Source organism: Trachurus japonicus, chromosome 4 (genome assembly GCF_045865225.1).
Source record: "Trachurus japonicus isolate A0001 chromosome 4, Traja_1.0".
In the NCBI taxonomy this organism is placed as follows: domain Eukaryota; kingdom Metazoa; phylum Chordata; class Actinopteri; order Carangiformes; family Carangidae; genus Trachurus; species Trachurus japonicus.
Genome location: NC_140910.1, coordinates 30749674 through 30810621, shown reverse-complemented (window position 1 = coordinate 30810621; position 60948 = coordinate 30749674). Strand labels below are relative to the sequence as shown.

The 60948-nt window shown below is 42.7% G+C and overlaps 1 protein-coding gene across 1 annotated transcript; it reads right to left on the bottom strand.

Annotated features, from left to right (window-relative positions):
* Positions 1-817: 817 nt before the first annotated feature.
* Positions 818-16395, bottom strand: LOC146989180 (pituitary adenylate cyclase-activating polypeptide type I receptor-like). The gene is made up of 13 exons (XM_085775345.1): positions 16387-16395; positions 11621-11717; positions 10775-10888; positions 9385-9488; positions 9151-9248; positions 8140-8272; positions 6001-6154; positions 5845-5905; positions 4711-4780; positions 4514-4605; positions 4152-4281; positions 2476-2517; positions 818-1344 (listed from the first exon to the last, which is right to left on the bottom strand). Exons 1-13 carry the CDS (start codon positions 16393-16395, stop codon positions 970-972), a joined length of 1479 nt encoding a protein of 492 aa, XP_085631471.1. The 3' UTR covers positions 818-969.
* Between the last annotated feature and the right edge of the window lie 44553 nt (positions 16396-60948).

Genomic DNA, 60948 nt, shown 5'->3' with positions numbered 1-60948 from the left:
GTAGGTTCAACAGAAGGTAAGACAGTGGGTTGGACAGTAAAACAGCGGGTGAGACAATAGGTAGGACAGTTAGGACAGGAAGTTGGACAGTAAAACAGCAGGACAGAAGGTAGGACATTGGGTTAAACAGCAGGTTTGACAGAAGGTAGGACAGTAGGTTGGACAGTAAAACAGTAGATTGGACAGCAGGTAGGACATTAGGTTGGACAGTAGGTAAGACATTGGGTTAAACAGCAGGTTAGGTCAGAAGGTAGGACAGTAGGACAGGAAGTTGGACAGTATAAGAGTAAGACAGTAGGTAGGACAGTTAAACAGTAGGACAGTAGGTTGGACATTGGGTTAGACAGCAGATAAGACATAGCCTCGTAAACCAGTCTCTCGCGGAAATGCATTTCATTTCATTTCTCGGGAGAGTCTGGCCTCATTCCCCCTGTAAGCGTTTGGAGTGGGCGGGAGCTGGGCGGGAGTAGTAGCGTTGACAGACAACCCCATTCAGCCAATCAGCAAGTTGGTGTAGTGCCGGGGCTTTGCACCAGTCGGTCCCTGATTGGCCAATGTGCTGTGTCAATCACAGCGGCGACGCTGATTGGCTCGGCCTTCTGAGGGTTTCAGGCCAAACGCTTAGAATGGGGATGAGGCCAGACTCTCCCTCAGAAATGAAATGAATTGCATTTCCGGGAGCGGCTGGTTTACGAGGCTAGATAAGACGGACGGTCGGCTAGTAGATTGGACAGTAGGTAGGACCCTACCCCACTAACACGTACACACACAGAGACTTCACTTCCTGTTTAGTTTCACACTGTACTACCAATGTGTTTTCCTTCCAGCTGCACCTGAAGGTCAAAGGTCAGGAGGACGGGAGGAGGTTGGCTTTCTGACACCTGAAGGTCAAATAAAAGGTCAAAGGTCGGACCTCTGACAGCTGGCGTTCAGGTGCGGTTAAACCTCGGAGCAGCAGCAGCAGCCGGTTCAGACCAGAGGCTGCTCGGGGTCAGAGGTCAGCTGGGTTTCCATCACGGCGTCGTCCGGGTACGGGTTGGGGTACGGGTTGAGGAACGGGTTGTTGAGGCTGGTCATCGGGACGAGGGCGCTGGTGGTTTTGGCGGTGGCGTTTTCAGCGGTGGCGTTTTCGGTGGCGTTGTTCAGGTGGCCGGCGTCTCGGCCTGCAGGCTGGACATGCGGATCTGCGAGCTGCTCTTGCTGAGGATGGACAGCTGCGTCCCCCCGTTCACGCCGCTGCTCGCCAGCGAAGGGTGGCGGTGCTTCAGGTCCACAGCAAAGTACCGGTTCACCGTCCAGCTGCGCCATTTCCTCTTGATCTCCGATTGCACCTTGAGGGAGATACTTCACAAGGTCATTATTAATGGACCTCGCCGGAAAGAGAAAAGCTTTAATGCAAACATCTATATACTGTAACTAGAGATGCACCGATCCAGTTTTTTTCCGATATCCAATCCGATACCGATACCTGGGCTGAGCGTATCGGCTGATACCCGATACCGATCCGATACTACTGTTGTTGAATGAATGAACGAACTGTATACCTCGCCATGTGAGTGAAGGCATCAGGCTTGACATAAACATTTAGCCTTGTTAAAAAAAGGTAACAAATTAACACAGATATAAATGCACTTAAAGGGATAGTTCAACATTTTGGCAAATTGGCCCATTGCCATAATCCCTATGGTCATAGCAGCAGGTTTGTTACCTTTAATTGTCGGTGCAAGCTATTTTTAGAACGGCGGAGCAAAGCCGTGAGCTGCTCAGAGCTACGCTACGGAGGCTCATGGGATTTCTTGGTTTTCCTCATCAAACTCATCAAATACACAATCCAACAACTCCAAAACGCTCTGGTGGACAAGTTGTGACCTGCACATTCACCACACTATGAGATAATAACAGAACGTTACCAGACAGAGTTGTTTTAGAGGGAAATACAGAGTCTGCTTGCTGAAAAACTGTCCCTGAAGGCAACGTGTATCAGTGGTTTTGCATGAATTTCCCTCTAAAACAACTCTGTCTGGTAACGTTGTGTTATTATCTCATAGCGTGGTGAATGTGCAGGTCACAACTTGTCCACCAGAGCATTTTGGAGTTGTTGGATTGTGTATTTGATGAGTTTGATGAGGAAAACCAAGAAATCCCATGAGCCTCCGTAGCGTAGCTCTGAGCAGCTCGCTGCTCTGCTCCGCCGTTCTAAAAATAGCTTGCACCGACAATTAAAGGTAACGAACCTACTGCTATGACTATAGGGATTATGGCAATGGGCCAATTTGCCAAAATGTTGAACTATCCCTTTAATATTATTTATTAACAAATAACAAAGGGTACATTAGCAGAAAAAATAAATAAATAAATAATATCGGAGCCGATATCCGATCCGGGTATCGGATCGGTGCATCTCTAACTGTAACATTAACAGTGTGTAATAATATTCTGTAAGGGTGTCAGCTTCTGCTCTTGGGGGACATTTACCTCTCCGTTCAGGAAGCAGTAGAGGACGGCCACCACGAAGCCCTGAGGAGACACAAGAAAGTCCAAGTGTGAGACGAAGAAACTCATGAATGCAGGTGATGCAGAGGATATAGGTGATGTAGATGATGTAGAATAGATGATTTAAGTGATGTAGGTGATGTAGAAGATGCAGATTTTTTTTGGATGCACTGTAGTCTCTGTTTCCGCATTTCCCTCCGAGTGCAATATGTTTTCAGGGCCGGCCCAAGCCTCCATGGGGCCGTAAGCAAAATCTTTATTTTGGTGCCCTCTATTACTGCCAATAATACTATTTAATTTTTTACTCTGTCATTACGAATCATCATATCCTGGCAGGTTTTTACCCATCTATGGTTTTTATTCTGAAATGGCACCAAATTTAACTAAAAGTGCAGCTTGGGGTTGATTTACATTTAATCTTCAAATTGATATAGTACTTGGATACTGAATGTCACCTAGGTCGACTAAAAGTAACAAAATAAACCAACAGACAATGCATTTACTGTAAACACATCATCTGCTTTTTACATTTTTTTTTTTTACAGAAAAGTGCAACAACAATTTGAAATGCAACAATAATTAAAGTTTTTTGTAATTACGTAATTATGCAAGGATCGACAAAAGTTACGCACTACAATTTAAAAAAGTTACTTGCCTACTGGGGGCCAATAGTCACGGGGACCCAAGCAGGTGCTTAGTTCGCTTATGCCTTGGGCCGGCTCATAATGTTTTACATACGTTTCTGAAAAGCAGTGTTTTTCCAGGGGTGCAGATCTGATACCATGCCACCATAAATCACAACTTTGTAGAGGCTCGCATATCATTGAAGAAGTACTGCACAGGGAATCATTTATTGTGCTTACCTTTCTTGTTTATTTGTCCTAAACATCCAACAGCGCGTATCACTGCTTACTAAATCATAATTTTAAGGGTCTCGGGAATGTAATGTCTACACCTTCTTATCTTTCTCCTCCCTCCGACCCTCCCAGATCCCCAGCTCTTCTCACCATCTTCCTTTTCTCCCAGTGTATGGGACTACTTTATGCATGATTAATTGATACGGATGAATATCAAAATATGAAGCCCTAAGATTGAGGGCGTCGTTTTTTTAAAGCCAGCGTCTGTGTAAGAAACTACTACCCATTCATTTTTCATCGTAGTGGAGGAGACCAGAGATGGAATATGGAGTCAGAAATATATTTGTCAAACATTAGGCTATTTGTTCCACCGTTTCAATCATTTCTGTTTAGATGTGAATCTAAAATGTGAAGAATGTGAAGTCTGAAAATACATTTGTTTAATTTTTAATAATTTGGGGTATTTTTATTGGGGGGGATAATTAATGTTTTTCAGAAATTCCCTTGGAATCTGCACCCATGTCAAGCCCATGTTGTGAATTTCTGGGAAATATCTTCAAAATATGATTCAATGTGGCCTATATGGATAGAAATAAAATCCCAGGTATGTTGGAAATGTTTTTTATATTTTGTTTCATATTTTAACATTATGTTATTGTTGATAATGGCACGCTCATTGATAGGAAAATTTCAAACTGGCACAAAGGTTGCCGACCCCTGATAATGTAGATGATGTAGATGAAGTAGATGAAGTAGATGAAGTAGATGATGTGGATGACGCAGGTGGAGACGATGAGTCACCTGGAAGGATCCCAGTCCGAGCTCGAACACCAGACGTTCTCTCTTGCTGAAGTTCTCCGGGGAGAAGGCGAACACAGTGTAGTGGATCCCAAAGAGAGGAATCAGCAGCAGAGTGGAGCGAGCCAGCCTCCTGTAACACACACACACACACACACACACACACACACACACAGAGACACACACACAAACACACACACAGAGACACACACACACACACACACACACACACACACACAGAGACACACACACAAACACACACACAGAGACACACACACACACACACACACACACACACAGGTGAGAGGAGAGCATGCCTTGTTTTGACAGTGTGAGTGTGTGACTACAGAGTCTCTGTGACTCACAGGTAAATACTGGACTCGTTTCCTCCGATGTCTGGAGACTGAAGCTTCTGGACGAGGATGACGATGATGCCAACGAAGAGGACAAAGTTTATCTGCGGGATATAAAATAAATATGCAATAAATAATCAATAATCAATAATGAAACAGCCTTGGTGAAGTATAATGACACTTGTATGTGAGGCAGACTGTGAACGCACCATGATGGAAGCCAGCACTGGTCCTTTAATCACCCACCAGATGGCAGCGTTATCGTTCATGTCCCAGCAGCTGCAGGAGGCACAGACACAGAGGGTTAACAACGCAACACAACACAACACAACACAACACAACACAACACAACACAACACAACACAACACAACACAACACAACACAACACAACACATAAAATATAGACCACATCGATTGGTGTGTCCTGAGCCCTCTACTGTATGGCCAGATCCAGCACCAACCACATTGTTAAAGGGCTAGTTCAACATTTTGGCAAATTGACCCATTGCCATAATCCCTATAGTCATAGCAGTAGGTTTGTTACCTTTAATTGTCGGTGCAAGCTATTTTTAGAACGGCGGAGCAGAGCAGCGAGCTGCTCAGAGCTACGCTACGGAGGCTCATGGGATTTCTTGGTTTCCCTCATCAAACTCATCAAATACACAATCCAACAACTCCACAACGCTCTGGTGGACAAGTTGTGACCTGCACATTCACCACGCTATGAGATAATAACACAACGTTACCAAACAGAGTTGTTTTAGAGGGAAATGCAGAGACTGCTTGATGAAAAACTGTCCCTGAAGGCAACGTACATCAGCGGTTTTGCATGAATTTCCCTCTAAAACAACTCTGTCTGGTAACGTTGTGTTATTATCTCATAGCGTGGTGAATGTGCAGGTCACAACTTGTCCACCAGAGCGTTTTGTTGTTGAGTTGCTGGATTGTGTATTTGATGAGTTTGATGAGGGGAAACCAAGAAATCCCATGAGCCTCCGTAGCGTAGCTCTGAGCAGCTCACGGCTCTGCTCCGCCGTTCTAAAAATAGCTTGCACCGACAATTAAAGGTAACGAACCTACTGCTAAAACAATAGGGATTATGGCAATGGGCCAATTTGCCAAAATGTTGAAGTATCCCTTTAAGTTCGGAGATGACTGTCTTTGTCTCATGTATTTCTTGTTTTAATTGATGTTTAATTTTTCCTGTCAGGAGCTGGTGAGAAACAGTTTTTTGTTTCAGCCTGTGTATTTCAAAACACCTTGTATGAAATGACAATAAAACCATCTTGAACCTTGAACCTTGATAATACAACACACCACGAGGCTGCGAGTCGTCTCTTACCCGATGTCGTCGAAGTGCAGCCTCAGCACCGCCCACAGGGTCACACACACGGTGGGCGCCCCTGAGTAAGATGGGAAGCAGAGACACTTTGATTAGCTGAAGAGACACAGAGACTCAGAGACACAGAGAGGATATGAGGACGTGAGGACGTCTCACCCCAGCCGATGATGATGTACCAGTAGAAGTATCTCCTCTCGGGGAAGAAGGTCTCCACCAGCAGAGTGAAGAGGTACAGACCCTCGATGAAGAGCCAGAAGTAGTTGGACAGGACGCAGTAGTGGAAGAAGATCATCACGGCTCGACACTCCAGCTGCGACCGGACACAGAGGGACACGTCAGTATAACATCTGGACACAGCTGGACACTAGGGCTGTGTCCGAAATTACCCCCTACTCACTATATAGTGACCACGCCATTTTGTAGTGGTGTCCGAATGTTTAGTGATTATTAATGTTCACTATATAGTGCACTGAATCTATCCCGCAGTTCACCGCGAAATGTAGTGAGCATCTGATGGTCACTAACCGGAGCAAGATATCCCATCATGCATTGCGGTCACGGATCGCCGTTACCACACCGGCCCAGAGCGACCGGTGTAGCTACCAAATAAATGCAGTAGTGCAGCAGCCTCAATAAATGTGTCCAGGCTGTCAGAGTTGTTCGGTCTCCCAAAACAAACGTCAGAGCAAATTTCCTAACAAGTGTTATAAACTGACCACAGACTCTGGATAACGAGGCTAATTTCTGTTAGCCTGTCTATGGTGTTTTACATTATACGTAAGCATTAAGCTAGTGGACTTTATGCTTAGTTGTGACACTGGCTGTGTGTGTTTTGAACATTGTTTCAAACTAGTATGTGGGTTTGATTGAACATCTTTGATGTTTACGTAAATATATATATTGCCGTTTAATATATTGCTTTACTCCTCTTTTTACATTGGTACCTATACACCCGTAGGTCTATGCTACACTGGCTGTTACCATGGTTGTATCCATGGTACCTGCACCGGCCGTTACGATCGCGATCGGAACGTTTTAATTACGCGACGTAATACGTCATTAACTGTGCGGCGGAGTAGTGTCCGAAAGTATCTTTTTATTTGACCAGTGAGTCCACTATATAGTCCACTATATTGAATTCACTATATGGTGAGTAGGGAATGAGTGAGTGATTTCGGACACAACCTAGGGCTGTCAGATCGAACTTCGCTATTCGAACAGAATTCAAAATTGTTTTCAAAATGAGAACATTCGAAGGTGAAAACTGACGTTCGAATGTGTCCTACCTTCCGCAACGACGCGAATTAACGTAGTCCGTCGTGACGTTCGGGGTAGCAAACAAGTTGATAAAACAAAATTGAGTTGTTGTTGTGCACGACGTAGAGCTGCAGCTTCAAATTTACGAGCAGAGTTTTTTTTTAATTGCCCGTTTATTCGGCTGGAGCGGTGCACTTATGTGTTCCCACTAGGGATGTCACGATTATACATTTTCTTGGTACGATTATTGTCAGAGAAATAATCACGGTACTACGATTATCACGATTATTATGCATTAATTAATTTCACTTCAACACTATGAATGTGTAAAATCAAATAGCCTACATTACGCATTGTTTACACAAAATATTTCAAGTATCTATTAATATATGACCAATTCTTAATCCCCCAAGGGAAATGTTTGAAATATTCAGGTCATAAATTGTCATCTATACCAAATGTTTGCGTTTATTTTAATCGTTTTTTGTTTTGCTTTGCTTTTTTTTTTAAATTAAAAATGACACGCTAACATTTAAATTCCTACCAATTCAATGTTACCTTTATTTTTGCGCACATCTGCCGATATGGTTCCAACATCAAATTTTTGTGAAAGTAACGGTATTTAGGAATCTTTACGATTAATTAATTGTGGCGTTTAATACCACGATTAAATGTGAATACAAGTAATCGTGACATCCCAAGTTCCCACAGTACACACACACATTCTTTTTTTCTTTTTATCGATCGATCCGCGGACCACTTTTGTGCCGATCACGGATCAACTTCGATCGGTTGCACCACTATATAGAATATTTCGATTTCCCTTCTTGAAGTTTTATTACAGATACAGTATGGTTGGAATGACCTTTAGTGGACGCACGATGTAATAAAAAGAAAAAACACACATTAAACATTTTAATATAATTCAAATATTTAACATAAAAAGCATTAGAAATTCTACTCTGCTTTGGGGGGAGGATTGACAGCCCAACTGGACACGCTGCAGCATCATCACCATCACCATGACGATGAACTCACAGTGTGTATGAAGCAGTGCTCGCTGTCCTCGGCGGCGTACAACACGCCGTCTTTGATGAAGACCGAGATCGCTCTGAGGATGAACGACACAAACAGGTTCATGTGGATGAAGTTCCTGGTGCAGTGGAGCTTCCTGTGGAGACACACACACACACACACACACACACACACACACACACACACACACACACACACACACACACACACACACGATCATCAGGTCAACATTTTGCTGGTCAGGGGTCAGGATTTAGCAGTAGAAGTAGTAACAACCCATCAGCAGTTGTAGCAGTAGTGGTAATATCAATATTAGTAGAAGTAGTAGTGTTGTTAGTAGTAGTAGTAGTAGTAATAGTGACAGTAGTAGTAATAGTAGTAATAGTAGCAGTAGAAGTAGTAGTAAAAGTAGTAGAGGTAGTAGTACAGTAGTAGTAGTAGTAGTAGCAGCAGCAGTATAATTGTAGTAGTAGTGGTAGTAATAGTAATAGTAGTAGTAGTAATAATAGTAGCAGTAGTAATACTAGTAGCAGTAGTAGTATAATTTTAGTAGCAGTAGTAGTAGTAGCAGTAGTAGTAGTGGTATAATTGTAGTACTAGTAGCAGTAGTAGTAGTAGTAGTAGTAGTATAATTGTAGTAGTAGTGGTAGTAATAGTAGTAGTATAATTGTAGTAGTAGTAGCAGTAGTAGTAATAGTATTGATAGTGGTAGTAGTAGTAGTAATAGTATTGATAGTGGTAGTAGTAGTCGTAATAGTATTGATAGTGGTAGTAGTAGTCGTAGTACTAGTTTGAACAGTATTAGTACACGCAGCAGTTTCACTATTAACAGCTGGATGATGTCACTGTTTATCTTCAACACTGATGATAATAAATACGACATCATATAAATCCATGTATTCATGTTGTAATATAGACTATTGACTATTGACTATTGATTATTGATTATTGAACATTCTAACTGACTCTGCTGCTGCTCAGCCTCTTCATCATGTCGTCACCATGGAGACTGACCTGAACCTGCAGAGGATGACCATGGCGGTGGTGAGCGACACCAGCGAGGTGCTGTAGCCGACGGTGTACAGAGCCTTCACCGACACGAAGTACGGGTCCTGGGGGGGGGGCATACGCAGCTGTCAATCACACAGCAGACAGACAGACAGGTGTGTGTGTGTCTGTGTGTGTGTGTGTGTGTGTGTGTGTGTGTGTGTGTGTGTGTGTGTGTGTGTGTGTGTGTGTGTTACCGACCGGGTTGCTGCTGTTCCCCTCCTCGTACAAACAGGCGTCGATGTAGTGAGGGAAGGTCTCAGACCAGCCGAACTCCGTGCAGTTACGACTCACCTTCCCCACCTCTGTAGACACACAGACACACAAACACACAGACACACACACTTCAAACCGAGGGTTATGACAAGTTTCCCAGAACGCATCTTGCGGCAACCGTCAGCTGTTTCATTTCTCACTGTAGCGCTGTTATTACGTCACTTTGTTAAAGGAACGAGGAGTTTCTATTTGGTTATAAAAAAGTCTCACGTTAATGTGGATGAATCTACGCTACCCACACTTGTTAATGGGCCCATTTTCGATGAATATATCGTTTTGTCTCTATCGTTATTTTGTTATTATTAGTGGTGGTGGAGATGCTGGCCGAGCCGACCAGCGTTTCCTTACTTTCGGTTTCGCAGCGAGTCATGAGAATAACGCCGCAGAATCGCCGTTTATGCTCGGAACTACGACGGTATGTGATCCTCTTTGAACCTCTGACTTTAATTCTTGATGAATGAAAACATGAGTCTGTCTTGCGCCGGTCAAAGAATTTTACGGTGCGCGCAGAGGCTCATAAATGTAGTGTGAAAACGCTTCGCTTTTCCAAAACTCCTCGTTGTCCCTTTAAGTTTTAATATTTTTTCATGCGAGAAAGAAACTGTTTAGATCCCCAATGTGTGGTCGGTTTATCCAAATGACGGCTGTTTAGACGTTTGCTCCGATGTTTTTCGGAGAAGTGAAGCTCGAAGATCAGCAGCTCGTCACGGAGACAAAACCCCGTCCGGAGCTCGTCAGCCGGCCGACCTCTGTCGTCATCCCGGGGGAAAAGACAATCGCTAATTAACTTACCCGCAGGTTTTTTAGAGGTTTACCACCGGCTGGTTACATTCTTTTTAGGAGATAAATGCTGGTCTCATTGATGAAATGTAACAAGTTTGTTTGAATTAAAAGTGAAGCTTCCTGTGTGTATTGGACAGAGAAGCAGTGCTGCGTGGGGGCTCTGGAGCCTATACGTACAGAAATCACCACATTTACATCAATAAATAAATGTTTTACAATGAACCAATCAGTCTGCATTACATTTTATTTTATGTTATTAAGTTAACGTGGTTTTGCATACAGGATTTGTGGCAAATGCTCGTCACGTCTGCTTATGTGAAAGCCAATGGAGACTATTGATGACGTATGTGATTGTTGAAGTGGTGTCCCAATTCGTAGGGGTTGACTTTCAACCCTTGCCCCTTGCAGCTCCGTTTCAAGGGGCAAGGGTTAAGGGCTAGGGAAAATGAAAATTAGAATTGGAATTGGGCCTTTATCAGTACACACACACACAAACACACACTCATGTTGTTGTTGTTGTTCCCAGACTGACCGTAGTCTTCCTCGCTCATAAACTGGGAGAAGAGTTCAGGACAGTTGACCTCCACCACCTCTCCGATCTGAGCCGCCTGCCAACACGTCAGGTTGTCCCACATCAACGGACACCCTGAGGACACACACACAGGAGGACACACACACACACACACAGGTGGACACACACACACACACACACACACACACACACACACACACACACACACACACACACAGATGGACACACACATACACACACACGAGAGTCACATAGTCAGTGTCTCACTCCAAAACGTCCACAAAACAACGAACCAATCAAAGCCTCATACACTGCAAAAACTCAAAATCTTACCAAGAATATTTGTCTTATTTCTAGTCAAAATGTAATTTCTAGTCAAAACAAATCTCATTCTACTTACTGTAAAATAAGACTCATCACATTAAAAAGTAGCTTGTTTTTAGACACTTTTTACTCCTTTTAAGCATATTTTCACTTGAAATAAGTAGAAAAATCTAATAATGGAGCAAGTTTTTCTTTCTTACAGTATTACAAGCACAAAAAAAACTTGCTTTCACTGGCAGATTTTTCTACTTATTTCAATTGGAAATTAGTTTGAAACAAGTGAAAATTATCTGAAAACAAGTAAATTTTTAGGTGATGAGTCTTATTTTAAGTGGAAAGAGATTAGTTTTGACTAGAAATGAGACATTTTGACTAGAAATAAGACAAATATTCTTGGAAAGATTTTGAGTTTTTGCAGTGTAGGATGAAAAACATCAGCAACTAAGAACCAGAGACTCTGACAGACAGACTCAGACACATCATCATGACCTCTGACCTCTGGTGGGGTGAGGGGTTACGTACCAAATTCGGGGTCGTTCTCGGGGTCGTTCATCATCTCAAAGCATTTCTCCTGCTCCCTCTTGATCACACAGTTGGAGGGAACCTGCTGACTGGAAACCTGCAGGACACACACACACACACACACACACACACGTACACGTACAGAGGGGAGGAGGTCGTCAGTCCAGGAGAACTCACAGCTACTGAAGGTGGGGTGGGGGGTGTAGAAAAGGAGGAGAGGAGGAGAAAAGGGGAGGAGGAAAGGGAGGAAGAAGGGGAGGAGAAGGGGGGAGAGAGAGGAGAGGGAGGAGGGGGAGGAGGAGGAAGGATATGAGAGGGGAGAAGGAGAAGGGGAGGAGGAGAGAGGGGAGAAAGAGAAGGGGAGAAGGAGAGGGGAGGAGGAGTAGGAGGAGGAAAGGGGAGAAGGAGAAGTGGAGAAAAAGAGGGGGAGGAGAGGGGAAAAAGAGAGAGGGAGGAGGAGAGAAGTAAAGGGGAGGAGGAGAAGGAGGAGGATGGGAGAAGTAGAAGGAGAGAAAGGGGGGGGGTGAGAGGAGTAGAGGGGAGGAGGAGAGGGGAGGAGGAGAGGGGAGAGGGAGGAGGAGAAGGTAAGGAGGAGGAGGGGGGAGAAAGAGACGGGGAGGAGGAGAGGGAGGAGGAGAGAGGGAGAGGGGAGAATGAGAAGGAGAGAAAGAAAGGGAGAGGTGGAGATGGAGGAGGAGGGGAGAGAGGGAGGAGGAGAGTTGAGAAGGGGAGGAGGAGGAGAGAGGGAAAGGGAGAAGGGGAGGAGGGAGAGAGAGGGAATGAGGGAATCCCTTTGGAAAGAGAGAGAGTGGGAGGAGAAGGAGTAGGAAGAAGAGGAGGAGTACTACTCTCCCCCTCCGCAGCCTGATGTTGAGTAACGATGAATTAATGACGACGCTTCCGTCGCTGCTTCACACTGACGGGTGAATTATTGATGAGCGGCTCGGTGACTTTAACAACATGTTCGACTGAGGCTGATGAATCTCCTGATGAGCTCCGTCACCTGTTGCTGCTCTCCAGCTTTAAATCACAGGGAAACAGAGAGTAAAGAGTTTCTCACCGAGGCCGAGGAGACGAGGAGGAGGAGGAGGAGGAGGAACATGTTGTAGTTGTTGTTGGCTGCAGACATTTTGTCAGTTTGTTTGTGAAGTCGTCACACGGCAGCAGACGATCACCTCACCACCTGAGGAGACACCAGAACATCTTCATCATCATCACCGACATCTATCTGTCTGTCAATAAAGGTTTGTTAATGGAGACATATTCTGCCACTTTTCCACAAATTAAAATAGTTTCCAGGTGTCTTAAAGACGTGTTTAGGTATTAAACAACAATTTATGGTAAAGATTCCTAAATACCGTCACTTTCCCAAAAAGATTATGTCTGAACCATATCGACAGATGTCCACCCAAGTATGTGGTGAAAAACTGTGAAAAATTTGCATTGAAGTCCATGGGACGAGCGGGGAAAAAAAGAGCGTAAAAGAACAATCATCAGAGTTTTTCAAACGTCTACTGCTCAGGCATACTTTCACCTAGAGACTCCATTTAAACTTTAAACAGTAGACGCAAGTCTTGTGTATTGGTGTATTAAAATCCATGTTTTGATAGGTATTGTAGTTTTTGATCAATCACTGTTCAATTACCATGATGATTTTTGGAGATATTTTGAGATTATAATGGGTGTGTATTGCACGGAATGTTCGGGCTAGAGTGCGTGACATCATCGGTCAGAGTAGGAGAGAGCCCAAAAAAATTCCAGTTTTTTTCTCTTTCCACACTCGGCCCGGACACGATTTACACTCTACACACATGATTTTTTCCAAATTTGTAGACAATCTTGTTCTGTCTCTCACAATGTGCTCAAAATATCAGAGAGACTTACAGAATTTTAATTGTCAGCCTCTGAGTGCGGCTACGTCTGTCTCTGCTCATTGATTCCAATACAAAGATTTTCTGAGAGAGGCAGAAAGGACCCCTGTTTTAAACTCGCAAGTGTCTCCAAAATATTTACTGTTTTCATTTAAAAAAAAAAAGTTTTTATTTTGTTTTATGCTGTTCTTTTTAAATGTTTTGTCTTTATGTAAAGCACATTGAGTTGCCTTGGTATGAAATGCGCTATATAAATAAAGATGCCTTTGCGTTGCCTAAAATATTGCAGGAGAGTGTTTCATGTTTAACTTTATGCCTTTTGGAGATCATTTCATCTTCTGCTTGCTTAACTGTTCACAATAACAGACATTTAGACCAGGGGTACCCAAACTTCTGTATGACACTGTATACATATTGTCCAATTGACCTATGGCTAAGCCCCGCCCCCTCCACTCACTCGGACAAACGGTCAACATTCGGTGACAGTTGCTATGGCAGCTGTCACAGTAGGAGACATTTCACAGGAGGCAATTGATGATTTTTGGAGACAGAAAGATTAAATATCATCTCGAAGTCACCAAAACTTAACTTAGCTTTACCGTTATGGCTGTCAGTTGCCGCGAAACGCCGATAGCGACGGGCTAATTTCTGTTAGCCTGTCTATGGTGTTTTACATTACGTTAGCATTAAGCTAGCGGACTTTATGCTTAGTTGTGATACTGGCTAACATCTAAACATCTCTGACAATATGTTGCCTCAAATACGTTGTTGACTTAACTTAGAACAGATGTAGACATCCTTGTTAATTTTATCCACGTTTAGTTGGTGTTGTCTACCTCATAACTTTATCCAGAGCAGACACTTCTCTCGGTTGAGATGTGGCTTGGGAAAAGGTAAAAAAAATCCACCCCGTCGCCCAGCCTCTCGGGATACCTAGTGTCGGAGTTGCATGTACCCCATGCACACCGTTTGACCATTTTAAACTTAAAATGTCAAGAAAAAACATATAAAAACGAATGAAAACTGACTAACTGCAATGCATTTCAATGGACGTGGAAGCAGAGAATGTCCGAGTGTATGGGCTAGCTATGCGCACTGTGATTGGCTCATCGCGTTTGGGGGCGTGGCTTAGCCATAGGTCAATTGAATCGATCAGCGCCCCTTTTAACCGCAAAAAAGCAAAAAATGGAAGAATGTTACAACTTTCAGCCTCCACAATCAAAGCGAGTCGTCTTTGTCAGGTGTGAAAACGACCTTTGTGACGTGTGTGTGAACACTAAACAGCACAGCGCCCCCTTGTGGTGACCCTGTGCTCACTGTCTGTTGTTTTACATGTTGTTCTGTCTGGTCCATGCTCCAACCACACACACTCTTCATGTGACGAAGACGGCGCTGAACTGGTTAACGATTCGTTCACACACTCAACATGAATGTGTGGAGGTTCTCGTCTGCATCCAGAACCAGAACCAGGCCCGGCACTCGTGTGTGTGTGTGTGTGTATGTGGGGTTCCTCTGCAGCTTGGCAGCTTCTACCCAAACAAACGCTGCCAGCAACAAGCCCCGCCCCCTCCCTCTGTCGTTGTCAAGGGCAACAGCTTTGAGAGCTGCTGAGCTTGGATCTGAAACTGAACCACGTGGACCTGAACGCCCCGTCTGCTCCTTCTCCTGCTCCTTCTCCTGCTCCTCGCTGCAAACACAACACAACACAACAGCCACAGATCTCACGTCGCTCATGACGAACGCTCCACATTCAGTCTCAATGGAAACAGTAGTAGAAACAGTAGAAACAGTAGAAACAAACACGTCTCCACTGGCCGCCAGCTCCCCGTCCTGCAGCCTGAATATTAATCATCACGGCCAGCCAGCCCCACAAACACTACACACAAAACCTTCATTCATATTAACACACACACACACAATAAAAAATAAGAAAAGCAAGACGCAACATGCATGGAGGAAACTGCAGCTCTGCCAAGAGGCCACACAGCGACTGATGGTATCTCACCCTGGGAGCTCTCTCTCTCTCTCTGTGTGTGTGTGTGTGTGTGTGTGTGTGTGTGTGACCTATTGAGCACCTCCTGTGAAAGTGATGCTTCAGTAGTTCAGTATAAGTGTAATCAAACGTCAAAGGAGAAGCTGAGCTGCTTCGTTTAACTTCCTTTAAATCTCTTCTTCAGTCGTCTCCTCTTACTGTTTGTTTATTGTAATAAATATCATTTTGATTTGAGATGTTTCTGTTTCCGTTCACTGATCTCTTCTAGAGCCGCAACAATTAATTGAACAATAATCGATTATTAAATTAATCGTCAACTATTTTGATAATAAGATTTACATGCTGTTGCAGTTTTTATGTGAGCGTCAATGGGGATTTTATAGCTTTCATGTGAGATTTTTTTAATGTGGGTTTTTTCATTGGAGTTTGTATGTCTAACTGTTCAGAGCACAAAGTGATGATAATTTTCTGTCCTTTTGATGGACAATAAAGCATTTTGAATTGTTTTTGAATAATGTAATGAATAATTGGTTTGAGTAGTTTTTAAAGAAAAAAAGTCCAAATTCTCTGATTTCAGCTTCTTAAATGTGAACATTTCTGGTTTCTTTGTTCCTTTATGAGAATAGACTGAGTCTCTCTTTGGTTTGTGGACAAAGACATTTGAGGACGTCATCTTGTGGTTTGGGAAACACTGATTGATATTTTTCAACATTTTTTAACATTTTATTAACCAAACAAATAATCAATTAATTGTTTAATGAAAATAATCGTCGGTTGCAGCCCTAATTATTATTATGATTATAACAAGAGAAGAAGAACTGTTATTATTTATTTTTTATTTTTGTTGTTGTCTGTTGAGTGAAAACTGTCACACAATTTGGGAGGGTTTTACAAACACTCACCTGTGACATGCGGGGTGCTGGGGTTCAGCTACGACAGCTGTGTTTGCTTTAATAGTGACGTAACCCACACACACACACACAGACACAGAGACACCCCCACACAGACACACACACACACGCTTTGAAAATGACCTTTGACCTCTCTCTCAGTCGAAACAGAGACAAAAGACGACGTCATCATCATCATCGTCTACTGTGTCTGTTGATCCAGAGGTGGACGTCACTCAAGTCCCCGCCTCTAAATTTAGCCCAAGGAATTATGGGAGGAATTATTGTACACACACCACTTAGGCAGGGTGGGGGGGGGACCCATAATTCATTGGGGGCAGACACTATGAGATCAGAGTCCAGTCCTCTGTCTCCTCTTGTTTAAAAAGGAGCTTTAATACAAACATCTACTTTTATTTTGAAGGAGCTTTACTGTAATACAAACATCTATCTTTATTTTGAAGGAGCTTTAATACAAACATTTACCTTTATTTTTAAGGAGCTTAAAGCTCCTTCAAAATAAAGGTAAATATTTGTATTAAAGCCTTTAATACAAACATCTACCTTTATTTTTAAGGAGCTTTAACACAAACATCTACCTTTATTTTGAAGGAGCTTTAATACAAACATCTACCTTTATTTTGAAGGAGATTTAATACAAACATCTACCTTTATTTTGAAGGAGCTTTAATACAAACATCTACCTTAATACTGTATACTATAATACTATAATAAAAGTTTTTTTTTCTTTTTTAACGTGCAGAGGAAACAGTTTGACTCGCGGTGTTGTTGTTTTGATCAGATTCTCTCGGTGCCAGAATTTCACAGCCATGGTGAGTTCAATGACCTGACCTGAGGATAAACACTGTTACGTAAAATACATCACAGTGAGCCTCTTGGATGAGAGGTGAAACGTCTTCCTAGACAAATAACCAAGTCCAGTTGCATTCGATTTAAAATTTCCTTGAGATAACTATGACCTGGACAAATGAGAATATTCACAGGCTCACAGTGAGACAAATTTGTAACGTTTTTTTTTACAAGTGGATGTAAATGATGCAGAGAAGAGCGTGTTGAGTTTCCACTCAGTCAAACAGCAGCAGAATGTGTCTCTTTTTCATTGTTATTGTTGCCTTTTGTGTTGTCTACTTTTATTATGTGTAATGTATATTGTTTTTGAACTGTTTTTATGTTATTGGGATGACGATCGGAAACTAACATCCTGCCATAATCCGTCATATTTACATGTTCTTATGTCCATCAATGTGCATTGTCCCACTCAAATAAACAAATAAATGAATAAATCTGATAGTATAGTGAAGTATATAGTAATATAGAATCATATATAATATAAAATACAATCTAATATTGAATAATGTATAATATGGAATCATATAAAATTCATATATAGTACAGAATAATATACAATGATGTAGCATATGTACACTCAGATCATTACACTGGGTGTTACAAGGCCACTTAACCCCCCCCCATACACACAGCTGTCAACTCAACCAGCTGTTTGTGCTGCTCCAGATGTGAACTACTGTATGTTTGTCAGCACAGATGTTGAGACAGATGTGACGTCTCGTCTCTCAGCGATGGACCTGAACACTGTCACTCACTCATCAGTTTATGAATGAAGCTGCAGCTGAGCTCACAAACAAACGCCAACACACACACACACACACACACACACACACACACACACACACACACACACACACACACACACACACACACACACACACACGTCAACACAGAGCAGATGAGGCTTTTTTTGTTTTAATAAAATCCTCTCAGCATCTCCACAGGAGGAAGAGGAAGAGGAGGAAGCAGCCTCTGATTCTTTGACAGAATAAATGACAAGGTCACTCACAGGATCTCTGACATCCTCGCCCCTCATCATCAGCATCATCATCATCATCATCATCATCATCATCATCATCATCATCATCAGACAAAGGTATAAAAACCACAACAACACGTTTGAATGCAGAGCTGATGATGCACCTGAACGCATCACAGTGTCACACCTGAATCCTGGAGGTTTTGCAGCACCTGAGCCCCGACACATGCCGCAGGATCCCGGCATGCTTCACTCCCATCATCCTCCTCCAACAACCCCACAACCGCCCCCCCCCCATCACAACCCAACCCACTCCTCCTTCTCCACGAGCCAACACACACACACACACACACACACACACACACACACACACACACACACACACACACACACACACACACACACAGCTCCGAGACCAGTCGGTTGTAACTGAACTCACCATCGCTTCTGTCGCTTCTGCTTTTCCAAAATGCAAAAACTCCCACGCTGCGGACGGATCGATCGACCCCCCCACACACGGTGTCTCCTACAACTTCCAGCTGAAATGCAGATGGGACAAGCGGCCGAGGAGGAGGAGGAGGAGGAGGAGGAGGAGGAGGAAGATCCACTCTCTCCGTGTGGAGGCTGGATTAGGAGTCGATGTGTGAGGACTCCGCTGCTGCTGCTGCTGCTGCTGCTTCGCCCTCCACACAGGAATGCACCGAGCATTTCAACTAACACCGCCCCCCTCTCACCCCCCCCCCCCCGTTCTCTCTCTCTCTCTCTCTCTCTCTCTCTCTCTCTCTCTCTCTCTCTCCCCATTCGCTCTCTCTTTCTCCCTCCTCTCCCTCTTTCTCTCTCCGCCAAAAAACGCGACGAAGCTCAAATCCAATTTTGCTCCATGCAAGTGAGACATACAGTAGTGTTAAATAATCCAGTGTGTGTGTGTGTGTGTGTGTGTGTGATCTTGAGGTCATCCAACATAGATCAGGACCAAGGACAGCGTCCGTCATCATTTTGTGATATTTATTTTTTTACACATAGGCCTACAGTATACAGTGTGTATGTACATGTACTATATGTGTAGTACATGTACTGTATGTACAGTGTGTACATGTATACATACTGTATGTACATGTACTCTATATACAGTACATGTACAGTATAGCAGATGGAGATGGTGTAGAAGAGAAGGTCGTGATCATCAGAGAATTGTTTTTTAAATCTCTGTGTGTCACTCAGTGAAGTAAACGACCTGAACTCTCACAGCCTGAAGGTTCAGAGTTCGATTCCCATGGCTGTGTGGGTTCTCTCCAGTTCTCTTCAGGTTCTCTCCAGTTCTATTCAGGTTCTTTTTGGGTTCTCTCCAAGTTCTCATCCCAAAGAAAACTGGAGAGAACTGAAGATAACTCAAGCTCTCAATTCTCTCCAGGTTCTCGTTGGGTTCTCTGCGATATCTTTCCAGGTTAACTACAGGTTCTCTCCACTTTCAGTTTTCTCCAGGTTCTCCTGCTCCTCACTATCCAAACAGGTCTGCTCCCTGCGACTGATAGAAAACTTCAACAAAAGGACCCTGAATGCATCATTAAAGGAACAACGAGGAGTTTCTATTTGGTTATAAAAAAGTCTCACATTAATGTGGATGAATCTACGTTACCACTTGTTAATGGGCCCATTTTAGATGAATATATCGTTTTGTCTCTATCGTTATTTTGTTATTATTAGTGGTGGCGGAAATGCTGGTTGAGCCGACCAGCGTTTCTTTACTTTCGGTTTTGTGGTGAGTCATGAGAATAACGCAGCTGAATTGCTGTTTATGGTCGGAACTACGACGGTATGTGATCGTCTTCGGACCTCTGACTTTAATTCTTGATGAATGAAAACATGAGTCTGTCTTGCGCTGGTCAAAGAGTTTCACGGTGCGCGAAGAGGCTCATAAATGTAGTGTGAAAACGCTTCGCTTTTCCAAAACTCCTCGTTGTCCCTTTAACTCATTAATCTGTGACATACACAGTAGAGTGACAGTAGAAACACAGTAGAGTCACAATAGAAACAGCAGAGTGACAGTAGAGTGACAGGAGCAGATTGATGATCCGAGTGCTTCACTTGACGCAGTGACATCATCGCTAATTGATCCTTTTGAGTTCTGAGGGGAGTTACGCTTATGCTGGTGTGTGGCGTTGCCGTAGCAACTGGCCCTTCTCAATGCAATGCAAGGGGATGTGGAGTGCTGCCGGAGGCGTGTGTGTGTGTGTGTGTGTGTGTTTGTGTGTGTGTTTTATGAAAGAGAATCAGATGCGTCAGATCGTTTGGAGCCTCATAAGACACAGAACCTATAAGTCTGGGTTATTGATTTGTGGATCGATCACGTGTCTCTTCAGCTGCTGCTGATCGATCACCGATCCACAGGTCACACACACACACACACACACACACACACACACACACACACACGGAGCTGAGAGGAGGAAACACACCTGTCACACTCATTGATCGACGATCAGTTACTGTTGGATGAGCAGAGACTCGCTTCAACTACACCTCCACCATCATCATCATCATCATCATCAACTCTGACTCAGTTTAACAGTCGACCTGTAGACACTCGGTGACCTTTGACCTCTAGACACTGATCTAAAGAAATAATAATAATAAAAAAGTAAATAAAAAATAAAATAAGATAAATAAAAGTAGAATAAATGTGAACAAAGGAAACGTTGCTCAGGAATGTGAATGTAAAATGTGTCTGTGGGGGAGGGGCCTGCAGCCTGGAACAGCTATAGAAATCACCATGGCAACAGAGTTCTCTACGGCTCTACCTGAAAGAGAAGCTGGGATGGAGAGAGGGAGGGAGAGAGAGAGCATGATTTATGGAGGTATGGCATGAGAGAAAAGGACGAGGCACCATATGTTCTCTCTTTCCTTCTCTCTCTCTCTCTCCTGTGTCTCTCCTCTCTTCCTCTCCCTCCCTCTGTCTTTTCTTCCTCCCTCTTTCCTCCTTTCTCACGCCTGTCTCTCTATCCCTCTCTTCTCTACTGTACCTCTCTCTTTCCTCCTCCCTTCTTCCCTCTTTCTTTTCTTCCTCTCTCCTCCATCCTCTCTCCCCCTCCTCTCTACTGTACCTCTCTCTTTTCTTCCTCTCTCCCTCTCCTCCTCTCTCTTTCCTCCCCCCTTCCTCTCTCTCCTCCTCTTTTTCTCCCTCTCTCTCCCCCCTTTCTCTTTCCTCCTCTCTCTTTTCTTCCTCTCTCTTTCCTCCTTTCACACCCCTGTCTTTCTCTCCTCTTTCCCTCTTTCTTTTCTTCATCTCTCTCTTCCTCTCCTTCTCTTTCTATTCTTCCTCTCTTTCCCTCCCTCTCTCCCCCTCTCTTTCCTCTCTCTCCCTCTCCTCCTCTCACTTTCCTCCTCCCTTCCTCTCTCTCCTCCTCTTTTTCTCCCTCTCTCTTTTCTTTCCTCCTCCCTTCCTCTCTCTCCTCCTCTTTTTCTCCCTCTCTTTCCTCCTCTCTCTTTTCCTCCTCTCTCCCTCCTTCTTTTCTTCCTCTCTCTTCCTCTCCTCCTCTTTCTATTCTTCCTCTCTTTCCCTCCCTCTCTCATCCTCTATTTCCTCCCTCTCTCCCTCTCCTTCTCTCAACTGTACCTCTCTCTTTTCTTCCTCTCTTTTTCCTCCTCCCTTCCTCTCTCTCCTCCTCTTTTTCTCCCTCTCTCCTTTCTTCCTCTCTCCCATCTCTCTCTCCCCCTTTCTCTTTCCTCCTCTTTCTATTCTCCCCCCCCTCCTCCTCTCTACTGTACATCTCCCTCTCCTCCTCTCTTCCTCTCCCGCTCCTCCCCCCCCTCCCCCCATATCACTGTGAAACTGATGTCCGTGTCCCTGTGATTAAAGACTTTAATTATTTTGTTTCTTTGTGATGTCAGTGAACGTCTCATGGATTCGTTTCCACGACGACTGCTGCCTCACAGACACCACAAAAATTCACCCGGAACATTCCTGAACATTCCCGACTCTTCTCCCCCCGGATCGTTGAACATCACACACACCCCTCAGTAGGGATGGGTGTGTGTGTGTGTGTGTGTGTGTGTGTGTGAGAAATACTTTGTGTACCTGAACGCATCGTTGTTGCATGATCGCACTGAAACTAGGAAAGAAATAACAAAGTGACAGAGAGAGAGAGACACATTACTCCTCACGCTGCCGTCTCCATGGAGACTCCAGTCAGCAGCGTCACTAAGGGGCGGGGCTTGTTAGAGACACACTGTAGCTACTTCATACACACACACACACACACACACACACACACGCACATATATTTCCCCAGTGGCTGATGGGTAATGACTTGTGAGCAAGTTCACATAGTTACAAGTCCAGAGGAAAGGAGGAGGAGGAGGAAGAGGAGTAGGAGGAAGGAGGAGGAGGAGGAGCAGGAAGGGGGAGGAGTGGGAGGAGGAGGAGGAATGAGGAGGAGGAGGAAGGAGAAGGAGGGAGGAGGAGGAAGAGGCGAGGGGGAGGAGGAGGATGAAGAGGAGGAGGAAGAGGAAGAGGAGGAGTATGAGGAGGAAGAGGAGGAGATGTGAGAAACTGTCGGGGTCAAAGGTCAGTCGGTTTCCTGTTTTCTCAGAAAACTGTGAAGAAAAACATAGAAAGTGAAACAGAAACTTGAACTTCACCGACCTTTGACCTTTGACCTTCACCGAGACTCTCAGTCTGTTCACCTCATGGGTTCATTGACACTGAATTTGTTGGACATCATAAATAATTGTGTGTTGCAGCCGTTATTCAGTGATGTCAAAGCTTCCTGCTGAAAACACTAAGCCTTGAGTGAAGGACCCCTCTCTCTCTCTTTGTACCAGTGATTTATTCCTTTTGACTGAAGGAAAAAAGAATTGAATCAAGAGGATCCTGTACAACGAAGGCTGAGGAACATACGGCAACAACAATGTCTGTCAAAAAGATGCCAGGTCCAAAAATCAGGCAATGATCCAACAACTCAGATTCGAAACCAGTCCAAAAAAACCCCAAAACCAAGGTCAAGTGGGGTTCAAACAAAGACTAGACAAGAACCAAACCAAGACAGAGTTTAAAGCTGTGATGAAGCAATGGATGAACACATGATTAACCCCCAATGAGAAACAGGTGCAAAAACACCCAATGGCGTCCTCTAGTGGTTCTCAAAATGAGGTCCGGGGACCCCCAGTGGTCCTTGAGAGGGTTCAAGGGGGTCCCCAACTTTTTCTTGAAATTTTACCACTTTTTTGTAGAATTTTATAATTTTATTTTTTTTTGGAGAAATTTTGACCACTTTTTCTAGAATTCTTTTTAAAAACTTTTTTTTGAGAAATTTTACCACTTTTATAAAAAGAAATGTTACCACTTTTTTGTAGAATTTCTAAACTTTTTTTTGAGAAATTTTACCACTTTTTAAAAAGAAATCTTATCTCATCTTTTCTAGAAATGTTCAGACGTTTTTGGAGAAATTGTACCACTTTTTCCAGAAATTTCGCTACAATATTTCCACAAATCCATGCCATTGTCCCTAATTAGGCGACCTTGAAAGGCACCATACAAATAAAATCTATTATTATTATTATTAATTTGAATGTACAACGACTAAAAAAAGTAACATTCTTCAATCTCAGAACAAATATTTGTGTATTTCTGGTGTTTGCTGCAAAGTTTTGTCCAATAGGGGTCTCTCTAATTCATGTAAATTTAGTGAAACAGTGAAACTTCTGCTCTGAGCTGTGGCTCCACCCCCAACTTTACCCCAGTTATCTGTTGTAAGATGGCTGGGCCACAACCAAACACAACTGTCTGAGTCTCTGTGTGTGTTTGTGTGTGTAGCTGTAGAAATGAGTTGTGACAGTTGCGTGTCATTCAACTGACAGAAGAGCATCGACATTCAAACATGGCTGCCACATCTCCCTTGCCCCTTAGGAGGTCCTTCACCTCCTACCAGGCCATTGCCTTAATAAGAATGTATCCTTAGCAATTCTTGCCTGGTTAAATAAAGGTTTACTACGTAACTTGACCTGAGAGGAAGAAGAAGAAGAAGAAGAAAGATGTACAGAATTAAACATGAACAAATGAAAGAAAGAACACAAACTCACTGCTAGATCGTAAATCCCACAGCTTTTCCATTAATTCTGATCTTCAACACTCCAACGTTGAGGAACAGTGTGTGTGTGTGTTTGTGTGTGTGTGTAAATATGAACGAACGAGGGTTAGACTCATTTGCATATTGTCTGAAGATGTGGCAACAGCTGTCACAGAGCTTCCATCTCTTTTTCCATCTCTGTCTGGTTGCATTGAACTGTATGAGGCTGTGACGGCTGTCAATCATTCTGGTGGCATGGCAACAGAGGACGAGGGCTGAGTACAAACAAAGATAATAACGTTATCTGTTCAGTGTGTGGTAAGAACTCACGGCCAAAATGCAAAAACCTCCTATCTGAACTTTTTAAAAAAATCTATCTTGCAGACAGACTGAATATGACCCTATCCCTGCCTGTTCTCGTCATCCAGAGTGAAATCCACAATTTAAATAAACTCCCCCAGATAGGAGTTTTTGCGTTTCGGGCATCAGTCTTTAATGTCTCTGTGGTGATTATAGTGAGCTCCGGCTGGGTTTGGTTTCATTATATTTGATTGACTGTGTTGTTCCCATGGCAATGCAATGTGGTGGGGGGTATAGAGGGAGCAGTGGTAGTGATAACATAATTTATTATAGCATTGTAACATGTGGGAACATATTACTGACAGTGGTACAGAGCAGTGAAGTTTTGGACTCGGCTCACTAACTGGGTGTCTGTGGTCTTGTTCACACTGCAGCCCAAATCTGACCAGAATCCGATCTCACTGACTGATCAGATCTATATAGATCTTATCAACATTGATTTCTATGATAACAAGCCACACCCATAAAAAAACAAACAAAATGGACGACAGTGAACTGTGCTAGTTGTAGCGCAAATAGTCTGAAGTGACAGCAACCGGGGGAAATGATAAATGAAAAAAGGGAAAAACTACATGAGCATGACACATTAGCCTTTATTCAGTGTATTCTCTTCTCAGTTAGCCACACGCTTCTCTCCTAACACAGAAACAAGCATCAACAACTAATCACTGTGCAGCACATTCAGACTGACACAAATAAATAAAAAATACAATTGAGGTTTTAAACATAACTTATGCGAGTGCATTTTCATATCAGGTGAGTAATATGAAATAAAACTATTTCATCTATAACTGTTGTTACTGTTACTGTTGTTGTTCCCATACCGGCAAGGCAAAAGCAGTCAAACACAGAACGGGCGATCAATTTATCCTCATTTAAAATTTTTTAACTATCTGAATTATTATTCCCTTTTTTTTAATCACTGTTCCTAATGAATTGCCATCCCAAAATACTGTATGGAAAATCACGAACAATCTTCTTAATCAAGTCTTGCCATGAATTATTATTTTTAGCCATAAGATCCTTGCTTAACCATAACCCTTTTTTTTTTTTTTTTTTTTTTAATCAATCTAGTCGTTTGTTTGTCTCATTTGAAACCACCTCCTACTGTATGTGGTTTTTGGCTATTCAGAGTGTCAAAAAACCCCAACTAGATACAGTCTGGGTATGCTAAAAAATCCAATTTGGAGTGACAGTGTGAACAAAACGTCTCTGAAAGTCGGAGGCTTCAAGTCAGAGGCCAACACTAATGGACAACTCTGTTTTTTTTCTGAGACAAAGGTTCTTTTGGGAGGAACGTGGGCTGCAGTCAGTTCATCTGCATGTATGATGTAGATTCTGAGTGTCTGTTGCGCTTTCATCCTGGCCATGAAAAATGCATGCTGGGAACTCATTATCCCGCTCTCCTCTCTGACACTATATAAAATCAATCCACGGCAGAGGGGGGGTGAGAGCGCCACAGATTCTTCTCTGTTCACAGCGGGTGAGAAGAGGCCCCACAAGTGGGAGGAGTGTGTGTGTGTGTGTGTTCGTGTTATTTATAATGTGTATTAACTTGTTACACATATTTCCAGTGATCCTCAACTTAGACAATGAAAGTAATCAATATCATTAACCAGGTCATCGTCATGCTGCACAGTGAACTTTATTTACATTTACAACAACTCTCCTCCAGTTCTCACTGTGTTTTCAGTGGATGAAAGATTTTAGACATTGAACAATGTTGCGTTCGGGGCAGCTCGGCCATGAGACGTCCCCCTCACTCACCTGGTCTGACTGTTGGAGACCAGGAAACGTCTGTAGCTGCTCATTCGCTGAATGTCTGTTACCAGAGAACCAATCAGAGTGAGTCTCAGCTCCTCCTAATGAACTGTAAACAACAGAACCCAGTGTGCTGATTGGTTGGTTGGTTGGTTGGTCGGTCAGTTGGTTGGTCAGTTGGTTGGTTGATCGATCAGATGGTTGGTCAGTTGGTTGGTTGGTTGGTTGATCAGATGGTTGGTCAGTTGGTTGGTTGGTCAGGTGGTTGGTTGGTTGATCGATCAGATGGTTGGTCAGTTGGTTGGTTGGTCGATCAGATGGTTGGTCAGTTGGTTGGTTGGTTGGTTGATCAGATGGTTGGTCAGTTGGTTGGTTGATCAGAAGGTTGGTCAGTTGGTTGGTTGGTTGATCGATCAGATGGTTGGTCAGTTGGTTGGTTGGTCGATCAGATGGTTGGTCAGTTGGTCGATCAGATGGTTGGTTAGTTGGTTGGTCAGTTGGTCGATCAGATGGTTGGTCAGTTGGTTGGTTGGTCAGTTGGTCGATCAGATGGTTGGTCAGTTGGTCGATCAGATGGTTGGTCAGTTGGTTGGTCAGTTGGTCGATCAGATGGTTGGTCAGTTGGTCGATCAGAAGGTTGGTCAGTTGGTTGGTTGGTCGATCAGATGGTTGGTCAGTTGGTTGTTGGTCAGTTGGTCGATCAGATGGTTGGTCAGTTGGTTGATCAGATGGTTGGTCAGTTGGTTGGTTGGTCAGTTGGTCGATCAGATGGTTGGTCAGTTGGTCGATCAGATGGTTGGTCAGTTGGTTGGTTGGTTGGTCAGTTGGTCGATCAGATGGTTGGTCAGTTGGTCGATCAGAAGGTTGGTCAGTTGGTTGGTTGGTTGATCAGATGGTTGGTCGATCAGATGGTTGGTCAGTTGGTTGTTGGTCAGTTGGTCGATCAGATGGTTGGTCAGTTGGTTGATCAGATGGTTGGTCAGTTGGTTGGTTGGTCAGTTGGTCGATCAGATGGTTGGTCAGTTGGTCGATCAGATGGTTGGTCAGTTGGTTGGTCAGTCGGTCGATCAGATGGTTGGTCAGTTGGTCGATCAGAAGGTTGGTCAGTTGGTTGGTTGGTCGATCAGATGGTTGGTCAGTTGGTTGTTGGTCAGTTGGTCGATCAGATGGTTGGTCAGTTGGTTGATCAGATGGTTGGTCAGTTGGTTGGTTGGTCAGTTGGTCGATCAGATGGTTGGTCAGTTGGTTGGTTGGTTGGTCAGTTGGTCGATCAGATGGTTGGTCAGTTGGTCGATCAGAAGGTTGGTCAGTTGGTTGGTTGGTTGATCAGATGGTTGGTCGACCAGATGGTTGGTCAGTTGGTTGATCAGATGGTTGGTTGTTGGTCAGTTGGTTAGTCGGTCAGTTGGTTGGACAGTTGATCGGTCGGTCGGTTGGTTGGACAGTTGGTTGGTCAGTTGGTGTGGGAGGAGATGTAAATGTGACCATGGTGTTCATCACAGCTGTGCTTCCGGCTGCAGCAGCAGGTGTGTGGTGGAGAAACATGCAGCTGTAATTTAGCCAATTACAGTAATGTGTTTGGGCCGAGTCTCATTTCTCTCTTTGCCCTCAGCAAACACACTGCACAGCGTGTGAGTGTGTGTGTGTGTGTGTGTGTATCAAGAGAGGTATATGTGTGTTCTGTGCATTGCGTATCGTCCCTATTTCTCTCACTTGTGGTTGCCATGGGAACAGCAGTCAAGGGCTAAAGTGAGTCATGGCCCTGGAGCCCGTTGAGTCACAGAGTGTTTCCTTCTTCCTCCATCAGGAGCTCAGCACCTCAGTCTGATCAAACAAGGGTCTTCAGCCCCTTCAGACCACAACCACCACAACCACAGCTCCACAAACCCATGACGCTAACCGAGACTTCCTGTGGATGAAGCTGCTGATCAGGGGCTGGATTCACTAATATGTTCTTAAGAAAGATCTTAAGAAATGTCTTTAAAAAATTAAAGAAAGTTATTGAGTGTAATTCCTCAATATTTTCTTAAAAATAGTCTTAAGAACAATAATTTCTTACGAATTTCTTATTTTTCCTACTTAAGAAATTCTCAATATACGTCACTGCATTGCATTGCACGCGCCAACAAACAACATTTAGTTTGCATCTTAACCGTCAGTCACTCACTATCAATGGAGAAGGACAAAAAGAGAAAGACAGAAACTTTTCAAGGCAGGAGCTTGAGGTTATGGTGGATGAAAATAATGTACAAAAAAAATCACTACTGGGGGAAATCAATAATATGGGAATAAAAGCGGAAAAATAAGACAAGAGGGTGGGCCAAAGTGGCTGAAGCTGTGTCATTATTATATTTACTTAAACTATGACCTAGTCTAAACTTGTCTAAAATTTGTTGAAAAAGGTGATATTACAGTAGAGGCTTACCTATTCACCGTAGGAATTTTAAGGCAGGTCAAGGTTGTCTTAAAGTTAAGAAAACAGTAAAGAACAAATTTGAGAGCTTTGATTTCAAGAATACCATTCATTCTTAAGTTTTTTCTTAAGAAGAAAGTTGAGAAAACACTTAAGAACTAATATGAATTCTTCTCTTTGTTCTTCTTAAGACTGAAGTTAAGAAAAAAAATGACACTTAAGAAGATTTTTTTTCTTAAGAAGGTTTTGTGAATCTGGCCCCAGGTTGGGTTAGGTGAGGTCCTCCTGCTCCAAGGGAGGTGAGGAGTCAGAGACAGGTGGGGGATCGGCTTCACATCTTCATGGGTAAGACGACACTCTGGAGCCGAGCTGGGGAAATGTCAGCTGATGCATGTTAATGTTAACTTTTCTATAAAACAACAGGATTGAGGAGACGGTGCAGGTTCTGAGGAGGAGGCGATAGTGACGAGCTGCGTGGTGGCGTGACGTATGGAGAATCCACTGGGGAAGGTTTGTGCTGTTGAGAACACGTAAGCCGACGTTTAAAGGGATAGTTCAACATTTTGGCAAATTGGCCCATTGCCATAATCCCTATAGTCATAGCAGTACTGTAAGTTCGTTACCTTTAATTGTCGGTGCAAGCTATTTTTAGAACGGCGGAGCAGAGCCGCCAGCTGCTCAGAGCTACGCTACGGAGGCTCATGGGATTTCTTGGTTTCCCTCATCAAACTCATCAAATATACAATCCAACAACTCCACAACGCTCTGGTGGACAAGTTGTGACCTGCACATTCACCACGCTATGAGATAACACAACATTACCAGACAGAGTTGTGTTAGAGGGAAATACAGAGACTGCTTGATGAAAAACTGCCCCCGGCGTGAACGCACATCAGCGGTTTTGCATGAATTTCCCTCTAAAACAACTCTGTCTGGTAACGTTGTGTTATTATCTCATAGCGTGGTGAATGTGCAGGTCACAACTTGTCTACCAGAGCGCTTTGGAGTTGTTGGATTGTGTATTTGATGAGTTTGATGAGGGAAACTAAGAAATCCCATGAGCCTCCGTAGCGTAGCTCTGAGCAGCTCGCGGCTCGGCGGATCTAAAACTAACTTGCACCGACAATTAAAGGTAACAAACCTACTGCTATGACTATAGGGATTATGGCAATGGGCCAATTTGCCAAAATGTTGAACTATCCCTTTAAACAAAGGCTAACATGGAGCAGGAGAAGTGCAGCTGCTGCAGATTCATCGGTTCATTGGTTGATCCATCTATTGATTCATTAGTTGATGTATTGATTCATTCCCCCTGGTTTCTCAATTGATTCATTGATCGATTTACATATTTATCTACTCACTGAAACAGAAAACCTAACTTTAGCTCCTTCCATTGTATAGTTCATGTACACCCCTCCCCCCCCCCCCCCCTCCCCCGACCCACACACGCAGTTTGTGTTTGGTTTGGTTGTTCTGGGTCAGAGGGCATTATTAATAAGTTGAGCCCAGTTATTTGTTTACTGTCATGCAACATGTGTGTGTGTTTGTGTTAGTGTGAGGGACAGAGGCCCAGGGAGAAGGGGTCTGTGCTATAAACAGAGCAGAGACGTGAGGCTGTGTGTGTCTGTGTCTGTGTGTGTGTGTGTGTGTGTGTGTGTGAGGGCTGCCACACAACTTTGCAGTTTCCTACTTTATTTCATTCTAAACACAGAAATTCAGAAGTATCGATTAAGAAACGTCTTTTGTTGTAATGGTTACAATAATAAACATATTATGACTGAGAATAATGGTATGACTGCTACACACACACTCTCTCACACACACACACACACACACACACACACACACACACACACACACACACACACACACACACACACACACACACACACTCACATCTGAACATACTGTCCCTTGCACCACTTACAGTTCACTAATCACCATGGCAACCAACAGGTTCAGTGTTTTTCCCCTTGTTTGGAAGAACAAGAGATTTTATCACATTTAACTCATCAGAGAAAATGTGAGGATTCGTCACAGCGATGGAGTCGTCTTCACCTCGACCTGTTATCGCCATGTGTGTGTTTGTGTGTGTGTGTGTTTTGAGCAGCCGCTGGTCAGAGGAGACGATGTCATCACACTAAGAAAAGTAATTCCTCCTGTATGATGACGCAGGAAGCAGCCGATGGAGGATGAGGATGAGGAATCGTGCCGCAGTAAAATGCTTTAACTGAACCTCTGAGAGACGTTGAGCCCGTTGGAGTCGTTTTGTTTCTTCTCTGTTTGTCAAGTCGTCAACTGTCTCCGTATTATTATTAGAAAAATCCTGGTGGACAAGTTGTGACCTGCACATTCACCACCACGCTATGAGATAATAACAGAATGTTACCAGACAGAGTTGTTTTAGAGGGAAATACAGAGAGTACTTACTGAAAAACTGTCCCTGAAGGCAACACGCATCAGTGGTTTTGAATGAATTTCCCTCTAAAACAACTCTGTCTGGTAACGTTCTGTTATTATCTCATAGCGTGGTGAATGTGCAGGTCACAACTTGTCCACCAGAGCGTTTTGGAGTTGTTGGATTGTGTATTTGATGAGTTTGATGAGGGAAACCAAGAAATCCCATGAGCCATAGCGTAGCTCTGAGCAGCTCGCAGCTCTGCTCCGCCGTTGTAAAAATAGCTTGCGCTGACAATTAAAGGTAACGAACCTACTGCTATGACTATAGGGATTATGGCAATGGGCCAATTTGCCAAAATGTTGAACTATCCCTTTAAGTGAAACCAAAGTGGGAGTACCGTATGTTACTCTGCATTACTCATATTTTTTGTTTTTTTGCCGTCTCTGTAATCCCAGCCTTGGCCATCTCTTCCCAGAGTTCAAAGATGAGAGCTACTTTACTTTATTTTATTAAGGGAAGGGAAATTCATACAACATGTTCTGCTTTCTAGCTTTTTTGGCAGTTTGTAGATGCCCAGATTGCCACCAAAAATTACGTCTTTCTCCAGACCACTGCAGATTATTATGTTGTCTCCTGTTCTTCCTTCCTGCCTGTCTTCACAGAACTAGAATAAGACACGCCCATGCACTGATGACATCACAGCACGCAGGGAAGAACCGACTATTTCTTGGTTTCCTTGAAAAACGACTTTTCAGGTTCAGACTCTGTTTTATCGTTCTGAATGTGCCGGTGTGGACGTTGTTTCTCTGTCTCCTCTGACACCAGGAGGGTTAGATGATTTTCCTGCAGTGCTTTGTGAGCAACATGCTGACATCTGACCTCTGACCCCGTCTCCAAGCAGCTGCACCTGCCAACGCTGCATCAACCCCCCGCCGCCAACCACCCGGCACCTCTCACCTCCAGCGACACCTCCCACCTCCCGCTGCCATTACAGAACACAGTGTGTGTGTGTGTGTGTGTGTGTGTGAACAGTTTGTCTTCACGCTGGTACACTCGCCAGCCAGGAACAATAGAAACACATATACATTTAATCATAATGGCAAGGCAAGGCATCATTTCTGCAGAATCGTCATGGTAACACAGCTTACAACATGTTTGAGTCGTGGAGGAAACTGATCTCTGGTCTGTTCTCTTCTCTTCTCCGTGGCTGAATACCACAACACAGGTCCAGCCAATCAGCAGCAGCGGGGCGGAGTCCTGCTTGTAAACTCAGGACAAAGGAAACAGGAGAGAAGAAGAGGAGGAGGCGTCGCCGGCGGAGACTCATGGTAACACAGCAGTTAACGAAGAAACAAACACCCAAAGTGAAGCTGCAGCACTGACCTGACACATGAAGAAAAGCTCCACAGTAGCAGGTTTGAATATGAGAGAAAAAGATAAGAAAGAAAAACATAATTTCATCAAAATTAATTTCAATAAAAATCTATTTAAATGTAATAATATTAACTAGAAAGTTTCCTCTGGGAAATTTTGATAGGGCCACGGGGGGCTACTGCCGGGCATACCATCTCTGTCAACATGGGAATCAAACCCACGACCTTAAAGGACAATTCCATTTGTGTCATAAACACAGAAATATCAACTCTTGACTTGCTTGAAATAAACACGTGTGTGTTTATAAACAGGTCAATGAGCTCCGGGTGGATTGTTTCTGAACCATAATGAGCTCTGGCCTGATGGTGTGGTCCAGGCAGGCTTTTGAACCCGTAAGTCACGACTTCAAGTCACCAGTTACGTTCGTAGCATTCCAGGCAAGTTACCAGAGCTGGGAGTACATCGATCTAGTACGAGTTCACAAGTGGGAAGTTACGAGTTTGACTGTACGTTCCAACGGGTAACCATAGGAACAGGTCGGAAAAACATGAGTTACAGCCTGGAATGCACCATGAGGCTCAGAGGTTACCACGACAACTTGAGGTGGTTGCCAATGACGATAGGGGCCCACCAGGCTGAGGCAGACAGAAACATGAGCAATTTTCTGCCTCTGCACTGGTCTTACATTTGGGCTTATTCTGACAAAACGGTAACTCCTATCAGAAAAAAACACAGACCATCATCGCTGTAAGGACTTCCTGAACGATTTGGTGTGATTTGGTGTTTCTACAGTAAATATTTTGGAGACACTTGCAACTTAGTTTAAAACAGGGGTCCGTTCTGCTTTTCTCAGAAAATCTTTGCATTGGAGTCAATGAGGAGCAGAGACAGACGTCGCCGCACTTAGAGACTGACAATTCAAATTCTGTAAGTCTCTCAGATATTTTGAGCACATTGTGAGAGACAGGACAAGTTTGTCTACAAATTTGGCAAAGATCATGTGTGTGGAGTTTAAATTGTGTCCAGGAGGAGTGTGGAAAGAGAAAAAATCTGGAAAAAAAAATGATCATGGTCATTGATCGGTGATTTATCAAAAACTATATGACCTATCGAAACTTGGATTAATACACCAATACACAAGATTTGTGTCTACTGTTTAAAGTTTAAATGGAGTCTATAGGTGAAAGTATGCCTGAGCAGTGGACAGCAGTAGGCAGTACGAAAAGTCCAATGATTTGTTAGTTTTTTGACCTCCTCCCATTCATTCTCTATGAGAAATTTTTTGTGGTTTTTCGCAATTTATGTCGCAAAAAAATTGTATATTGTAAAGAAAAGACATAGCACACCAATCCCGATGAAGACGCACATCACTTTTTCTTTGATTGAAGTGAAGTTTGTTTTGATTTAAAATTTCTTTTTTGTTTAAATCAACTTTTGTTTTTGATTAAATAATAAAGACACAAATGTACCCCCATATATATGCCACATAAATGTTTACCATACCCACGTGTGGTATCCGCGGCATGGATCTATAAGGGTTAAAGAGATTAGCAGGAGCAGGTAGGGATATATAATATTGACCAAAAAAATTCTAAAAATGATGATTGCATTGTATATTTTTCTTTTTTATCCCAGATCATAAAAACAACCAAACTTTCTGTGCAAAAAGGTTAATGAAAACATGAATTTGATGTCATCTGTGGTGAGAAACCGACAGATAAACAGATACCGAAAAAAAAAGACAGCAAAAACAAAAAGTGAGAGTTTGGAGGGAAAATGGGCTGTCCTGTCAGGTCTCCATGGTGACCATCACAACAGCTTGTGATGTCCTGCTGCATTTGTCTACAAGTATACAGGAGCAGCAGCACTCCTCCTCCTTCTTCCTCCACCTCCTCCCCCACCTCCTCCTCCTCTTTCTCTTCCTCCTCCTCCTTCTCTTCCTCTCCTCCTCCTCTTTCTCTTCCTCCTCCTCCTTCCTCCTCTTCCTCTTCTTCCTCCTCTTCTTCCTCCTCCTTCTTCCCCCTCTTCCTCCACCTCCTCCTCCCTCCTCCTTCTTCCTCCTCCTCTTCTTCCTCCTCCCCCTCTTCTTCCTCCTCCTCCTCTTTCTCTTCCTCCTCCTCCTCTTCCTCTCCTCGTCCTCCTTCTCTTCCTCTTCCTCTCCTCCTCCTCTTCTTCCTCCTCCTCCTTCTTTCTCCTCCTCTTCTTCCTCCTCCTCTTCCTCTCCTCCTCCTCCTCTTTCTCTTCCTCCTCCTCCTTCTTCCTCCTCTTCCTCCCCCTCCTCTTTCTCTTCCTCCTCCTCCTTCTTCTTTCTCCTCCTCCTCTTCTTCCTCCTCCTCTTCCTCTCCTCCTCCTCCTCTTTCTCTTCCTCCTCCTCCTTCTTCCTCCTCCTCCTCCTCCGCTACCTGCTGATGTCTGATCCATGTGTTTGTGTGTCTCCTCCTGTTTGTGCGCGGTGTTCACACTGAGCTGCTTCTGGACCGTGTGGTACCGGCCGCTGTCGCCGTGGACGACCACGCAGGCACCAGGCAGACGGCCAGACACACACACACACACACACACACACAGACACACACACACACACACACACACACACACAGAGAGTTGGTGCTGTGGATTGGATTAACAAGAGCATCTAATTGCATTTGAGAAGCCAGAAAACAACATGAGGAGAAATTAAAAGTGGCATCTGAGTGATGGTTCAGTTCTGAAGCAGCAGCAACAAGAAATTCATGTGTTTTATTCTTATCCAGTCGTCTCAGTGGGAAGATTTTGTGGAAGTGAATGCAAATCGAGCTGTAAATCAGAAAAACCTGAGGTTGAATTGAACTGAAACGCTGCAGTCAATTAGCATAGAAATCTAGACGCACCCTGGCGGGAGCAAATATATTTGCTCCGTAGGTGGGTCTAGAACACTGCGAAAACTCAAAATCTTACCAAGAATATTTGTCTTATTTCTAGTCAAAATGTCATTTCTAGTCAATACAAATCTCATTTTACTTAAAATAAGACTCATCACATTAAAAAGTAGTTTTTAGACACTTTTTTACTTCTTTCAAGTAGATTTTCACTTGAAATAAGTAGAAAAATCTGACAGTGGATCAAGTTTTTCTTTCTTATTACAAGCACAAAAAACTTAGCCTGACAAGACAGACTATATCACTAAAATGTATAGTCTGGAAACGACCGGTAGACCTCGGCTCAATCCAGGGGGCGGGATGAAGGCTGTCTTTCAAACTGCCTCTGCACGCAATAGGGTAACGCTACGACCAATCAGAGCAAAGAGCAGGATGTCGTTAGCCTGACAAGCCAATTAAAATGTATGTCGCCATCGCGTTAAGCCCGCCCAACGACTCTCTAAACAGATAGAGCGCAGTGGTTGGTGAACACAATCGGTGTTCGAGACTCAAAAAGTTCCTATGGCTCGTTTCTAGACCCACCTACGGAGCAAATATTTTCGCTGCCGCTAGGGTGCATCTAGATTTCTAGGCTACAAAAAACTTGCTTTCACTGGCAGATTTTTCTATTTATTTCAAGTGAAAATGAGTTTGAAACAAATGAAAATTATCTCAAAACAAGGTAATTTTTAGGTGATAAGTCTTATTTTAAAGAGAGAGAGGAAAGAGATTAGTTTTGACTAGAAATGAGACATTTTGACAAGAAATTAGACAAATATTCTTGGAAAGATTTTGAGTTTTTGCAGTGAAACGAGCCATAGGAACTTTTTGAGTCTCTAACACCGTTTGTGTTCACCAATCACAGCGCTCTAAACAAGGCTGCTCTCTCTCTCTGACAGCTGCCCACTTGTATATGCTCCGCCTGGCTCCATCTAGTGGCCGAATTAAGAATTTGGATTTGCGATAATGCTCCTTTAACACGATGACAGCGACATACTTGCGACGGTGAAAAACATGACAAGATGGCTTTGGCAAAGGAATCGTTTGAATCGGCGTTGTTGGCATCAACTTTGAAAGAATTAAACCTGTCATTTTCTTTAAAAGTTGAGAAGAAGAAACTGCACTGAAGTCATTCATTTCCAAGACGGATGTATTTGGTGTTTTGCCGACGGGATATGGGAAAAGTTTAATCTACCGACGTCATCCTGCTCTTTGCTCTGATTGGTCGTAGCACTACCCTATTGTGTGCAGAAGCAGTTTGAAAGACAGCCTTCATCCCACCCCCTGGATTGAGCCGAGGTCTACCGGTCATTGCCAGACTACTATACATTTTAATGATATAGTCGGGCTTGTCAGGCTAGCAGTCAATAAAAATCAAGTCACTTTCATTCTGAAATCATTGAATCATCCTTCAAAGCTGAAGAGTCTGAAGCGCTGAGAGCTACAGGAGACTTGACTCTGATCAGGGAGAAATTAATGACTGCTTTTGAGGAATGAGACACCCCCAACCCCCCCCTCCCCGGAGCAACTGGGGTGGAATAATCACATAGCATGAGCAAAACTGAACTCGCTCATTGTGACGGGATGTAAGGATGGAGAGAGAGAGAGAGCAGAGCGGTAAAAAGCAAGAGTGGATCAAAGATGACAGAGAAAAGAAAGATGGCCGCCGCCAGCTCCTGTGGGTGAAGCTCAGCAGTTATCACATTATTTACAGCTGAGGATTTAATGTTCAGTAATGAGCAGCCAATGGCCTGTGATGTAAAGCTCACTGGCTCAACTCCAGGATGTGTGACCAACACCACATCACACACACGCAAAGGAAGCCAGATCCCTCAGCTTCAAAGTTTCATTTTGTTCCTCTGCAGTCAAGAGCAACACACCTGATCACTTCCTGGTCCCTCACCTGCAGGTGAAGCCTCCTGCATGTTCACTGCAGCTACTGTACAGAGAACATGCAGCTCACACTGACCCCTTGTGGTTGCACACTGACATTACAACACTGCTCCTACAGTTCTTGTGCACTTCCAGCTTAGTGTAAGTGCACAAGTGTGTCCCATTTCTCCAACGACCAAAAAGTGCACCATGCTTGATTTGCACTTTACCCACACTTACGGTAAGACGGCATTGGAGCGGTATTTGGCCAAGTATAAATCCCACAATGCACCACGGTGAAGTCTGACATCACCGGGAGCTACAAGCCACGTTTGGGAAATGCCATTGAATAAATTTCAACAAAACAAATTTGACTTAATGAGTCATAATAAGGACTTTTTAATCTCATATATTTTATATATATTTATCTCGTATTTTTCAATTCCAGTTTTGTTGTCTTTTGGCTTTGTTTACTTTTATACCTGATCAATTGTGACCTGTTATCACGTAATTATGAATCTATCTTTTGATTATAACTTATGTGAGTAATTTTTTTTTTTATCACGCTCTGTTTAATCCTGTGTTTTTCCTTTTTTTTTTTTTACTTACAGAGTTGGGCTTACATTACAATTTGAATCTTGCGCATAGAGACACTTTTGGAGTAGATGAGACTGAGATCCAGCAGCACTGTTCATTAAAACTGTTGCTGTGCTGTGTGTCGTAGTGTAAGTGTGCACAATGACACTAAGATGACAGACTGCACTTGTCAAGTGTGTCCCAATTGCTTTTAAACACCCCGTGCTTGGCCACTTACTACATGCTGCACACTATGCAAACGTACGTTCCACCAGCAAAACGTCACCAAAGTGTGTGTGCGTAACCAAACGCACTGAGCAAATTGTGGAGAAATAGGACCTGGGCCTGGCAATTGGGCTTCTGCATAATGATTGGAGGATCTTTCTTAAAGGGATACTTCACCCAAAATTGATAATTCACAAATCATCTACTCACCATCATGCCAAGGAAGGGTTTGGAGAACTTTCAGAGTCATCCAACCGCTTTAGGAGTTCCAGGGGGGGGGGGGGTCCGGCTGGCAACGGATTTTCATGTAATGGTGGTGGATAGAGTTCACTTTTGAATTGTCCAAAACACACACTATGAAACATCCAGATACCTAAGAATAAGAAAGGCGATTTTAGCATAGCTTGGTATGACTGGGCTGCACATTAAGATTTTGACGATAGTAATGCAAAGAGAAATGGAACCATAAGGTGGCAGAAATACAACTCTATGGATGCCGGCTGTTTTGAGATAAAAGTTTCTTGATGTTTCATGTGAATACAGTGACACCTGGTGGCCTGAAGGTGAAACAGGCAGACACAAACATTTGTTGTAGCCTTTATCACTATGTGAATGGGACAGTATTAATTCATGTAAAAAAAAAAAAAAAAAACGTTTATCTTTGCATCACATATTATATCACTTAGTATCCTCGTGATAATGAAAATAAAGAACATGTAGCTTTACTTTTACATGTTTATACTGTAATGTTTCTCAGTATCTCACTGTGAAGAGCTGCTTGAAATGGGACTTGTTCACCCTGTTATTGAAAGTCATATTACTATTACTAGTTTTTTAATGTCATGTCTCTGGACTTCAGCTGCTAAAGTGCCGTTCAAAGACGGTGATACTAAATCTGTGATGAAAAAGTCGAGTTTGTGCATTTGAAATGTCATGATGAAGCTGTAGTGTGTTTTTATTTCCCTTTAACTTTTAAAAAAATCTTTTATGATTCTAATGACTTATACCTATTGTAGGAGCCATTTTTTATGTTGTGTAGGTATTTACTTTTCCACAAGGGTGCAGTATTGTTTCAAAATGAAATGTACCAGGCTGTAAATATGTTTTTTTAAGCTGTAAAATCGGCTATTTTAACATGGGGCTCAATTGGAGTTGCTCCCTTCTGGAGCCAGCCCCCAGCGACAGCCGAGGGGATTGCAGCTTTTTGAACGCGGAAGTGAGCTTCACTTCTCAGACCGACAACTGCCCCCTTGGTCCCTACGTCACCACATTCACGGCGTCCCTTGGCTGCACACACAGCCCTGCATGCCGTTCTCTCTCCTCATTGGATAAAAACTGTAGGATACGATAAATGTTTTCTCCTCGGCTCAGAGCAGAGCAGAGTGACTGAGAGACCCGTGTTTCGGTCCAAACACTCTATGTAAGTGATTGCTGTCAGAAGATATAACTATTTTATTTAAGACTTATGAGTCATTCCATGAGAACGGTTCAAAATGGACTTTGACATTTTCACTTTTTTTACCAAAATGTATCATTTGTATGTATACCCCACAGCATTAAGGATATTTTTAACTATCAGAAAAACATATTTTCCCATCTCAAGCATTGGCTCTCTATTATTATTGGTCATTTTTTCAATATGTGGGCAATGTTCTTCTTCAACCCCGTTACGGACACAATGAAAGCTCTCTGAATATGATCATAAAATGTATTTCTAAAGAAATCTATATTTTTATATTAATCAGATGTCCCCCACACTAATTCAATAATTGCAAATACAAAAATGATATAAAATCGCACTTTTTTGCTATACTAAACCCTGAAATGTCTGTTTTTGTGAAAGCGCTCTTGTCATTTTTCATCAAAAGCATAGTTTAACTGAAGAATCTTCACCAAAATCAATAATCTTATGATAGCTCTCAACATTTTAGACAGAAGTCAACAAACATTAAATTAGTTTTATCACATTTAAAAAAAATAATCTATGAAAATATAGGTGTGACGGGGTTGAGACTAGGGTAACGGGGTTGAAGATGGTAACGGGGTTGAAGGGACAAATACAGTTGAACATTAATAGTTGTTTTTTTCTAACTCTCAAATTCACTGTATAGAATTTTATATTACGTAAGTTTGTATTTCATTGTGTAACCACAAGAAACAGGGGTGTATTATTGGGTCTAGCAACAATATCCAGCCACTACTGTGTAGCCCAGTGTTTTTCAACCTTGGGGTCGTAAACATTTGTCGTAAACATTTGTTATGCTGCTGCAACTAGATGGACTTTAATATCAGTGGTGTCATTTACAACATTTGTGTTTGTGTCTGTTTGCGTGCGTATGTGTGTGTGCCTCTGTGCGCATCGTGTGTGTGTGCTTGGTAATTAGGATCTCAAGGATGTCAAAGAAAAGGAAAATAGACATAAGACACTTTTTTAGAATTCAAAGTGTAAGTTACTTAAAAGGAATTGTATGGCTTCAACAGTAGGCTGTAGATATTGAATAAAAGCCAATATTTAATGCCTAAGAGATACTGGGCCGGATTTACTAAGATCCCAGATAGCGGGCGCTATATTGTTTGCGTCCGCTACAATATTGCGAGTTTGGTTAGTGCACGCAAAACAGGTGATCTACTAAGAGTAACCCGCTAAATGAAAACACGTGCAAACCGCAATATGTAAATGAGGGTTTTGCGCGTGTAATCGTTTCCGCCATGGAGAGAGTGGGCAGAGAGCTTGACGGACGAAGGGACAGAATGACATTTGATCCGATGCATACAATGACAGCATGTGTGTTCATCTCTCTCGCGCTCTGTTTAGATAAATAAACACAAATCGCTACAGGGCCCAACTCGTCATATAGTGACGAACAGGCAGCAGCTGCAGCGACAATCACACACCTGTAATATGTGTGTGTGTGTGTGTGCCGCCCATGATCGAGTGGATTAATAGAGAGCTCAGGTGGGACACACGGATCTAAACGCTCTGACCACTGACCAAATGGATCAAAGACGGGTGAAGGCAGCGGTGACGTCTCTCAGTCCGGGACCGGGACCGAGAGTCGGAGCTGAGCAGCCAGGTGAGAGGAGAGGAGAGGAGAGGAGAGGAGAGGAGAGGAGAGGAGCGCACTGCAGGACAGACGTGCCCCGTGCGTAACTGCGCGTAAATGACTTTTAACACGGCTGAAAAACTGTTAGAGAATGACCCAGACGTGAGGAAATGCAGAGATGTAAGATCACGGGGCTCTGAAAGGTATCAAATCAATAAACGCATATTTTGGCAAAGTTGTATCAGTTAGTACAGGGTTTTCAGACGTGGTAAATAAAGACGCAAAAACAGCCACCGCAATCTCTTCCTGGTTTGGTAAATCACATTGCACACGCTAAATAAATCGATTTGCATCTACTCCTCCCAGTATTCTGCACGTTCTGGCTGAAACGCCCATATTTACATATTCATCAAGGCAAACACGCTAAATGGATCGCACGTCCTATTCTGCCCGTGTGAGGGACGCAATCCTCGGTGCGTCCGGTTAGTAGATCAGGTTCCACATGTGTTTGCGCGTGCAATCACGTTTGCACACGTTTTAATACACGCAAACCTTTAGTAAATCCGGCCCACTGTACGCTTTTTCAAGTTAGTGACTTATAATTTTCAGTTAAAGGAGAATTGCCAGTTTTTTTTACAACCTGGACCTTATTTCTAGCATAAAATGCGATAATTTCCTCCCCCAGATAACTTTGGTGTCATTCCAAGTGGTTGTGATGAAATGAGCTCCGGCCGAGAGGCGCGTATATCCGTATAATGGAGTCTATAGGGCAGCAGAATGCAGCCTCTAAATAACACATTATCTGCAGAGAAACTCCTTCATTTCACCAATATTTAGTTCTGATAGGCTAGTGCTATTCCCCTCTGAGTCCGGGGTTAGCTGTTAAAAACATCCGGGGTCTGTACGTTCACCTACTGACCTCTGACCTGGATGATGTCATCTCTGAGCGCGGCGCGGCTTGTTGCTACCGCTAATGCTACGGTTCGTTTCTGCGTGTTTCTGACTTGTCAGAACAAAATGAGCAGCTGGATGAAGTTCAGCTTCCACAGGCTTCCTCTCCTCAACCTGGACTCACTAAAGCTCCGGCTAGTTGAGATAAAAATGGACCCGAATGCCGAAGCAGAATGATTATTATCATAATGAGCCGGGCGGCGCTCAGAGATGACATCATCCAGGTCAGAGGTCAGTAGGTCAACCTACAGACCCCGGATGTTGATAACAGCTAACCCCGGACTCAGAGGGGAATAGCACTAGCCTATCAGAACTAAATATTGGTGAAATTAACGAGTTTTGCGGCAGATAATGTGTTATTTAGAGGCTGCATTCTGCTGCCCTGTACACTTCGTCGAACGACTTGTAATGACACCAAATTGTAATGACACCAAAGTTATCTGGGTGAGTAAATTATTGTATTTTATGCTAAAAATAAGGTCCAGGTTGTAAAAAAAAAAGGCAACTCTCCTTTAAGCCCTTTTCACATAGGACGCGGTGTTTTCCATGCGTGCCGCATGCGCGCTTGAGCCAGGCTCAAGTTGAGCCTTAACCTCCGTGCTAAGTGGAGTAGGAGTGTGTCTGCGCTGCGGTAGCACATACACAATGAATGGGTTTGACGTTGGTCGCTTGCGCTTTGCGTGTTTCTCACGTTCACTCTACAGGTATTTCTCCCTTCTTTCTGGATAACTTTAAAGGCATGCCCGATACTTCCTCTGCCTTTCTGCTGCTGTTGTCGGTGCCATCTTACTCACATCTTAAACATGGAACATAGATTACATTCAGCATGTATGTGGCAGAAAAATGTTGATCAAATGTAATAATAATTCATTTAAATAACTGGATAACTTAGCAACCAAAGTGTTAAAATCACAACCCCGTCACAATCTCACAACCCCATTACAATCAAACACGTAACGGGGTTGAGTGTGACGGGGTTGTGATTTTTGCACAAAATGGCCGCTGCTCTACATAGTGAATACCAGACAGAGAGCACATAGCATGCATGAGATTCAGAATTAGCATAATTCTTGAAATAACAAAAATCTTTTTCATAAGTAACAGTTTTCTATCTTTTTTTCATGTGACGGGGTTGAGTCATTATGCTTGACGACTACAATATCACAAGATAATTGACCAAAATAAACTAAAAGAAGGGAGTCACTGGCCTGTTTCTGTTGTTCTGTTGTCCAAAAGACTTAAGTGATGTCACTTCCTGATGTACATGCTTGTAGGGATCATACCATGGTTTTTATGGGGGGTAGAATCATTTGTGTAACGGGGTTGAGGGGTTACCGGGTACAGAACTAAATAATGTGATTTTAATTAATAATTATCAATTAATTTTGACATAAAATATCACCAACAATTAAGCACAGATATATGTTTAGGTTTATATCAAAATGTATGGACTTTTTTACAGTTTTATTTGGTATATTCAAAGTATCATTGAAGGCCATCGGGGACATGACAAAACAGGTGGCGTCAACACAAAAACTATATAATTTCTCATAAAAAGATAAAAATTGAAGTAATGTTTTTTACACTGTATTAAAGGAGACATTTCAATGTATCTGTAAAGTTGTTAAAATATACATTTTTGTAACCCAGTGGATAAAATATATCTTAATAGGTGATAGGGACTCAAATTGCACCGTTTTCATGGAATGACTCTTATATTAACACAAATATATCACTTACTTCTGCTGTAATGTCTACTCAAAGTTAAGTCAACAACGTATTTGAGGCAACATATTGTGAGAGATGTTTGGATGTTAGCCAGTATCACAACGCATAAAGTCCGCTAGCTTAATGCTAACGTATAATGCAAAATTCCATAGACAGGCTAACAGAAGTTAGCCCGTCGCTATCGGCGTTTCGCGGCAAACGGCAGCCATAGCAGTAAAGCTAAGTGAAGTTTTGGTGACTTCGAGATGATATTTAATCTTTCTGTCTCCAAAAATCATCAATGGGCTCTATGCACAGCTCCACCACTTCCTGAATTTAAGGCAGGTCCTTCATTTCCTGTCTTACATTATTGGACACACTGATTAATCCAGGTGTGTCTGAGTAGTCACAATGGTCAGACACACCTGGATTAATCAGTTTGTCCAATAATGTAAGACAGGAAATGAAGGACCTGCCTTAAATTCAGGAAGTGGTGGAGCTGTGCATAGAGCCCATTGCCTTCTGTGAAATGTCTCCTACTGTGACAGCTGCCATAGCAACTTTCACCGAATGTTGACTGTTTGTCCGAGTGAGTGGAGGGGGCGGGGCTTAGCCATAGGTCAATTAGGTCCGGGCTGTAATATGAATCCAGGGTTTGTTTACCAATGAGAAGCTGCTGGCTGCTGGATCACACTCGTCACATATCGCCGCAAAGGGGATTGCATTGGAATCAACTGAAAGCCGAGCGCGTCAAAACCCAATAGTGTAAAGCTGCAGTACCGGAGTAACCGTAGCTCTAGGACCGCAGGTCTAGGACCCATTCGATTTACGTCACAGCGCCCCGACTGCCCCCAACGTTTGGAAGTTGCTACGTTACTATGGAAACGGTCACCACTTTGACCGTTATATTATTCCGCTTTGAATTTTATATTACAAGTTCACATTTTGAGTTTGAGTGGTTAGGCAACGAAGAAAGGAGTTGGTTAAGTTTAGTAAAAAGATCAGGTAGCCTAGAGTGTAGACAGGCCAGATCAGTTTAAGTGAGAAGTGTAATTGTGCCATATTAGGTTTAGGCAATGAATAAAGGAGCTGATTAAACAACAGAAAAATAATTAAATTAAATGACTTGTAGCTTGTTACAGGGACAGTGGAGGCTCTCTGCCTTCCACACCGCTACTGAAAACCAAACCTGCGCTCAGAGCCTCTGGTGTCACTGCTTGTCTCGGTGAAAAAAAAAAAAAAAAAAAAAAGGAGCTCGGTGGAAGTCCGCGACACGTGTTTATGACAGATAAGACTACACAAATATACCCATCCTAACATGCCTACAGTATATGATAGCTAATATTATTTTTGAAAAAATATAGCTTTTCTACATTAGGCCTATTCAAGCTTTAATTTTAGTAAAAACACCAGTAGAGTGTAGAATAGAGAGAGTCCAATGTCCAGAAAGTAGTTAGGAGCACGTTTGAGGTGATTTGTAGTCGATAAATCTGACGGCAGTAACTTCAGATGAGATTAAAAATGATCAGCAGGTAACGGCAGTCTCCACTTGGTAGGAAGCGCTGTGACGTAAATCGAACGGGTCCTAGAGCTGCGGTCGGTCCTAGAGCTACGGTTACTCCGGTACTGCAGCTTCACCCTACTCTCAAAACCTGACAGGCATGTGACGATGAGGGAGAGTGACCGTTCGTCAGGCTGTTGACGCACTGGGAGTGAGAACGTGTTGAACAAGCACGTACCACATACCACATACCACACACTTCAGTAGTGTACTTTTATATACCGCACTATTCAAACATGTGGTAGGCTACGTGCTCAGACCAGGAGCTGATTATCTGACAGAACAATGAAGCCTTTTCCATCCACCACAGTACAACTCATAAAATTCATCATGTTTCACTTCATAAAGTCAGATCATCATGTTGTTCCTGTTCACTCTGAAGGAAACATCTGAACAGCATGTCACACACGTGGCCCTCATTTATTAAACCTGCCTACACCAAAAAACAAAACAAAAAGGGTGTACGTTATCTCCCGCAAGGATCGGCAATTGTCAATCTAACGGGGTGTTCCCACCAAACGCGATGACGCTTCATCGCGCGTCGAGATTATATGTAAAGTCAATGCAAACACGCGATTAGAAGCGTCATCGCGCCGGGCGATGCGATGGACGCAATAGCGCGGCGCGATGGACGCGTTGGCCGCGAAAAATCGCCTCCATCGCGTCGCCCAGACGCTTCATCGCTCGAGTTCAAATAATTGAACTTTTGCGGCGAATTCGCGTGAAGACGCGCCGCGACAGCCTATCAGCTTTGAGATCGTCACCGACGTGCTGACGTACGGACGTACTGGTGTTCCCTTGGCAGTTTAGTCAGAGCGAGTCTATTGACAATATTAGAAGTTTTCTGGTTTAGTTTAGTTTATTATTCAGATCCCCATTAGCTGCTGCAAAGCCACAGCTCTTCACTGTTGCTTTTCCGGTGCTGTTACAAACGTTTCTGATTTGGAGATTCGGACCTGAAAGCACGTTATCACTGCTGTTTTCAACCAGCGGGCGCTGCGAGCCGGCCGCCCCGTCCCAAAGCACTCAACAGGCGGTCAGTCACACAGTAGTTCACGGAGCCGTCTCCTCCTCCTCCTCCTGCAGCCAGAGACCTGCACCACTGTTCCTCTCCCATCTACAGGGACAGGAACAGTGCAGCGACGGTGGTTATCTCAGCCAGAGAATGAAATAGTGGGAGAAATGTTGTTGTTTGGGCGGGCTCGTTGCGCGACTCGATGCCGCGACGAGGCGTTTTTTGCATATTGAACCAGCGTCAAAACTGGAGCGTCTAGCGATTTCATTTGACGCGCGATTCAATCGCGTTCATCGCGTTTGGTGGGAACACCCCGTGAGCGTGAGGTAGGCTACGCAAAAAGAGATAATTAACTGATGCAGCGATGAGGACTTCATGTTGTTGCTGTTCTTATTAATAAACACATAAATATGAGTATACAGTCACAAGTTCATCAAGTTTATCTTGTTTAAAGTTTTTTTTTGTCTGTTTAAAAAAGCTAAAACCTCCAACCAAAACTTCCTCCAATGAGGAGAGTGATGATTGGCTGATCGGTCGGCTTAGCCCACTTATCATTTCCCAGACACTGATGTTCGTTAAACTGTGATTAAAAGAGCATTTCATGAGATCGCTGGGTTTCCTATGTGATCAGTGCACACCTGTCCCTTTTCCTTCCAGCGACCCCCCCTGCGGTGACTCCTCCTCAGCTGGTGTCAGGACGCGCTGACGTGCGGATTAAAGATCTGTGGGATCGTTGGTGCAGTCGGTGTTCTGGACTGGGTCTGGTCACCTGGTGCATTCGCTGCACGTCCAAGTGAAGTCCAAGTGTTTGAAACATGAGAAATGATCTGAGAGGTGGTTGACAGCGGCTGTGTGGATTGGATGAATTTGAAATCTAAAGGTGCTAAAGGTGCTCACTTTGAGATTAATTTATACAATTATATATTTATATTATTATTATTATTATTATTATTAATATAATATACTAATTGCTGTATCTTGGAAACTGGAGCCAATCAACTCCCAGGAGTTAATTTTCCTTTATTAGTGACTTTCTTTTCCAAGGTTTTCACCATATAGATAATCAATAGAATTATTATTAATAAGAATAATGATAATATTAATAATAAGAAGAATAAAAGCACTTTGTTGAATGTTGAATATTGTATATAGGCCTATATATATATACATATGTGTGTGTGTGTGTGTGTGTGTGTGTGTGTGACGTTTGACATTTTGTATATTCCATAAAATAGCCTACATTGTATACACAAATATTATGTGCTATATGTATTTATATATAAAATGAAATTGATATATAAAATGAGACAGACTGGATTATCAGGCTGAAAATGTATGAATTTAAAGGGGTAGTAGCATTTTTTTTTTAAGTGGGGTTGTATGATCTACAAATAGTCCCTAAGTAGGCTACTTTAATTGCCGTAGAAGACTCTCTGCACTCCTCTCGTTAGCAACGCCAGCCCATAGCCGCCTAAAAGAGGTTTTACCTGAAAAAAAAAAAAAAAAACACAGTTCCATTGTTCGCTATAATATAATTTTTTACAGCCCTTCAAAGTGCAGGAAAAATGCAGTTTTTATTTGGACCTAACCAACTGCTGATCGGCGGGTGCTAACCCTGAGCAGAGAGGGACACGTGAGTTGGTTGAGTCAGGTTTCACACAAAACAGGAAATGTGGTTTGTAATGAGCGTTGATCAGTGTTCAGTCGGAAGCCACATCAATCAAAGAAAGTGGAAGTTGAATAGGAAGTAAAAATTTAGAGACCTGAGGGTTTTTTTCTTTTCTATATTTCTAATAATTAAAATCTATCCCTGCTCTGTTTACAATGGTTCCATTAGTGTTCCATACAGTTCTTTTACCTTGTGGTTCTCGGCCAACAGGGTGTCGGTTCATGTCACGTGTAAACTGTGATGACGACTACTAGAGATAAAAACTAAACAAAGTTGAAGTTGAGTGGATCTGATCAAACAGGATCTGTCAGGATGTAAAGAGACGTCTCCAATCTGAGTCGTGGTGCAGCTGGTTTTGGTTTTTATTGACATTTGACTCTGGATATAAATAATCAGAACAGACCTGTCAACGCTGGTTTGATCCAGTTAATTTATTTAATATATAAAAATATAAAAAACAGTGTGTGGCTCAGTTGGAGGGAAACTTTTTTGTTTTCCACGTCCTCGTCTCCCTGAGCCACTCACACGGCAGTCTGAGCGTCGGCAGCGCCAGCAGCGTCTCCTTCTTCACGTCGTACACTGTAAACATGGGGGAAGGAGGGGGGGCTTTGTTCATTGCTGTGTTTCCATGACAACAGAAAAATACATCAACAACAGCAACACAGACCAAAGGACTCGATGCTCTGACTCAAATATCTCAGGTGAGCCTGACCCTCAAATGAACCTTTAAAGGGAAACTTTGTTTTTTTTTCAGCCTGGGCCCTGCTTTTATGTTTTTCTGTATATGTGAGTGATGGATAATACTTTTATTGAGGTCGCTGCAGTATTGAGCCGCTCAATACTGCAGCAACCTCAAGCCATTTACTCTTTACATAATACAATCATAATAATATCTTTACATAGTAAGAGAAATAATGAGCTAGTGCTCATTATTCCTGTCATATAGATAATCCTTATTGAATAACACTGTGCATTGAATAGGCCTAGTCATAGTTACAGTTATCTAGAAACTACAAACATTACATTTTACTGGATAAATATATAGCACTAAAGCTGATTATTATATCCTTCTTTTTCAGATATCTACTCATATCTCTGCTGCGTGGACACCATGCATGTCTATAAAGGCTACTGTACAGCTTGTGTTTGTGTTTTTATGGGAAACGTTATGGAATAATATGTTGTTGTTGTTGTTGTTTTCAATAAATTGATGAATTATATTTGCAAATTCTGCTGTCTATAATCATTTTATATGAAAAATCTTCAACAGTTGCACAACTGAAACAATTCCATTGATTCCTAATACTTGTTACATTCAGCCTAAAGTTACCCTTACTGGGCAAGTCAACCGGCTGGTTGACTTGCATTTCTGCCATCTGATTGGGTCAACTGGAAAAAAAAACCTGAAAAGTTGCTAAATGTGGAGCCAGGAACACAATTTTACCAAAAAATAATTTTTTGAAAATGTATTTCTTAGTGTGCCTGTTAAAGGGTTAACTGAACCCATGACTCTACACTTACATTTCAGGCTTGTTTCCACGTTTGTAGCGTCTGCGGTAAAGCAGAACACCAACCACGACGAGGAGGAGGACGGCGACAGCGATGATGGTGGTGACTAAACCGGTGGGGAAGTTCAGCTGCTGAGCCTCTGGAGAATCTGTAGGAGAATCTGTAAGACACAACAGAGACGGAGACGAAGCTCAGAGCCTCCTCCTCTCACACTGCCACCGTGTCATTAGGCAAGGCAGTTTTATTAGTATATCCCGTTTTTACCAACAGTTTGTCTCAAAGGGCTTTACATCCCATCATAACAACATCCGCTGCCCTTAGACCCTCACATCCACAGAGGAAAAACTCCTCCATAGAAAACCCTTTTAACAGGGAAAACCAGGAGAAACCTCAGGGTGAGCAACAGAGGAGGGATCCCTCACACTGCAAAAACTCAAAATCTTACCAAGAATATTTGTCTTATTTCTAGTCTAAATGTCTCATTTGTCGTCAAAACAATTTAATCCTATTTAAAATAAGACTCATCACATAAAGGTAGCTTGTCTTTAGACACTTTTTACTTATTTCAAGCCTATTTTCACTTGAAATAATCTGATAGTGGAGCAAGTTTTTCGTTTTTAGCACAAAAAAACTTGCTTTCACTGGCAGATTTTTCTACTTACTTCAATTGAAAATTAGTTTGAAAGAAGTGAAAATGATCTAAAAACAAGTTCATTTTAGGTGATGAGTTTTATTTTAAGTGGAAAGAGATTAGTTTTGACTAGAAATGAGACATACAGTAAGACAAATATTCTTGGAAACAATAAGTTTAACTATTGACACACTGAGCATTGAATTGAAGGTATTGATGTGTGGTGATAAACAGACCATAAAGTGTAAGGAGACATCTGAAGGAGACTCACCTGGCAGGAAGACTGGACAATCTGTAAAGACACAGATTCACGGTCAGTCGTCAAACTCACTGCTTCATTTTAACACAGTGACAAAGTTGATTTCATTATGTAAGTGTTCGATCATTGTGTGGTCGTATTCATCTCTTTGGGACAAATAAAGGACGACTCGATGGAGACTTCTCAGCAGACTTTACGTCACACCAACAACAACTTCCTGTCCGCCTGTCACCAGGGATAGTAGCACCTGGTACTTTAACTAATAAAAGCATTCTTTCATCAAGCAGTCTCTGCATTTTCCTCTAAAGCAACTCTGTCTGGTAACGTTCTGTTATTATCTCATAGCGTTGACAATTAAAGGGATAGTTCAACATTTTGTCAAACTGGCCCATTGCCATAATCCCTATAGTCATAGCAGTAGGTTCGTTACCTTTAATTGTCGGTGCAAGCTATTTTGAGAACAGCGGAGCAGAGCCGTGAGCTGCTCAGAGCTACGCTACGGAGGCTCATGGGATTTCTTGGTTTCCCTCATCAAACTCATCAAATACACAATCCAACAACTCCACAACGCTCTGGTGGACAAGTTGTGGCCTGCACATTCACCACGCTATGAGATAATAACACAACGTTACCAGACAGAGTTGTTTTAGATGCAAATACAGAGACGGCTTGCTGAAAAACTGTCCCTGAAGGCAACGCACATCAGCGGTTTTGCATGAATTTCCCTCTAAAACAACTCTGTGTGGTAACATTGTGTTATTATCTCATAGCGTGGTGAATGTGCAGGTCACAACTTGTCCACCAGAGCGTTGTGGAGTTGTTGGATTGTGTATTTGATGAGTTTGATGAGGGAAACCAAGAAATCCCATGAGCCTCCGTAGTGTAGCTCTGAGCAGCTCACGGCTCTGCTCCGCTGTTCTTAAAATAGCTTGCACCAACAGTTAAAGCAGAAGTAAGCGATCCGGTGGTTTTGGCTAACTTCTTGTCAGCCGATGGAGTTAGCAGTCCCCGCCCTCGTCCCTACGTCACCACATTCAGGCGCATCCCTTGGCTGCACACACAGCCCTTCATGCCGTTCTCTCTCCTCATTGGATAAAGGTCGTAGGATAAGAGGAAGTATTCAAGAAGTTTTCTCCTCGGCTTACAGCAGAGCAGAGTGACTGACAGACCCGTGTTTCGGACCAAACACTCTATATAAGTGATTGCTGTCGGAAGATATAACTATTTAAGACTCATATTAACACAAACATTCTGCTTACTTCTGCTTTAAAGGTAACGAACCTACTGCCATGACTATAGGGATTATGGCAATGGGCCAATTTGACAAAATGTTGAACTATTCCTTTAAACAATCAATTCATCTCTGTCAGATCAACTCAGCCAAAGTCCCAACTTTACATTCATCCTCCTTATTAGCGTTTAACCAGCGCTGCTTCTTACCGATCTCTTTCAAGGTGATGGATTTTCCTCCTGTAGCTTCCATCACCAGTTTGTCGCGCAGACGGCGGCAGAAAATGTACACCTGGTTCTCTCTCGTGCAAACTTCACAGAGGGAGTCCAGGGCGTCGGGGGAAGAGCACGTGGGCAGCGGGACGCTCTGATTCGTCCTCTCCCACAGGGCCCCATTGTCATGGTCTTCACTGTAGAGCTGATGGGCGTCCTCAGCGTCTGGAGAGGTGGCACTGTAGCAGCTAAGAGACATTCTGAAAGACACCAGAGGAAGAAATAAATCAGTCAGTCCTCCTCTTCCTCCTCTTCCTGCTCCTCTGACGGTGCAGTTTCTGCTTGTCCTTTAACACCCGTCTTTAACCAGGTCCGTTACTCTGGTGTCTCTAGAGAATATGACCATTTGTCTTGTTTCAGCTTATTTTATTTGTTTTTATTTACAGTAACCTTTATTTAAAGGAGCATTAGCGCAAATCCACAGCCACTAGATGGAGCCAGTGGCGGAGCATACAGTATCAGATATAAACAAGTACAATCAGTTGTCAAAGAGAGAGCAGCCTCGTTTGGTGATAAGAAGAACAAGTTCTCTAGTGTAGGACATGAGGAGAAAAAACATGCAGGTTTTCTGTAACATTATAAGACGGCGCCGTAACTGTAGTAACTCACACACACAGACACATACACACATCTGGAGAGAAGCAGCCTCTCTGTTTTCCAAAACTACGGAGTGGCCCGCGTTAATGTGCCGTTAAATTCATTTTTGCGTTAACGCGTTAATAATGCTGAGAGGACAGAAAGACACAGGGACGTGGAGACAAAGTGTTCTACCGAGCGATTCAGTGACTGTAAGCAGCCTCACTGCTACATTACAATTTACTATTGCATTTTTCCGATTCGGAGGTCGGTTTTCCGAGTTCCGAGTGCAATCGAACGCAGCAAGCGCCAGGCCGGCTTGTATCTTAACAAAGACAAATTCTGCATTCTGCATCCACGGACACTACACTGTTGGCTATTTTCTTTGTAAATTTAGTTATGGCTCCCCCCGACGTATCTTTTGCATATTTCAGCTCATTTTATGCTATTACTGCTGTATTTGCGTTAATGGACCTTTAACCAGGAATAATCCCATTGAGATTCATAATCTCTTTTGCAGGGGGGTCCTGGCCAAGAGAGCAGCACAGTAGGTCCACATCAAGTAGCTACACACTTGAAAAACAACAACAAAACAAACATAAACACAGTTAAAACAGTTTGGCAAATCACATCAATACATTATAATCACCAGCTGCAATCAGTCGTCAGATAGTCCTTGATCCTAAAATCTTCTATAATCCGATTTAAGGTGATTCTGTAATTTATACCAGGACGAGGGTGCAAATGCTTTGAAGGCACTTTCCCCAACGTGAGCAGCACGGATTTGTGTGTAAACCCTGTGCAGCGCAAATTTACGTGGATTTCAGCATTCATCAATCTTTTAATAGGCTAGTGCTGATTTTTTCGTAGCCACTCACAAAATCTACACCTGCTCCGGACTGTGTGTAGCGCTTGTGTAAATGTAGGAATGCAAATAGATACTGCTTGACACTGTTGAAATTACAATTTTAATCCGTATTACTCCCTCTCATGTTCAAAATACGCCGACGCCTTTGAAACACGTAATTTAAACATGACAAACAATTAGAAATATTTGGAGAGAGAGACGTTTTAGGGATCGGACACGCACAAACACATCAAGGCTCCATCTTATGATGATAATAATCTGAGATAAAACTGGAAAAAACTTTTTTTGTGTTGCATACTGTACGCGCTCGGTGGATGGACACTTCACCCTGCACAGCAGCGCAGTCGGCACCGGTTTGGACGGAGCTGTGAGAGACGGCTGGTGCTTCTGTAAGAATATAACCTGCCTAGTCTGGGGCCGTTGACTCGCTGTTTTGGTAGGAAACGGATCCAGGGCGAGAGAGACAGACCTTTTCCTTCAAAATAAAAGCACCAAGCTAATAAAATGCGGTAAAACTCTTTAATTTAAGGAACGTAATTTACAAGAAAGTCCCTGAGCCATTAAGTTAACATTTTGCTTTTATTGTATTACAAGTTAATGTTTATTTTATAAGTTTTATGTTGGTGAGTACTTTTATTTTGGTGAATTTGGTGATTTCGGTATCCGCTACAGACAGGAACCAGAATGCAGACTAATTGGGAGGTAACTGACACCAGGCTCTTCGCTTGTCTGAAGAGCCTGGTGATGCGAGGCTATAACCTGCCTATATAAACTCATGTGTTGATACAACCATGGTCCTTTACAGCTGAGGCTGTGAAGAGCCTCCTCCTCCCGTCTCTGCTGTAGCTCTGTAGTTGTGTGTTTTTTTTTTGTTTTTTTTTTCATGTTTCATATCGAACTATTCTGGCTTTACTTCTTAAACGGTTTGTTACGGCCCAAGCCCTTTAAAGTGGAGGTAGATGCCAGTTATGTGGGGGCAGGAGCGATGTTAATGCAACCTGATGACTTGGAAGTGGATAGGCCTGTTTGTTTTTTTTCTCGGAAGTTTAACAAGCATCAGTTGAATTATTCTGTTATTGAAAAAGAAACACTGGCTTTGGTTTTGGCTTTGCAGTATTTCAGTGTCTATGTTAGCTCTGGGCCTGTTGTTGTGTTCACTGACCATAACCCTTTGATGTTTCTGAGTTCTCTACAGTGTCCAAACCAGCGGTTGATTCGATGGGCCCTGTTGTTGCAGTCCTTTTGCCTTGAAATCCGCCATATCAAGGGCTGTGATAACCTGGTAGCTGACGCCTTGGCTGCCAGGGTTCCGTGTGGGACCCTGTCTTTGTGTGTGTGTGTGTGTGTGTGTGTTTGTGTCTTACAGGCTGCTGATTGCTGATTGCGCCTGTGTATGGTTCCCTGATTGGCTGGCTGATATAAACCCCTGCCGTGGGCTGCCTCACTCTCTCACTCATCCCAGAGACCTTCAACCTGCTGCACCTCTTTTGTTATGTTCTGCACCTGACAACATGCACCATACATACCACTCAAACACCCGCACACACTACTGACGCTCACTCCCACACCCCATCGCACATTTCCTTTGTTGTCAACTCAATAAAGCACATTGTATTTTGATCCATCGCGCTGCCTTGCCCTTTGTGTTGTTGCGGCCTCAGAGCCGGGCGTAACACGGTTCTTTAATCAACCAAGGATACTTAATTCACTGAATCTGTTTCTTCCCTCCACGCCTTTGACCTGTCCCAGTCACACACAGAAGAGAATTAAATATTTTTTCTGGACTCCACTTCACCCAAAATGACTTCGATCCGCAATCTCTCTCTTTTTTTTCTCTCTCTCCCTCTTTCCTCGTTTGCGTCATGGCCGCAGGTGAACAGGATGCACCTACCTCCTAATATGGTGGTCAGGATCTCCTTATATGGCTATTCATGTATGGAGATATGCTAATTGCTGATCACCGGGGGCGTGTTGTTAGTTTACGATGGGTTGGCATTCGAAGTTACACACGTGCTTACGATCAAATCTGAGTTTCCCGCACCGTTCATGAATCCGGAGTATAGGAGTTTTAGTAGAGTGAGCTTTTATGTGCAAATCTACACACAGATTTACTAACGTTTCATGAATGAGACCCAGGCCTAGTCCACACGAGCCCGGGTATTTTTGAAACCGGAGTTTTGCTTAGCGTCCACACCAGTGGTGTAATAAAAACACTCCGTACACACGCAACCGTGAAATCCGCTACCAAGTGATATGCACATGTGGAAGGCTGTTTTAACCAATCAAAATACAGTGGAAACCGCTTGGATCAAAAGGCTTGGGACGGAATCATTTCTATACAAATGCTGTTTAAATAATTCGTTAACAAGAAATCCGCTTATAGTGTTCATTTTTGGTCATTTTATGGATGTAAACATGCGCAAAAACCATTTCAAAACTACGTGTTATTATAGCTTTATTTCACAGACTCCAAGTCCAACAATTAAATATTAATTAATTTAATAAAAATGTGTAGCCTATTTATTTTGTTTTCGGCGGTGTCCCTTTGACGTGCACTGCTGCAGCAGCCTGCACATGTTGCTGCGCTGTGTCTTGACTGCTGTGTGTTGTTGTGCGCTGTGTTGTTGTGCTGTGTGCGTCACCTGGCTGCTGAGCCACATGACTGTCTGTCGGTGCGGCGCAACTCTGGCTGTTGTGTTGTCTGTCAAAACATGGATGAATGAAACATCATATCCACTTTATATCGACCGCGGACGTCACGGATACATTTTCGGCTTTTGGCTCGTTCCTCATCTCCGCATAGGCTCTTTTTATCACTGCATGACAGCAGCGCCACCCCCCCTCCCGTCGTACCCGGGACATAGGCTATTGCCTGTTCATTCATGAAAATCATCCCGAAAAACTCTCAATCAAACAAGGTGGGGAATAAGAAACTGCAGTGCTACTGTAGTAGTTCTGTAATTTTAAAAACAGCTGATCTGTAGCGTCACTTGTTACTGTAAATGATGCTGTGTGGAAAACCATCTGTGGTCTGTGATTGAGGGTGAGTTTGGAGCTGACAAGAGGATCGCCCTGACGACCGTTTCGTTATATTTTTCTCATCGAAAAACTATACAAATAGCCTAGCATTTTATGATGTAAAAAAAATAATAATAATAAAATAAAAAGTGATAAAAATCCACTTTGTCACCTCCATTTTTGCGAGCTCACCTGCAAACCGCTGCAAACAACCTCTGCGGGCTGGCAGTGTTTACATCAGCACGTGTGCAGCTATGACGTAAACGAGTAAAACAATCACGGTTGCAGTGTCCACACGCACCCGGTGAAACCAACCCCGGCCCAAAACCCCACCCTGGACTCCGGTTTCAAAAAACCACGGTTTCAGGGTTCCAAAAGCACGGTTGCATGTGGACAGGACATACAACCGGAAACATATGTTCACGGTTTCAAAAATACCCGGGCTCGTGTGGACTAGGCAACCCAGTCTGCGTACGAGGAACAGTGTTCCTCTGGGTCCTAAAGATGAGGATGATTTTTACCGATGAAGATGATTGATAGGAAGAAACAGTGTTGCAGCCAGAGTCATGAAAACAGCAGCAGTCGGTGGTGGCACAGAGGGAACTAACTTCTATGACTCAAGGCTCATGTTCTACACTAAACAAAACTACAACTGTTCTCTGATAAATATTCCTACATAACTACATCATACTATAGTAGTTGCTTTTTCTTAGTTTCCTAAGTGATTTACCAATTTACCGGATGTCGCCCTATTACTGTAAGATGTATATTTTAGGAATAGGGGAGACCGGGGTTGGTTGGCACACTTTTCATTCTTTGCCATAGCACTCTGGCATCATTTATGTGAGAATACTCAAACCAGCATGAAATGAAAGGTTAAGGTGTCAGCTTTAACTAAACACATTTCAATGTCCACAGTTATATTCTAAAATCAGTTTATTTATGAATAAAATCATACTGCGCACTTGTGCCAACCAGCCCCGACACGGGGTTGGTTGGCACACTTCATGGGGTTGGTTGGCACAATGTAAAAATGAATGGATGAAGCAACCAATATAATAATAAATTGGAAATTTAATTCTAATATATTCCAATTAAGAAGATAGCATATGCATGTATAACACTAAAACAGGGCATTTAAGGCCACAAACAAGATAACACGTACACAGAACATCAATGATTTGAGCTTCTTTTTTTTTTTAAGAGAAAAATTCAATGAACATATAATTTAGTCTTAAATATAGCATATCACCTCTTTGTATTTTTATTTATTTCCATCTCACTGTGTTTTAGATTTGCTGTGTGGGGTGGATGTAGATTATTTACATTAAGGCCTATATAGAATCACTGGAATTACAGTATTGGCATATGTAGGCTTTGTGGCCCATTTCACTGCATAAGTCATGTGCCCATTTCTTGCACTCAGTGCACTGAATTGTATGAAATTATGTTTAATCACATTTAATACGTATACTGTATATGTTGGGGTTGGTTTGTGTGTGCCAACCAACCCCGACCAAAACGAACCCACTTTTGTGAATATATGATGTTGCCCAGTTAACATCACTCATCAAAGACTTTGAAGCTGACTCCTATCTCTACAAACTGGAAGTAACACATTTCCAATATCTTTATCCAAAGCAATTTTATAACACTTTAAGTGCGGGGGGCAATTTTTTACTTTTGGTACTAAAAAACAGATATTTTGCCCTCAGCAAAAAAGTGAGTCATTTTCAGATGTTTTAACAAACTAGATAAGTGCAGCTCAAAAAGATGATCATTTTGATGTCACATTTGTGAGTCTGTGACCAACAGGAGGCCAGAAAACAGGGATGTGCCAATCAAAAGTTAATTAGTGAAATTTAATGTTATGTGGCAACTGTTCAGGTCTGGGGTTCAAACATGTCACATACCACTTTTAAAAAGGCATCTGACATGTTGAGCCTTGTCGAGTAGGCTAACTGAAAACAATGTTGGTGTCCCTATACTGTCACCATTCTATGACTAATATGCAGGTTTTTGGGTGGGTACTGCTGCTGCTTCTGCTACTGCTGCATGTGTGTGCTTGTGTATCTTGGTATATCCTTCTTTCATTCACACTACACCCTCCCCCCTCCCCTCAAGAAGCATGCCTCTTGTCAGGCCATCATTGTAAATAAGAACTTGTTCTTACGTAATTGATTCTGCCTGGTTAAATAAAGGTTAAATAAATAAAAAAAGTGCTGCATATGTCACGGAAAAGTGATTCATATTTTGCTTTCGCTCCATCAAAACTAAAATCTGTCAGACCAGTGTTCTCAGTATCATTTCTGATGTGGTTTTGACACCAGCACTGTCTACTAACAACAGGTAATTACGGTGAGACGAACGGTGAGTAATCAGGAAGCAATAAGGCGGGATTGTAATCGGGTGGGGGGAGGGGGGATTAAATAAATTCACCCTTATTCCTACTCCTTTTGAATGTACAGTCATCAACAAACAAAGCCAAGCAATAACAGTGATAAAAGATAAAATCAACCCCTATTAAAAGCCAAATTAAAAAGATACGTTTTCAATTTCTTTTTTAAAAATGGCCAACGAGTCCAAGGGGAGAGCGTTCCAGAGTCCAGATAGGACCGTTACAACAGAAAGCAGCTTCGCCAGTTTTCTTGGACACCTTAGGAATGGACCTGAGTGTTCTTATTGGGATATAAAAGAAAGCAAATCGCCAATATAGGATGGTGCTACTGTAGGTTATTTAAAACTTTAGAAATGAGTAAAAGAACAAATATTAAACATACATTATAATTTCACTAATTAACTTTTGATTTTTGTCTCTTAAGCATAGTATTCCTAAAATATACATATACAATAATAGGGCTAAATCGGGTAAATTGGTAAATCACTTATAGGAAACTAAGAAAAAGCAACTAGTATGTAGTTATGTAGGAATATTTACCAGAGAACAGTTGTAGTTAGAACATGAGCCTTAGTCAATGTGTAGAAGTTAGTTCCCTAAAACCGACTGCTGCTGTTCTCATGACTCTGGCTGCAACACTGTTTCTTCATCATCAATCATCAATCATCTTCATCGGTAAAAATCATCCTCATCTTTAGGACCACGGACCCCCCCCTCTCTGTGTTTGCATAGCAGAAATTACTCCTGTGTGTGTGATGGTATTTTAGTATTGAAATATACCTGGTTAGATAACTAACAAACAGACAAACAAACAAACAAAGCACTAATAAACTAAACAGCACACTGTCCATGAGAGTAAAGAAAGGTACAATCATGCAATAGACCTGAATGCTTGCACTTTGATGACATGTGTTCAGTGGCAAAAGTACGGGCCCCAATGCAAAATTATTGAAATTATTGCTATAACAACAGGGGCCGACCCGGCTTATGGCGTCTATATGGGACAGGCTTTTATTATTATTATTATTATTAGGCCTATTAATTTCAAACAATTCTGATGCTCAGCAAAGATGGAAAATCTATAATCAAATGGTTCTGTCGTTACTGTTTAAAAGAGTTTTTTTTGCGGGGATAAAAAACTGAAAGCAAATCCCCATAATCCAGAATAACATCAATGAATTACAGTAATGATGTAAAAGCCAAGATGTTAATACAGTACCACCAATTGATAATTTTATTTTTTGAAACGTTTAATTTAATTTTTTTTTACCAGAGTTCACCACAGGCCTTTTTTGACCACGGGCCCTAATGCAACGGCATTACTTTCAGCGCTCACGTCTTTGCACTAATCGTTTAAAAAAAAGCGCAAGTTTTACAGAATCCCGTCAATTTGCACTCCTTTCAAGGCAACGGGAGAGAAAATAATAGCCAACATTGGAGATTTATTCCAAACAATAGGCTATAATGTGTTAGACACGTTGGTTTGAATGGAGATAAGGCTGGAGATGCCGGCAGGCCACAGCTGTACAGTAACTGCAGCGGATGAGTTGTGAAATGTTTACTACTGTACAATAACGACAGTAAAGCAAACTGATATTACTGTAATTAAGGTAATATTATTATTTCAAAGTACATACGGTTTAGGATGATGAAGTTGTTCTCCTTTACAGTGATCTAGACTTTATAAATACAGTCCTGTCCGTCCTCTTCCTTTGTCTCCTTGTCCCTTGTGATCCACAGGTGATAAAAGAGGGAGAAGCTGCTGCCGCTCTTCTCTTTTCGTTCAGACTGTGACGTAACAAAAAAAATCTCACTGTTTCCACCCAGCCTCACTTCTTATCTCTGATCTTGACGCAGCAGGATCACAAGTGCACGGCCTCACCAGGCAGCTGCAGCAGCGAAGGTTCATGTGACGCCGCAGCTTCCTCTTGCTTCCTTCAGCGGCAGCAACTGTGCGTAAAAAAAAACACACCGCCGGAAAACAGCAGGGACATGGCGGCCAGGCAGTAACCATCTGATCTCCGTGATAAATAATAATAATGTAATAATAATTGTTCAAAATAAAAAGAAGAAGA

Coding starts and splice junctions, on each gene's coding strand:
- LOC146989180 (XM_085775345.1), bottom strand. Junction 10,889..11,620: donor CGAGAACGACCCCGAATTTG/GTACGTAACCCC, acceptor GTGTGTCCTCAG/GGTGTCCGTTGATGTGGGAC. Junction 6,155..8,139: donor AGCACTGCTTCATACACACT/GTGAGTTCATCG, acceptor GTCCGGTCGCAG/CTGGAGTGTCGAGCCGTGAT.